Consider the following 72,089-nt stretch of genomic DNA (forward strand, 5'->3'; position numbering starts at 1 on the left):
TTCTTATAGGATTTACCACTTCAGCTGAATCCCCCCCCCCCCCACATCTACGCATCTCTGATTTTGCATTAAATTACTTAAATGTTAGTTTATTTGGGCTGACCCAACCCCTTATGTGCCCAGAGCTTTCAATAAACTACATGTGCATTTAAACTATGTGCCCAGAGCTTTCCTAAACTACATGCACATTTAAACTATGTGCCCAGAGCTTTCCTAAACTACATGTACATTTAAACTGTGTGCCCAGAGCTTTCCTAAACTACATGCACATTTAAACTGTGCCCAGAGCTTTCCTAAACTACATGCACATTTAAACTGTGTGCCCAGAGCTTTCAATAAACTACATGCACATTTAAACTGTGTGCCCAGAGCTTTCCTAAACTACATGCACATTTAAACTGTGTGCCCAGAGCTTTCCTAAACTACATGTACATTTAAACTATGTGCCCAGAGCTTTCCTAAACTACATGCACATTTAAACTGTGTGCCCAGAGCTTTCCTAAACTACATGTACATTTAAACTATGTGCCCAGAGCTTTCCTAAACTACATGCACATTTAAACTGTGTGCCCAGAGCTTTCCTAAACTACATGCACATTTAAACTGTGTGCCCAGAGCTTTCCTAAACTACATGCACATTTAAACTATGTGCCCAGAGCTTTCCTAAACTACATGCACATTTAAACTGTGTGCCCAGAGCTTTCCTAAACTACATGTACATTTAAACTATGTGCCCAGAGCTTTCCTAAACTACATGCACATTTAAACTGTGTGCCCAGAGCTTTCCTAAAGTACATGCACATTTAAACTGTGTGCCCAGAGCTTTCCTAAACTACATGTACATTTAAACTATGTGCCCAGAGCTTTCCTAAACTACATGCACATTTAAACTGTGTGCCCAGAGCTTTCCTAAACTACATGTACATTTAAACTATGTGCCCAGAGCTTTCCTAAACTGCATGCACATTTAAACTGTGTGCCCAGAGCTTTCCTAAACTACATGTACATTTAAACTATGTGCCCAGAGCTTTCCTAAACTACATGTACATTTAAACTATGTGCCCAGAGCTTTCCTAAACTACATGTACATTTAAACTATGTGCCCAGAGCTTTCCTAAACTGCATGTACATTTTAACTATGTGCCCAGAGCTTTCCTAAACTACATGTACATTTAAACTATGTGCCCAGAGCTTTCCTAAACTGCATGTACATTTAAACTATGTGCCCAGAGCTTTCCTAAACTGCATGCACATTTCATGCAGAGGCACACTCAAAGCAATTTTCAACCCTCTTTATACAAGGAAGCCAGCTGTTGGCACCTGGCCTCTTTGGTATGGAAAAACTGGCTAAAAAGGAAGCATGGTTAAACTGTCCACTGAAACTGGACTGGAGAATAAAACTATGTAATCCTTAATTCCATCTATAGCTATATTTATATATTTATATCAACCGTGTTTGGAAGGAACACCACTAAACCTGGTGCACCTTGTGTAGTTTCATAATGATGAAGCAATGAAGAAAAATAAGGAGCTTCTTGGATACTTGTAGCAAGTTTAATCACGAAGTAGAGAGTAGTAGATTGAGACAGGTTAAGAAAACAATGTACATCTTCATAAACATACACCGGGGCATAAAATGCAATGCGTTTCAACCTCAGTAGCAGTTTTATAATGAAAATGTATCTGAACAGGAGTCAGGCATAGAGACGACCCCTATAATGCCTATAATACCTTGAACAGAATGCAATCAGCTATTGATATAAGACCATTCTGATCCATATTGTGCTCTTGTGTTCATTCAGTTCTGGTAGATTGAAAGGCTTCCTCCTCAGGATGAGCAGGGGCTTGGAGTTACCTGTAATCAGTTGATCCACTGTTTCATTTGCAGAATAGCTTAAGACATTCACAACACTTTGTAAGGGAGAGTTAGACCATGCAGTGTTTTGTAAATGAGTGTGAGCCACTGTAGAGATGGACAGTTTCCTGAGACCTGACGATATGCTCTGTAGGGGACATGATTCTCTGCTCTCAATTTCAAGAACTGCTTTCATGTTAAAACCTGTTGCAGCTGTAGATGACATCCTGGGCTTTTCAGTGATATCACCATTGATATCACATTTATAGGTTGTGACCATGATGACATGACATGCCATGATCTAACACAACATGATCTAACACAACATGATCTAACACAACATGATCTAACACAACATGATCTAACAAACATAATCTAACACAACATGATCTAACACAACATGATCTAACACAACATGATCTAACACAACATGATCTAACACAACATGATCTAACAAACATGATCTAACACAACATGATCTAACACAACATGATCTAACACAACATGATCTAACACAACATGATCTAACAAACATGATCTAACACAACATGATCTAACACAACATGATCTAACAAACATGATCTAACACAACATGATCTAACACAACATGATCTAACACAACATGATCTAACACAACATGATCTAACACAACATGATCTAACACAACATAATCTAACACAACATGATCTAACAAACATGATCTAACACAACATGATCTAACACAACATGATCTAACAAACATGATCTAACACAACATGATCTAACACAACATGATCTAACACAACATGATCTAACAAACATGATCTAACACAACATGATCTAACACAACATGATCTAACACAACATGATCTGACACAACATGATCTAACACAACATGATCTAACACAACATGATCTAACACAACATGATCTAACACAACATGATCTAACACAACATGATCTAACAAACATGATCTAACACAACATGATCTAACACAACATGATCTAACACAACATGATCTAACAAACATGATCTAACACAACATGATCTAACACAACATGATCTAACACAACATGATCTAACACAACATGATCTAACAAACATGATCTAACACAACATGATCTAACACAACATGATCTAACACAACATGATCTAACACAACATGATCTAACACAACATGATCTAACACAACATGATCTAACACAACATGATCTAACAAACATGACCTAACACAACATGATCTAACAAACATGATCTAACAAACATGATCTAACACAACATGATCTAACACAACATGATCTAACACAACATGATCTAACAAACATGATCTAACACAACATGATCTAACACAACATGATCTAACAAACATGACCTAACACAACATGATCTAACACAACATGATCTAACACAACATGATCTAACACAACATGATCTAACACAACATGATCTAACACAACATGATCTAACAAACATGATCTAACACAACATGATCTAACACAACATGATCTAACAAACATGATCTAACACAACATGATCTAACACAACATGATCTAACACAACATGATCTAACACAACATTTTATGGCTGCAAGAAAGAGAAGTGTTTAAATGATGGTGTTTCTGCAGCTAAGTTTGAGGTTTTTGAGGAGTGTATTATACAGTTGGGTATGTTTTCAGTGGTATACAATAAATGTAATCCACTGGCACTGCCACTGTCCAGTGTAGTGAACAATATGACTTGCTAACTGTTTTTTCTTTTTTCTTCTTCTTCTTCTTTTGTTTTTTAAACTAATTTTAGAATATTTTGGAAGACACAGAACTAACTAAAGCAGAGATAATTTGGCTCAAAATGGTTGAGGGAGGTTCAGGCAGATATTTTTCAGATGAGGAGGATGAAGAGGGACAGGTTACAGTAGAGGATGCTGAGAGTTCAGATGATGAGGATGAAGTGGGACAGCTTACAGTAGAGGATGCTGAGAGTTCAGAGGAGGAGGATGAAGAGGGACAGGTTACAGTGGAGGATGCTGAGAGTTCAGATGAGGAGAATGAAGTGGGACAGGTTACAGTAGAAGATGCTGAGAGTTCAGATGAGGAGGATGAAGAGGGACAGGTTACAGTAGTGGATGCTGAGAGTTCAGATGAGGAGGATGAAGTGGGACAGGTTACAGTAGAGGATGATGAGAGTTCAGAGGAGGATGAAGAGGGACAGCTTACAGTAGAGGATGCTGAGAGTTCAGATGAGGAGGATGAAGTGGGACAGGTTACAGTAGAGGATGCTGAGAGTTCAGAGGAGGATGAAGAGGGACAGGTTACAGTAGAGGATGCTGAGAGTTCAGAGGAGGATGAAGTGGGACAGGTTACAGTAGAGGATGATGAGAGTTCAGAGGAGGATGAAGAGGGACAGCTTACAGTAGAGGATGCTGAGAGTTCAGATGAGGAGGATGAAGTGGGACAGGTTACAGTAGAGGATGCTGAGAGTTCAGAGGAGGATGAAGTGGGACAGGTTACAGTAGAGGATGCTGAGAGTTCAGATGAGGAGGATGAAGAGGGACAGCTTACAGTAGAGGATGCTGAGAGTTCAGAGGAGGAGGATGAAGTGGGACAGGTTACAGTAGAGGATGCTGAGAGTTCAGATGAGGAGGATGAAGTGGGACAGGTTACAGTAGAGGATGCTGAGAGTTCAGAGGAGGATGAAGTGGGACAGGTTACAGTAGAGGATGCTGAGAGTTCAGATGAGGAGGATGAAGTGGGACAGGTTACAGTAGAGGATGCTGAGAGTTCAGATGAGGAGGATGAAGTGGGACAGGTTACAGTAGAGGATGCTGAGAGTTCAGAGGAGGAGGATGAAGTGGGACAGGTTACAGTAGAGGATGCTGAGAGTTCAGAGGAGGATGAAGTGGGACAGGTTACAGTAGAGGATGCTGAGAGTTCAGATGAGGAGGATCAAGTGGGACAGGTTACAGTAGAGGATGCTGAGAGTTCAGAGGAGGAGGATGAAGTGGGACAGGTTACAGTAGAGGATGCTGAGAGTTCAGAGGAGGATGAAGAGGGACAGCTTACAGTAGAGGATGCTGAGAGTTCAGATGAGGAGGATGAAGGGACAGCTTACAGCAGGGGCGGAGCGACCCTATCAGCCTTTTTTTGCATGTTTGAATCTGTTTTAGCCATATTTAGTGGAATATCTCATTTTAAACACACCAATGTTATTGTCTATTGATTGAATTGCTCTCACTCAGGCCTGGCCTGGCCTGGCATGCAATTTTTTTTTTTTTTTGGGGGGGGGGATGGGAGTGGGCCCGGGGCGGGCGCACCCTCTGCCCCGGTGTACGCTCCACTACTGGGTTACAGTAGAGGATGCTGAGAGTTCAGAGCATGGATGTATTAAAAGAACTGGATAGGGGACGTGCCACGCCCACCCATGCATTCGGACGGAGGTTGCTCATTGGCGCATGAAGCCATCATGGGGGCTTTTTCTTCCTGGTTTTACTTCCTGACCATGCAGCCCAAGGCGAAGTGCGCATGTGTTCCATGACGTCTCCCACGCCTCCCACCCATGGATTGTATTACAAGAAGAAAATACCCCCGTATACGGCTCTTAGTGGCTTCTGAAGAAAAAAATGCCCCATAAAAAATTAGTTGATAATTAAAAGAGTCGTTTTATACTTTGAGTGACACCCGGAAAAAATTCCCCTGGGTATAACAGCTGCCGGAGTCCCCATGCAAGTGGATGGGAATTTTCCTTTCTGGGCTGCATGGCATCACGTGACTTGCAATACAGAGCTTCGCCAGCATGTTCAAATGGCTTCAAAGCCCAGCGCTATTCCTGGGGGCTTGGTTCAGAGGAGGCAGCGGTGCCATCAGCTGAGGATGAGCAGGAGGGAAATTATCATAAATGATGACCCCAAATGTGGAGCCTTTTGGGCCATAACCATCTGCATCTCCATGTTTTCATCTGTATTTTCACATGAACAGAAAACTGATGTCCACTACAATGGACGTTCCATAATAATTGAATACTTAGAATTTTTGAAAATCTTTTCACTGCAACATGTTTTTGGAGACTTGGGCATGTCACTACAAAATGTCAAGATGCAGATACTAGAGTTCTGTGAAACTTGTATTTGTAGTAGGCTATCTCAGCAGGGTCAGCCATATCCTTGACCAGCGGTTTCACCAAAATACACTATGGTTCTGTTGAACAGGATCAATGTCTGTCCTACAGTATTAGCCTATTGCTGTTGATGCTGAGTGTGGAAGCGATTGGATGACATGTAGAGCAATGGTTCCCAAACTAGTATGTGGAGATGCTACGTGGGCTACTAAGTTGAGAGAAAGGGGAACATATAGAAATGTAAGAATAAATCATGAAAATAAATGAAACGTTAAAATAAATCTGCACAGGAGTCACTTGCAACTCTTTCACTCCATTTCTTAATGTTATATTCTTCAGCTGGGGTTAAGTTAGTCTCTTAGCCTGGGGCTAAGAGAGCCATTAGCTAAGAAAGCTTTCACAGTTGCACAATCCTGGAACATTCCAAAGTGGGCTAACCCCGACTCCAGCCCAGGTCTAGCTGGCCCTGCTCTGGAGCAGGATTAGCCCTGACTTTTCAGGGTTATCCCTGACTTTTCAGGGTTAACTCTGACTTTTCAGGGTTAACTCTGACTTTTCAGGGTTAACCCCGACTTTTCGCCTAAACACAGGGCTAAAGGTTGGCAGTGTGAAATGGGGCCAGAGACGGGGCCATTAGCTTTATCTGGCAGCACTGGTTCCAATGGCCCTGGGCTCTACTAACCCTAGGCTAGTAGAACTGAGTGTGAATTGTATAGCCCTGGGTTTAGGTTAACCTGGATTCACAAATGTGTGTGAAAAGGGGCTAAATTCTTAGCCCTGAGACTAAGATAGCCCTGGGCTAAGCACATGCAGTGTGAAAAGCCCTAATGGGTTGGTTAGCATTCATTCATTGCATCAAATGTGTTTTCTCTTGCCGTTTTCTAAGCAAAATGTTGTAGTCGGGTAAAGAGGGTACTTGGATTCAGAAATCAGGGAAAGGGGGTACTGAATCCAAAAAAGTTTGAGAACCACTGTTGTAGAATAAGTATAAGCCCATTTGCAGATGCAGTGTCTCACATGAGTGGAGGTCTGTACTTAGAGTGGGCTGCAGAACTGACTGCTGAACCTTTTGGATGCATTTTGGCTTTTTGATTTAACCAAACATCTGTGATGTGAGATGCCAGCCCAGCTGCACTTGATACCCCTTTTTCTCTATCATTCAAATGAGGTTCCTGTGCAGGCGCTCAGCCCAGTTTAACATTCAAATGAGGTTCCTGTTTACGCGCTCAGCCCAGTTTAACATTCAAATGAGGTTCCTGTGTAGGCGCTCAGCCCAGTTTAACATTCAAATGAGGTTCCTGTGTAGGCGCTCAGCCCAGTTTAACATTCAAATGAGCTTCCTGTGTAGGCGCTCAGCCCAGTTTAACATTCAAATGAGGTTCCTGTGTAGGCGCTAAGCCCAGTTTAACATTCAAATGAGGTTCCTGTGTACGCGCTCAGCCCAGTTTAACATGCAAATGAGGTTCCTGTGTAGGCACTCAGCCCAGTTTAACATTCAAATGAGGTTCCTGTGTACACGCTCAGCCCAGTTTAACATTCAACTGAGGTTCCTGTGTAGGCGCTCAGCCCAGTTTAACATTCAAATGAGGTTCCTGTGTAGGCGCTCACCCCAGTTTAACATGCAAATTAGGTTCCTGTGTAGGCGCTCAGCCCAGTTTAACATTCAAATGAGGTTCCTGTGTACATGCTCAGCCCAGTTTAACATTCAAATGAGGTTCCTGTGTAGGCGCTCAGCCCAGTTTAACATGCAAATGAGGTTCCTGTGTACGCGCTCAGCCCAGTTTAACATTCAACTGAGGTTCCTGTGTATGCGCTCAGCCCAGTTTAACATTCAAATGAGGTTCCTGTGTAGGCGCTCAGCCCAGTTTAACATGCAAATGAGCTTCCTGTGTAGGCGCTCAGCCCAGTTTAACATGCAAATGAGCTTCCTGTGTAGGCGCTCAGCCCAGTTTAACATGCAAATGAGCTTCCTGTGTAGGCGCTCAGCCCAGTTTAACATGCAAATGAGCTTCCTGTGTAGGTGCTCAGCCCAGTTTAACATGTAAATGAGGTTCCTGTGTAGGCGCTCAGCCCAGTTTGACAGGACAGGGGCTCATTAAATCTCCTTGTGTATATTGGTAAATGTCACTGGGCTGGCATTCACAGTTTGTCTGAGTGTGCAGCAGGAAACTTTCCAGTTCCAACTTGGACTGTGCTGCCGCAATGCCTCTTTAAAATGGGCTGATTGGCAATCCACTTAGAATGACGTATAGTGGCTGCTACTGCTCTGCAATCTGCATTTGGGTTATCATGGGATTGCAGATTGTCCTGAAACCTCTGGGTAGCAGGATTTCATTAAACATTATCTACTAGAGAAAGATGGTGTGTGTGTGTGTGTGTGTGTGTGTGTGTGTGTGTGTGTGTGTGTGTGTGTGTGTGTGTGTGTGTGTGTGTGTGTGTGTGTGTGTGTGTGTGTGTGTGTGTGTGTGTGTGTGTGTGTGTGTGTGTGTGTGTGTGTGTGTGTGTGTGTGTGTGTGTGTGTGTGTGTGTGTGTGTGTGTGTTTATGAGGGAAAGAGCTAGTGCAGAGAGTTGTGTGGGCCAGTCTAGGTGTGCAGGCTGTCTTGCTGTTTGAAGCAGAGCTCATAGCTGCTGCTGCTGCAAAACAGCGACTTGGACTTTGGACTGACATCTTAAACAAATGCTTGCCTTATCATTGTCTGGCTGCTAAACGACACAAGCATTACATTTTGATATGATGTGATTTTATGTGATAGGATATGATGTCATGTGATTTAGCATAGATGTGGTTTTGGACACTTGTTTATAAGAGTGGAAATAATGTTTTCCTTTTGTCCAGACAGTTCTTCACCACTTCAGGTAGGCTCGGCCTATAGCCCACTGTCACCTTATTCTCCCTTTCTTATAGCCTACTGTATATTGGCTACCTATAGATCTATATAGGCCTACTGTTCTTCACATGTGGAATCAATTCAAGGATTGCTTAACCAAACACGTTTGTTTTATGTGCATTGTACAGAGAAATATGGGTGGAGTGGACAAAAGATAAACCATAGGCCACATGAATTTATGGAAAGGGTGAATTAGAATAAAAATTGAATAATAATTGGAAACTAATAGGTCATCATTACCCTTTTGAAAGAGGGGCTTTAGTATTTTACGTCTATCTACACAAAATGATTATTTTCCTATCAATCTGCAGGCCCAGTACTGCAAGCTTTATTTGCATGCACACATTTAGATAATGTGATGAGATTTCTACCCGTGTGATGACGAGAATGTGGAGAGATCACACCCGAGAGAGAGAGAGAGAGAGAGAGAGAGAGAGAGAGAGAGAGAGAGAGAGAGGAGAGAGAGATAGGGGGAGAGTGAGAGAGAGGGAGAGTGAGAGTGAGAGTGAGAGAGAGCGAGAGAGAGAGAGAGAGAGAGAGAGAAAGAGAGAGAGAGAGAGGCTCTGTCGTGAACATTTTTGGACTGGAGGACCAGTGTCGGATTATGAGCTGACAAAATAGCGCTGTAGGAGAGCCAATAAGAGCGGCATCGACTCTACGCGAGATGCCTATTGCAGCTGATTTTTGGGCCAGTGTACCGGCATTTCTTCCCATTGGCCATCTATGTGGCATGAGATTTTTTTCGAATAACAATCGAAAGAGAGCATAGTTGCAGCCGATATGTCACTGACTGCAACCACTGAAGGTAATCGATATTATTATTATTTTCAATTTTTTTCCTTTCCTACATCAATTGATGCTGCGTGAGGCTGGGCGATGTATCGGTGCGATTTGACTGTGTGAATTCATCACAGCAAGTTGAATATTTCCTTCTGTTATGGTCGCGTCCTGCAATGTAAAATTCGGGCAAATAAAACATTCCCCCCCCTCTCTGCCGATGCACCTTGCGTCAGATATGCCTTGTTTCGACGCGAGGTGTGAGGATGCCCATAGCTGTGAATGTGTCATTGCTGCAGAGAAGACAGCGAGCTTGCAAGTGCTTCACCGCCCAACACAAGCCCTATGAGCCCGTGCATGTATCTGGGGACCGGCTTGACACTCTCAAGGGAGGAATCCATCGCAGGGGACTTCCCAAACACTGCCGCCACCTCCCCAAATCCACCCGAGGAAGCTGCTGTGAGCATACAAGCTCCCTGATGATTCTTGGAGGGCAGCCCCGATGCATCTTGTGAGTGTGAAAACTCAAAGACTCCTTTTGCCAGGGTAGCATCAGCAGACAGGAGACAGACCAGACGGTGACTCTGTGTGTGTCAACTTACAGCCTGGACTCTTGCCTGGTACCTCTAATAAACTCTTGGCCAAAGCCACTGACCTGCCCTGTTGGAGCGCTTTTGTCTGGGGCATCACCGCTTGAGCACAACAACAGTAGGCTGCAGTGGGTAAACACTAACAGCTCCAGCGAAGCACCAGCCAACCAGCAGACTTCACGGATTGTGCTGCCAGTTTCCCCCCAAAGACACACCTGAGAGCAGGGTCAGGATGCAGGTGTCCTTCGCCTGCACCGAGCACAACCTGAAGAGTCGCAGTGAAGACCGGCTCTGTGGCCTCCGCACCGCGCCCCCTCCCGGGGGAGGCGGTGGAGGACAGGGGGGAGGGGGTGGAGGTGGAGGCAGCGGGCAGGGGAGCAATGGCAACCACAACTCCCAAAGCTCAGCCAAGACCACTGGGCCCCGCCCCGCGCTACTGGGCCATGCCCACATGAAGGAGGCCATCGGGCGCCACAGCAGTATGAAGTACAGGTGAGTAGGCTATGCGCCTATGCGTCAGGGTAGTTTAGAAGTAAAAGTACACATCTAGCACTGCAGAGTCCCAGGTTCAATTCCCGAGCAGTAGCCTACTTCCGGCTTGGTCAGATGTTCCTACAGACATAATTGGCCATGTCTGCAGGTGGGAAGCCGGCAGGCACGCTGGAACTATTATTAAGTAGGGGGTGCTGCAAGGAAGGGGCTCTTAGAAAAGTTTTTGGGACTTTTAGCCATATTTAGAGGAATATTTAATTTTAAATTAACATTAGGATTATACTGTTGTGATGTCATTATTCAGTATCTTCTCCTTTTCTCACTCACTTTCATGTAACCACATGCTCTCCCTTTAGTCGTTTTACACTACAGACCAGAGTCCTGCGCGGGTCTGATTTTCAAGACCCGGTTCCGCCCGGCCCCGCGACGTGCAGTACCGACCCCGCTCCGCGAACCCGCACATATGATCAATCAGTACCGCAACCCACCCCGCCCCGCAGACATGAGACCCGTCCCCCGACCCGGAACCGCATATATATAATAACCGTTAATCTGCAGTGCAAACATTTTGTAGTGAACCAAACGAAACTGCCACCGTTTCACACGAGAGGCGAACAGCAGTCTTTCTGGCCGAGACTCATCAGCTGATGTACGTTAATTAGCTTTTAGCAGCTGCTAGCTCACTAACCAGCTGGATAGCTCTGCTATCAGACACACAGACAGTTACAGCAAGCAAAGTGACTTACCAGCTATTTCCAATATGTCCGGTATAATCCATACTGCCTTTATGATTGCTGTTGGAGGAACGTAAATCCACGTTGGGATGAGACCTCTCCACTTTCACGCTATCCATCCATGACATGTTCTTGCCTGTTGCTATGAAAACAGCCAGTGTGTATGTTTGACTGGAAGCTAACGTTAGCCTACTATATTATCTGTCCGACTCGTATTGTCTCCAATCAATCACCTTGACCGCAGCTGAGTTTTGAATGTTTTGTGCAATCCATATAGCGTCACACATTGCACAGTATGCGCATACTTGAAACGATGCCGGTTATGTAAACAAACTGCGAAAACGTGGACAGAAACTTTTCTCCTGTTCGAGTCAGACCAGCTGCCAGACACCCCCCCTGCCAGACACACCCCCTGCCTGCCAGACACACCCCCTGCCTCCATCTGAGTGTAACAGAAAAACACACAAGGCTCATACGTTGTCGTTGTTCCACCCGCCGCCCGTCCGCATTTATTAATTTTTACCCGCCGCCCGACCCACCAATTTACAGAAGTGTATTTTTTACCCGCCCCCCGCGTTTTTTTGCGGGTACCCGGCGGGGCCCCGCGGAACCCCGACCCGGTGCAGGACTCTGCTACAGACAGACAGCAACACAGGCATAAACACTGAACTTATTATTATTATTATTATTATTATTATGGAAAACCAGATTATGATGAAAATCAAACACTTTTGAAGAGAGAGCGTATCAAATAAGATTAGAGCTGGGAAGCACAAACTGTTTTTAATGCATTTTGTTGGTGTTATAAATACAGGACAGCCAAATCCAACAATTTAGAAAATTCCATCTCTTGCCACCAGGGGGTGGCACCCTCCACACCTACCTTCCAATGCGTTTTTCCCTTGGAAGCCGGTGGGGTAAGATCTGGTCGCTGCACTAGTGCCTCCTCTGGTCAGTTGAGGTGCCTCTTTGGGGGGAGGTGATCCTCCTACGCACTATACGTCCTGCATTGAAACCCCTCGCTGTCAGGTGAAAAGAAGCGGCTGGCGACTAAACATGTATCGGAGGAAGCATGTGCTAGTTTACGGCTCTCCCCAGATCATCAGAGGGGGTTGAGAACAACCAAGACAACAGCGGGAGAAAATGGGAGAAAAATCTGGGGGGGGGGGCGGGTATAAAAAAAGGTGAGTAGGTTATGGGTGAAGCAGGCTATAGGGCAGGATGAGCGGAAGCTGTAGGGGTGGAAGGAGAAGCTGTCAGGGGGGTGGACAGGCAGCAGGAGAGGGGTGTGACTGCAGTGTCTGGCTCCCAGAGTAGAACAGAGGTGGCTTAGTTGAGTTATGAAAGTCTGGTGACCTCCAGAGAAATGATGGATTATGATGATGAGCGTCTGTGGATCAAGCTGGCAGGTTATGTGACAGGACTTCCACTCCCCTCTCAGGTACTGATGCAGATCTTCCAGCCAGGCTTCATTCAGTCAGTCTATTAGTTGAGGTATAAAGTGAATACCTACGTAAGGTGAGCTGCATTGAGCTTGAAATGACAATATGCCACAAAAGTGTTGAGTGTCTCTAACCTGCATGTTTGTAACAAACATGTAACATGTTTGTTACAAACATGTTACAGGCTGCCTGCATAGTGTTGAGTGTCTCTAACCTGCAGCCTGTAACATGTTTGGCAGGCTGCCTGCATCTTCATGAGCAACAAGGAAAAGTTCCTCCGAACACAGTCTAGTTGAGATTTATCATCCAAATATCACATTCCCTTTCAAACATGTGTACACTGATAGGCCTTACATAATGCATATAAAACAACCACACTGTATCCAATTAGAAATAGAAAAAAAAGATTGGCGGTCTTTAATGTTGAAACAGGAAATTGCACACAAATATAAAAATATTTTGCCATTAGCTTATGTGTATTTAATATAGAATTCAGCCCTAGCCTATCCAATTATGCTTTTTTCTTTATTTGAAGTAAAATAACACACAGCTCCTATTGGAGGGTTTGATTGCATGTCATCTTCATGAACGTGTTGTAGCAGATATCTTACACATAAATGAGCAAACCTACGTATCTACATATCTCTGTATCTCTGTTTAATTTCCTCGGATACCGTCACCCTGACAGCATTCATATTTGGTACAGGTACCAGCAGGGGTCCCCAGCAGACGGTGACATGGCCAGATTTTTGAATTAGGTAATTAGGGTCGACTAAATGGGCAAAAATGGTTAATTTGGCCAAAATGAGTGAACACAGCTTCAGAACCATGGAGAGCTCCATTTGTTAACTACTGATGGAATCAACCAGGGAAGTGGACTATGAAAGCCCTCTGGGGAGAGAGAGGAGAGGCTGCATGCCAACTCTGTGAGCGAGGCCTGACAGTGATTGTGTGCTCCAACGAGTATCAGAACTAGTCCTATGTATAGAGAACCTTTGTTGCACATGATGTGTCTCAGTCATAATATGGGAAAGATAATCGACAAATCAGTCTTTAACGGAAAGCACAAGTGTCATCTACTTTTGAGCTAATTAATTTTGTTCTAGGCTCTACAGATGAAGTCAACCATTGTCAAAAACAGACTGTTCAGTTCTCCTTGATGCATCAGAGATTCAGACTAACGAGGATGGATGTCAGTGGGAAACAGTCATAACTCCAGACACACAGGGATCCGTTGAATTCAATAGAATCATGCCCTATGCACTTCACAACAATCAGGGTGAATGGTAGAGATTTGATACAGATGAGAGAAAAACCCCATTCCATCAGCGTTCTCCTTAAATGGGACTGAAGCCTACGGTAGTTTGGAGAGAGACTTCTTTAATGACCCGTTGTTAATCAGATTGACTGAAATGCCGCTGTTCTCTTCACTCAATTTAGTTTTCATTTAATAGGCTCTTTAAATAGGGAACGAGGCGCAGGAGGAAACTGGGATCTCCCCATGATTTATTTTTGATTTTCTTTTGCTTTGTGAATTGCATAGTGACTATTATTATGTGACTGGATTGTGCCTGCTGGTTATGCTGCTGTCAGTCGAGTTGTGTTTCTAATAGGGAATGCAGCCGTAGGCTACAATAAGTCTATACAGCATTATGGGCAGCTCTCGTTGCCAGTGGCAACACCCTAGGCATTTGCCTTTAGTTTTTGTCTGATTTCCTAATCAGTGGGCACTGCTGTCCCTTAACAGTCCCAGCTGAGTCTGCTCAGTCTATGACAGCGCCATGGTCCACTGGTCAGAGCAGTCACTCACTCACTCATTTTGTATGTGTGTAAATAAATGCATACATAAATCTTATTTTGAACTTAACTTTTGAACTTAATTTTTTAACTTAACTTAACTTAACTTAACTTAACTTGGTGATAGCAAATTGTATCTTCGTGATAGCAATCACTTTAGAAGAGTACATTTTTTAGATGAACAAATTCAACGAAAAGGCAGTGCCTCATATCTCTCTGCATCGTGACTTTGATTGAGACCAAGTGAACAATGCAATAGAAAAGAGGTAAACAACTGCAAGGGAATTTGATATCCCATGTTGTAGATTGGACCTATTCTTACCACTATTTGACCCAGTTTGACTGGATGCTTTCTCATGGCCCATGTCATCTCATTAACATTCATATTCATCACTCACTGGCAGGTCATGGACCATGGCACCTGCTGCCAGTTACCACCCCCCCCCCCCCCTCTCTCTTTCTCACTTGCTTTCTCCCTCTATTTGCCCCCCACCCCTCTCTCTCTCTCTACCTCACTTCTTTGATCTGTTTTTCTCCTTTTCTGATTTTTCCTAGCCTGATATTCAGACTGCATCGTCAATTCATAAACTAATTTCCTCTTCGTCTGAGATTGCACTCACTTCAGAGCACGCACACATCCAAGAGTATTTCAACAGGTGCTGGAAAAAATACACGTATAGAAATAGAAAAGGAAATCCGCACACTGTTTTTTAAGCTCCCACGGTGAGTTTTTTTTATTACAAACCTAACCTCGCGTCACCAGGCTCTTCCCGAGGCAACCGGCCGGCACAGCAGGGCAACCGCAGCAGCCTTGCTAGTCACAAGCACAAGCTAACTAATGCTAGCCAGCTTCTCCACATTAAGGCCAGCTTTGGCGCGTGATTTCTAACCCCACATAGGATAAGCAATAACCACGCCCTGTGGTGCCTGGATTGGCCAGGAGCATTGAAGCTTGGGACTAAAGCACCTGGGGTTTTTCATCTTTTAAAATAAAGATGTTTAAAAAACTATTGCTTGTTACATTTTCAGTGCTGTACCTTTTCTCTGCGTAAGAATTGAGCTTGAAATTAACGATATGATACATTATATTATATGAGCTATGAACGTGAACACAACACCGTTTATATTATTGCATGTTTTTGTAGATTGTGTACATTGTGTAGATTACAATTATTATGCTTATTATTATTATTATTACTATGCTAAGGAAGGTAGGTGACCATAATTCATTTCAATGTCCGCCCAGCTCCAAGGCCGCGCCCCTTTTGAGGGGAAACCCACCATAGTAAACGACGGTACAAGAAGCCGAAACCACTTCAAACAAACTATTTAAAACGGTTTAATTTGATAGAGATATGCCGAAGAGTTGCTGTGTTGTTATAGTTTCACTAACAATAAAAAAAAAAAGGTCTGCGATAGGGTAGGCGACGGCGTGACACCGTCAATGTGGACGATGCATGTAACCTGGTGGAAACTGGATACAACGTTCATATAAGGCAAGTACCTCGTGTCGATGTATCTTGCGCATTCTATGGCCGGCCGAGTTGAAATATATTGTCATGTCATGGTGTCTTTGGGTCATTTATAAAGGAAATGAATTCTGTTATTTTTCTATAGATGTTTTGGGTACTGCTATTTTACATTGAAGTCAACGCGAGTGGCTTGTGTTATCCCCCAAAAAGGGGCGCGGCCTTGACGCTGGGCTGCGTGCCCTCCAGTGTTGCTCCTGGCCAATCCCGGCGCCACAGGGCGTGGTTATTGCTTATCCTATGTGGGGTTAGAAATCACGCAGCTTTGGCTGCTCAACGTGGAGAAACTGGCTAGCATTAGCTAGCTACATTAGCTTTGGTCACAGCTGTGTCTATTTCTGTTGTGCCTGACTGACAACAGCAAATCATGTAACTCATGACCAGTCTCTGAGTGACCTACTCACCACCACGGTGTCCGCCTGTTGCTAATTCTCTTCTGTTATTTCCATCAGTCTTTTGTGTTGCTGCCTTCGGCTCTGGTGAAATAAAATCGATCTCCTTGCTCAGCCTTAACATGACGGGTTTCAATTGTTTTGAGAGAGAAAAAGTCCGCTGCTCGGGAACATCTTGTGTGTGTAACGTCGGCTCCGCTAGGCCGGAGGCGGGGGTTTAGTGAAGCCACGGTCTTGCCTGGTGAGAGGCCGCCGGGGTAGTGGCTAAGGGCTTCCCTTCTCTCCCCCATGTTCTCCCCGGCCCGTAAACTCCCGTCCCCCGCGCAGTGCAAGCCGGGGTGGTGGCTTGGCTTCCCTGTATGCATGCAGGCTAAATAACAACAATTTGATATCCATTTTCCTGGCCGATGGTCTCATTGTAACGTTAGGTCATATAGAGGCAACAGGATTTCCTAACCAGTTTAAAAGCTCTGTGTATGGATTTAATTTTAACGTTATACGTTATAGCCTACTTGGGCTATGGTATGGGCGGAGGGCAGATGTGCGCTCGCTATGACGACCAGCCAGGGCTGTAATGTAAATATGTGACACATGATTTTAGATGGGTCAAAGTAATATTTCCGATGTATCTTGCGTTCTCTTGAGTTGTAATATATTGTCATGTCATGGTGTTTTGGGGTCATTAATAAACAAGATTGATTCTGTTATTTTTCTATAATTTTCTGGGGTTGTGCTATTTTACATTAAAGTCAACGGGAGAGGCTTGTGTTTTCCCCCTAAAAGGGGGCGGGGGGCCTAATTGCCGATCTGATGTATATTAGCACCCCGTGTTACCTCCAGCTTGCTCGGGTGTCCATGCAGGCACGATTGGCTGTGCCTGAGGGTGGGAAGCCAGATTGAGGGTATGTGTCCTGCAATTACACCATGGCTGGGTGTTGAGTTGTCCTAAACAGTGAGAGGAGGATTATGGTTATAAGATATACACAGTTCTTGTGACTTGTAACAAACACAAGTTAAAAACAAAGTAAACTTCATTTCTTAGGGATAGGGATAGGGTTTTACAAATTTGAAACATATCTACATGCAAATTGCTTGAATTAGTTGGAACGAGGTATTACATACCTATGGTCTGTATTGTTGACCAATAGGAATTGCAACAACATTGGCAGAGGTTGGCTCTAGCTATAGACCTTATTCGATAACCCCGGACGGCGCCATATTGTTGACAAACCGCAGCCGTAACATAGTCTGGCCGAGCGTATAACAACAGTTATGGCTTCGTCAAAGAGAAGTGATGAAAAAATAAGTTTGGTCGGAGGTGCGGACCCCTATAAAAAACTGACTTTTTGAGAGTAAATACAGTATAACTCATTATATTGCCAGGTATACCAGACATTGTGAATACAGTATTGGCATTGGAGCTGAAGGAGCTGAAGGCTTTCAAATCCCTTGAGTCCTAACGTTATAACTATAAGTTAAGTTAAGTTAAGTTATCCTTTATTTATCCCCATGGGGAAATTCATCCTCTGCATTTGACCCATCCTCTACTAGGAACCTTCCTAGAACTAGGAGCAGTGGGCAGCCACAGTGCAGTGCCTTGGTCAGGAGCACTGACAGGAGTTTTAACCCTAAACATACATGTCTTTGACATGTATGTGTTCATCTGTGGCAATTGGTCTGACATTTTTACTTTTGTGCCATCATCATCATCACATCATCATCATCATCATCAAACATTGTCGTGACAGCAAAGGTAAATAACGTTAACGTTAAATGTTTGTTTGATCTGACGCTTGCTTGCATGAGCCCAATGTTTGCTACTAACGTTAGCCTCTAGTCTCTTTCCCTTCACGTTTGTGGGCAGTAGCTAACACCCGGGCTTTTATTGCTGCTATTACTACAGCCGTGTATTATTACACAGCACACTATCGCTGTTGTGAAATAGCTCCTGCATTAAATAGGCTAGTAAGTAACGTCCTAAGCTATGACAGCTGTCAGTCACATTTAAACAGGCGCTGCGGAATGTCAAGAATATGGCGGCGGTGGGCGTGCCCGTACGTGAGTGACGTCAATCGAATAAGGTCTATACAACTCTCCCCCACCAACCCACGTGTCCTTTGGCATTGGCCTGTAGTGACACGACATTAAAGTCACACAATAGAGACCAGTAAGCTAATTACAGCAGAGATCCAACAGAAATGTCTAGTGCAGAGGTGATATATTGAAATACAAAATATTGTAATAATAATACTGCTTTATCAGTCACTGTTAGGCTTGAGAACAAGGTTTATTGGGAGTATCTTGAAACTCCAGTGGGCGAGGAGGTTTTGTTCCAAAGAGAGTAGCTCCTGGTCGAACATAGCGAGTTTTGAAAGGCAGAAATCTCGCCACCTGCTGAAGTGATCATTGAGTCGTGACTCATTACTGATCAACAGCCCTATAAAACTGCACATATAATGTCACGGTCATTTTGTGCTATATGGGGCAGTAAAACATACGTATTTCCCCTTTAATCCAGTCCTAGTCTAATGACTCTCCCAGTAGGCTACTGCTGTTGTTCCAGCTACTGTAGGAGGTCTCTGAAATGAAAAACCTTATATTTTCCTCTTCCATAAATTACCACAAGCCGCCCATTGCTTGTGTTTGTTAATTTGGTCCAAGTACGGTACTCTAAGTAATGCTTTTCCATCTAGAAGAGTGACTTCATATAAATCCACTACAAGATGCAAGCCTATGTAACCAATTAAATGTGAGTCCTCATGAGCCCCGAGTGGTAAGTTGGTTAAACTCACTCCCCAAGTATAAAGGCCCATTAGTCAGCTCCACCAAGGGAGCTTAGCTCTCTTGGTGTAGTGGTGTGCGCCTTGGAAGCAGAAGGTCGGCGGTTCGAATCCACCCCTGGGCAAGCCCCTAACATGGGTTGCTGCAACTACCATCAACACAATGCCGTTACACCAACACACTTTATTCCCGGTTTCATCAAATCAAACTTGCTATGAATCACAAAGTGTGATGGATTTCTATGCATGTGCAGGAATAAGGGCTTCATGAGAATATCTAAAGTAACAATCTCAGTTATATGGCCAGATATTGTGATATTGGTCTCATTGAGCTGGGGAGAGTGTCTTCAACACTAATCTAATTGGATCTGGTGATGATTCTTGAGGTGACTCAATAGATCAGTCATATTAGTCTGAGGTGCAGCCACAACCTTAAGGCAAAGTTTGACATCATCTGGCTTGTAAATACACTCACCGAGCACTTTATTAGGAACACCTTACTAATACTGGGTAGCTATCAGCTTTCAGCGCTTCAGTGTCAACCAGCTAAAGTGACATCCGCCTCCAGGTTTGACGTGTTGTGTGTCGAAGAGGTTACAGTATCCGAGTTCTGTCACCTCTGACCTCTCTCATCAACAAGGCGTTTCCGTCCGCAGAACTGCCGCTCGCTGGAGGTTTTTTGTTTTCCGCACCATTGTGTGTAACCTCTCAGACTGCTGTGTGTGTGTAACCTCTCAGACTGCTGTGTGTGTGTAACCTCTCAGACTGCTGTGTGTGTGTAACCTCTCAGACTGCTGTGTGTGAACTTCCCAGGAGATCAGCAGTTTCAGAAACACTCAAAGCAACCCGTCTGGCACCAACAGCCATGATGCCACGGTCCAAGTCACTGAGATCACATTTCCCCCCATTCTGATGTTTGATGTGAACGTTAACTGAAGCTGCTGACCTGTATCTACCCGGTATCTACCTGATCGTAGGGTGTTTGATGTGAACGTTAACTGAAGCTGCTGACCTGTATCTACCTGATCGTATGGTGTTTGATGTGAGCGTTAATTGAAGCTGCTGATCTGTATCTGCATAATCTTATGCAAATTTGCACTGCTGCCACATGATTGGCTGGATGGATAATTGCACGAATAAGCAGGTGTACATGTGTTCCTAATAAAGTGCTTGGTATGTCTGAATGATAAACTCTGATCCATTTTTAGCTCATAAACTGCAACCGTTTGGCTACTTGCTTCTCCTGCCACCTTCCATGAATGAATGGCAGTGCTTGATTGTAAAGTATGTGTACTGCTCTGGGTGCTTGTAAAGTATGTGTAGTGCTCTGGGTGCTTGTAAAGTATGTGTAGTGCTCTGGGTGATTGTAAAGTATGTGTAGTGCTCTGGGTGATTGTAAAGTACGTGTAGTGCTCTGGGTGATTGTAAAGTATGTGTAGTGCTCTGGGTGATTGTAAAGTATGTGTAGTGCTCTGGGTGATTGTAAAGTATGTATAGTGCTCTGGGTGATTGTAAAGTACGTGTAGTGCTCTGGGTGATTGTAAAGTATGTGTAGTGCTCTGGGTGATTGTAAAGTACGTGTAGTGCTCTGGGTGATTGTAAAGTATGTGTAGTGCTCTGGGTGCTTGTAAAGTATGTGTAGTGCTCTGGGTGATTGTAAAGTATGTGTAGTGCTCTGGGTGATTGTAAAGTATGTGTAGTGCTCTGGGTGATTGTAAAGTATGTGTAGTGCTCTGGGTGATTGTAAAGTATGTATAGTGCTCTGCCTCTGGGTGAGCTCAATATTCAAACATTGACTGCTTCAAATGGGTTTTGGAGGCTTAATCATGTTCTCATCCAGCCTGGCCAAAAAAATAGAAAAGTAAACAGAGATGAACCCGATAACTTCATCTTCATCGACAAAGTTGTTTGACGAGGCTTACATTTGTCAATATTTGTCAAGTGGTAAGAAGGGATGGCAGCGGTAATTAGCAGAGTGAGTACATGTATGTCTGAAGCGCTTACATCAACATCAGAGCCATGACCTCTAAATAAGCTGCGTGCTCAAGGTCAAAGTCTGATATTGTCTTCCGGCAGGGCCACAGTAATCTCTGCATGTCATTAAATATCTTAAATACAGTAATAAGACTTTTGATGCAGCTATAAAATGAGATATTGACTGATTCCTTACATTCAAGGATATGCAGAAAGTAAGGCAAATACCATAAATTGTGTCATTTCTGTAAAAGATAGGACCGGCAATGCTGGTTTCATTTTATTTGCTTTATTGCATTACTTCCCATATGCATGGGAGAGGATTAATACAGTACAGAGTTAATACAATACACCAAACGTGTTTTGTTTTAATCACATCTGCTTTAAGAAATATTAGTTCTGATACTCGTTGTAGCACACAATCACTGGCCTCTCCTCTCTCTCCCTAGAGGGTTTTCATAGTCCATTTCCCTGGCTCATTCCAACTCTGCTCAGGTGTGCTCCATCAGTAGGTAACGGATGGAGATCTCCATGGTGCTGAACCCGTGTTCACTCATTTTGGACACTAAATAGCCATTTTTGCCCATTTAGTCGGCCCTAATTACCAAATTCAAAACTCCAGCCCTATCACCATCTGCTCGGGACCCCTGCCGGTACCCGTGCCAAATACAAATGCTGTCAGGCCGACGGTGTCAGAGGAAAATGAGACACTGAGATACATACAGAGATACATACAGTACATAGGTAGGATTGCTCATTTGTGTGTCATTAGACCACCTCATGTCTCTTGACATCTTTCCTGGTGTCCTTTTTCTTATAGTGCGTATTTATATTTTCAGAACTTCTATTAGTTCAATCAGCAATAGGCTATTTTTGCCAGCTTTTTTATTTAGGTTGTTCAATTGGTCTTACATCTAATTCTGGGTAGCATAAAAAATAGAAAGTGTGAAAGAGTCTATATTTGGCTTCCTGAAACCCGGAGATACCCTGTGAAAGCAATTTCACCATCGCCTCAAACGTCAGGGCTTAATTCATTGCTGCAAAGTAGTCAGTTGACATGTTCCAGTGGTTTTTAGCAGGGGGCTTGAAGAAGGAGACAGCATGTAAGCCAAGGGACAGCGTGATGTGCGGTGACATCTGAGCAACGGCACCAAATCATCTCCAATTCATGGAGCTGTCAGGATTTATGAGTCAATATTTATAAGGCAACAGACAATTCAGTGTCATATTCTGCTTCATCCCTTACTGGTTGATTTTAAAGTTCAATTTAACAACAGACATCAATGATTTTAAGATGTAAGTCAACCAATGGTGGATAGAAGCACTATGTAGCAACCCTTTCTCAACTTTGATTATTTTGAACATGCAACATGCAACACAGTGAGATGACCATATTTTCTAGTATTAACATTTAGTGTTGCCATATAGTTTCAAGTTTTACATGGAAAGAAACACATCTTATTGTGTGTACACACCATCACTGGTGAAATATACTGTAACTTATCACATATTCACATATCTGAAATGGGCTCACATGAACTCTGGGTCCTGGATTGACCCACTTCATTAGATTGCAATTTGGGCTAATAGGGAGAGTCAATAATAAGTGTTGAAACTGTCTGTAGTTGACACACATAATTCATAATTGAAGGAGAGGAGTTGAGTAGTGTGTGTGTGTGTGTGTGTGTGTGTGTGTGTGTGTGTGTGTGTGTGTGTGTGTGTGTGTGTGTGTGTGTGTGTGTGTGTGTGTGTGTGTGTGTGTGTGTTTTCTTTCCATTTTCTCAGTTCAAATATATCCTTTATAATTAGCATAGGCCTACTTTTCAAACTGATTTAATAGAATATCATTAATAATACCATGTGCCATGAAATGGCTGTTCATAATTCATTGGCAATACATAGGGCAAGAATTTAAATTAAAAAAATTTGCACACACTGGCTTTCTCTCTCACTCTCTCACACACACACACACACACACACACACACACACACACACACACACACACGTGTGTGCGCACGCACGTGGACATATTTTATTTATATCTCGGTGTGCTCCCTAGAGAAGAGCCTGTTCAGCATGAGTGTGGAATTTTGTGACAACCGTATTAAAAAAAAAAAAAAAAAAAATTAGGCTATATAGTGTCTTACTCCTGTCTCAGGACAAATCTAAGTGTAAATGTCAGCAGAGGTTCAAATGCTGACTGACGGAGCACCTGTGTGCCTTTTCTCGTTCCTCCATGAATGATGTCTAGAACAGCCAGGTCCCTATAATATATAATCACCTACTGTAGCTCATGGCTTGCTGATTTATGGCCAGAGAAAAAATAGACGGCAAAAAACACAGCTAAGCCCTACTTACAACGGCTACAGGAAAGCATCTGTGTTTCTGTGTGCTCCTGCTCATGACTGCATTCATGCGTGACTGCATGTAGATCTGCGTCTGCCACGATCACTCCCGTCAAGCGTGAACGTTCACGTGAAAGCGCCGACCAGCCTGCCGACATGTAGTATGCTCGCGGCGCGCTTGCACAGTAGCCTACCCAAATCCGTTGAAATGTAGGCCGCACATGAGTGTCCAAGGGTTTGTGTGTGTGTGTGTGTGTGTGTGTGTGTGTGTGTGTGTGTGTGTGTGTGTGTGTGTGTGTGTGTGTGCGTGCGTGCGTGCACGCGCGCGTGTATGTATCTGTGTGTGTGTATCTGTGTGTGTGTGTGTGTGTGTGTGTGTGAGTGTGTCATGAGCAAGATAGTGAGAGGAAAGAAGGAGAGAGAGCATGTGTCTTCTCCAGACCTCTCCAGGCACGCTGATAGTAATTTAGCAGACTGCAGCACTGCAGAGATGGTGTGTGGAGGGGAGGGGGCGGCCAGTTGTCACACACAGAAACAGTGAGAGAAACGGAAAGGGATATTTCATGTGGCACAGCACTTGTGAAGTTCACGCACTAATGCATGTCGCTCTCTCATTTGTCGCTGTCTCTCTCCCCTCCATTGATATAAGCCACAGCCCGTCCTCGTTAGTGTCCTGCGTGAGTGAGCCACAGCCCGTCCTGGTTAGTGTCCTGCGTGAGTGAGCGTATTGAAATAGAAATGCATTCTCGCTGGCTACTGTTGTTGTGGTTGCTAATGGGTGACTCATTTTGTGCTGTTGCATTTCTCACACCGCGCCTTCTGCTTCTCATCATTGTGCTACGTGAAAAGCAAAATATGGACAGAGATTGGACTGTCTGCTGTCTTTTGTTGAGCATGGTACACCTCCCGGGTACTCCCATGGTACACCTCCCGGGTACTCCCATGGTACACCTCCCGGGTACTCCCATGGTACACCTCCCGGGTACTCCCATGGTACACCCAGGGTTTGCCTGCAGGCTTTATTTTTGTAGGATGCAACCCCACCTGTTGTGCCACAGCCCTCCTCTTCAACCCCCCACACAAGTAGCCACTGAATAGTAAAAAACAAAAACAAAAAAACAATTATAGATTAAATTCATTTTCATCTTCTAAAATGATGCTGGTCTTTTCCCCCCCAAAATGGAAGCCAGTTCAAGAATGAAAACTGGGAGGCTGAGAAATGCAGCCAGCAGCCACGTGCTGCTCCTGAATTGATTTGTTCTCACCTAATCTATATGATGCAGGTGAGAGATCCTCTCTGCTCTCAGCAGTGATCAGGCTATGTTCAGCCTGAATGCTGCTATCTTCCATTTTTCACTTTCAGGCCTTCTGTTACACATTATTTTTTACTTGGATGCTCATAATGCTCCTATGTCAACAAACTATTTAGATCAAAAAATAATTGTACCTCTAACGTCCCCTTAGAGAAGTTGACATCGCCTTGGTGCGTAAAGTACCAGTAAAGAAAAATACAATAGCTAAAAATTGTATAAAAATAACTGACTTAAAAATAGCCTTTACAAACCTTCAAAGTGTGTGGAGTGTGTTTTTCCCCACACACGTGCCTCATTTGTATTTACTCCCGGTGTTCAAAGCAAACGTGTTTCTCTCAACACGGGCAGAGCTGTCACTTTTTGACTAACGGTGTAAAAGAGCCAGAACATTGCACACAGAATCAGCTGCATCATACCCACTAACCCTTTTCCCTACAACAGCCTATATAGCATTCAGCTGCATTATACCCACTAACCCTTTTCCCTACAACAGCCTAGTCAGCTCAGTGGCCTTGTGGTTTGAGTGTCCGCTCTGAGACTGGGAGGTTGTGAGTTCGATCCCCGGCTGAGTCATACCAAAGACTATAAAAATAGGACCCATTTGCCTCCCTGCTTGGCACTCAGCATCAAAGGGTTGGAATTGGGGGGTTAGATCGCCATATGATTCCCGAGCGCGGCACTGCTACCGCTCCCCCAGGGGATGGGTCAAATGCGGAGAACAAATTTCGCACACTCAGGTGTGTGACAATCAGTGGGACTTTACCTTTACCTTTTTACCTATATAGCATTCAGCTGCATTACCCACTAACCTTTTCCCTATATAACATTCAGCTGCATTACCCACTAACCCTTTCCCTATATAACATTCAGCTGCATTACCCACTAACCCTTTCCCTATATAACATTCAGCTGAATTATACCCACTAACCCTTTTCCCTACAACAGCATATATAGCATTCTTGACCTACTGCACCTGTGTGCTATTTTGACTGTGTATTAAGTAACGACACAAACAACAGGATGCCCACACACAGCATATATACATGGATAGGGCTGGGCGATATAGACCAAAAATCATATCTTGCTATTTTTAGGTTGAATGGCGATGCACTAAATAGTATGTCGTTATTTTCTATGAAGTGGGCTAAATGTTCAGTTGTTTGTATAAGCCACATGTGATATGTAGGGCTGGGCGATATGGACAAAATCAAATATCACAATATTTTTGACCAAATACCTCAATATCGATATTGCGATAATCGGGATGACTATTGGTGCTTTCACAAAATATATACACAATGAGATTTTTGATAAATAATCATCAGTAATGTGGATATAATGACTATAATGAATCAGTTTGTTGTAATGCAGCCTTTAAAACCAGGAAAAGACAACACTTATGTCATATCATGATATTATGATCTAAGACGACATCTAGTCTCATATCACGATATGGATATAATATTGATATATTGCCCAGTCCTATAGGCCTACACGGACAGTCACACCCCCACACATCATAATACACTACGCACACAATGGTACACAAATGCTCACATATGCAGGAATCTAAAAATAGTATAAGGTCAAGGCAATAAAAATAGAACAGGGGGAATAAAAGCAGGACTCGTCTGCCTGAGCGTAAACGCTTTGACAGTCTGTCTTTTTGCATTTGACTATTTGTGGCGGACCCATGCAGGCAGGCAGGCAGACGAGGAGAGGGCCGAGGCCAGGCAGGCAGGCAGGCAGGCAGGCAGGCAGGCAGGCAGACGACCCAGGCAGGCAGAGGGGCCAGGCAGGCAGACGAGCAGAGGGGCGAGGCCAGGCAGGCAGGCAGACGACCCAGGCAGGCAGAGGGGCGAGGCCAGGCAGGCAGACAAGCAGAGGGGCGAGGCCAGGCAGGCAGACGAGCAGAGGGACGAGGCCAGGCAGGCAGGCAGGCAGACGAGCAGAGGGGCGAGGCCAGGCAGGCAGACGAGCAGAGGGGCGAGGCTAGGCAGGCAGGCAGGCAGGCAGACGACCCAGGCAGGCAGGCAGGCAGGCAGATGAGCAGAGGGGCGAGGCCAGGCAGGCAGGCAGGCAGACGACCCAGGCAGGCAGAGGGGCGAGGCCAGGCAGGCAGGCAGATGACCCAGGCAGGCAGGCAGGCAGACAACCCAGGCAGGCAGAGGGGCGAGGCCAGGCAGGCAGACAAGCAGAGGGGTGAGGCCAGGCAGGCAGGCAGACGAGCAGAGGGGCGAGGCAGGCAGGCAGAGGGGCGAGGCCAGGCAGGCAGACGAGCAGAGGGCCGAGGCCAGGCAGGCAGGCAGACGAGCAGAGGGGCGAGGCCAGGCAGGCAGGCAGATGATTTGATTTGATTTTTGATTTGATTTTGTTTGAGCAGAGGGGCGAGAGGGGCGAGGCCAGGCAGGCAGATGAGCAGAGGGACGAGGCCAGGCAGGCAGGCAGGCAGACGAGCAGAGGGCCGAGGCCAGGCAGGCAGGCAGGCAGACGAGCAGAGGGACGAGGGCAGGCAGGCAGGCAGGCAGACGAGCAGAGGGGCGAGCCCAGGCAGGCAGGCAGATGAGCAGAGGGGCGAGGCCAGGCAGGCAGGCAGATGAGCAGAGGGGCAAGCCCAGGCAGGCAGGCAGATGAGCAGAGGGGCGAGGCCAGGCAGGCAGGCAGGCAGACGAGCAGAGGGACGAGGCCAGGCAGGCAGGCAGACGAGCCGAGGGGCGAGACCAGGCAGGCAGGCAGGCAGACGAGCAGAGGGACGAGGCCAGGCAGGCAGGCAGACGAGCAGAGGGGCGAGACCAGGCAGGCAGGCAGACGAGCAGAGGGGCGAGACCAGGCAGGCAGGCAGACGAGCAGAGGGGCGAGACCAGGCAGGCAGACGAGCAGAGGGGCGAGGCCAGGCAGGCAGGCAGACGACCCAGGCAGGCAGAGGGGCGAGGCCAGGCAGGCAGACAAGCAGAGGGGCGAGGCCAGGCAGGCAGACGAGCAGAGGGACGAGGCCAGGCAGGCAGGCAGGCAGACGAGCAGAGGGGCGAGGCCAGGCAGGCAGACGAGCAGAGGGGCGAGGCTAGGCAGGCAGGCAGGCAGGCAGGCAGACGACCCAGGCAGGCAGGCAGGCAGGCAGATGAGCAGAGGGGCGAGGCCAGGCAGGCAGGCAGGCAGACGACCCAGGCAGGCAGAGGGGCGAGGCCAGGCAGGCAGGCAGATGACCCAGGCAGGCAGGCAGGCAGACAACCCAGGCAGGCAGAGGGGCGAGGCCAGGCAGGCAGACAAGCAGAGGGGTGAGGCCAGGCAGGCAGGCAGACGAGCAGAGGGGCGAGGCAGACAGGCAGGCAGGCAGAGGGGCGAGGCCAGGCAGGCAGACGAGCAGAGGGCCGAGGCCAGGCAGGCAGGCAGACGAGCAGAGGGGCGAGGCCAGGCAGGCAGGCAGATGATTTGATTTGATTTTTGATTTGATTTTGTTTGAGCAGAGGGGCGAGAGGGGCGAGGCCAGGCAGGCAGATGAGCAGAGGGACGAGGCCAGGCAGGCAGGCAGGCAGACGAGCAGAGGGCCGAGGCCAGGCAGGCAGGCAGGCAGACGAGCAGAGGGACGAGGGCAGGCAGGCAGGCAGACGAGCAGAGGGACGAGGCCAGGCAGGCAGGCAGACGAGCAGAGGGGCGAGACCAGGCAGGCAGGCAGGCAGACGAGCAGAGGGGCGAGCCCAGGCAGGCAGGCAGATGAGCAGAGGGGCGAGGCCAGGCAGGCAGGCAGATGAGCAGAGGGGCAAGCCCAGGCAGGCAGGCAGATGAGCAGAGGGGCGAGGCCAGGCAGGCAGGCAGACGAGCAGAGGGACGAGGCCAGGCAGGCAGGCAGACGAGCCGAGGGGCGAGACCAGGCAGGCAGGCAGGCAGACGAGCAGAGGGACGAGGCCAGGCAGGCAGGCAGACGAGCAGAGGGGCGAGACCAGGCAGGCAGGCAGACGAGCAGAGGGGCGAGACCAGGCAGGCAGGCAGACGAGCAGAGGGGCGAGACCAGGCAGGCAGGCAGACGAGCAGAGGGGCGAGACCAGGCAGGCAGGCAGACGAGCAGAGGGGCGAGACCAGGCAGGCAGGCAGGCAGACGAGCAGAGGGGCGAGGCCAGGCAGGCAGGCAGACGAGCAGAGGGGCGAGGCCAGGCAGGCAGGCAGACGAGCAGAGGGGCGAGACCAGGCAGGCAGGCAGGCAGACGAGCAGAGGGGCGAGGCCAGGCAGGCAGGCAGGCAGACGAGCAGAGGGGCGAGGCAGGCAGGCAGACGAGCAGAGGGGCGAGGCCAGGCAGGCAGGCAGGCAGACGAGCAGAGGGGCGAGGCCAGGCAGGCAGGCAGACGAGCAGAGGGGCGAGGCCAGGCAGGCAGGCAGACGAGCAGAGGGGCGAGGCCAGGCTCTGGAGATGAAAAGACGGCAAGCGGCGAGTCCCACTGCAATTGTGCTGTCTCTCCAGCTGGCTCTAGGTCTCATTAGAATGGGGGAGAGCACACACAGAGCAGGAGAGCGAGCATTCAAGCCCACATCATTTTCAGCTGTACCTGTTCTCTTCGTATGGACACAACTGCAGCCCTCTGCTCTCCTATCTTACCCTTCAGAAGTCAGCTGTCTGGATCATCAGATATATGGACCATTTTGAGCCGTTTACCTTATGAAGCAAATGCTCTCTGCCTTTGCCTGTGCTGCATTGGGGCTGAGCTCTACTGTATCCATGCAGCTATTTCCCTCCAGTTATTTCAGTGACTAAGCACATTGCATTGAACTGTTGTGAATTATAAAAGGGTTCATTGGACACTTAGGCAATACATGTAATTTTATCACAAGCCAGAAAGACTCTCACTTAGCAGGATTGGAGAGCAGATAATAGCTTCATCATTATTCAGGATTTGCTTTGCTTTTTGCATATCACTAGAACATAATGTACAGTAAGATGGTATTTTGTGCCTATACTGCCTATAAGGGTTGATAGTGCAAAATGTCTTCGAAATGTGTATGAAGTTCTTTTCCCATTGTCTATTTTATAGTTTCATGGTTTTTTACTTTTTTCTCACAGGAACCTTGGCAAGTCAGGCCTGCGTGTTTCCTGCCTGGGGTTAGGTGAGTTATTTTGTAGACAAAAACAATCTCTCTCTCTCTCTCTCTCTCTCTGTCTCTCTCTCTCTCTCTCTCTCTCTCTCTCTCTCTTTCTCACTCACACACACACACACACACACTCACACACACACACACACACACACACACACACACACACACACACACACACACACACACACACACACACACACACACACTCTACTTCTGTCTCTCAACCCCCTCAGGGACTAAACAAACGTCTCTGCCTCTCTTCTCCTTAAGGTACCTGGGTGACATTTGGATCACAGATCTCTGATGAGGTGAGAGCTTATTTCTCCTCGTATGAAGAATCAAGAGTCCCTCCGTGTGGAAGGGAAATAACTTTTGTGTAAAACACTTGGCCCCCGGTGGCACCACTCTGTGTTTTCACTAACATAGATGTTTAAAACACTTGGCCCCCGGTGGCACCACTCTGTGTTTTCACTAACATAGATGTTTAAAACACTTGGCCCCCGGTGGCACCACTCTGTGTTTTCACTAACATAGATGTTTAAAACACTTGGCCCCCGGGCAGCACCACTCTGTGTTTTCACTAACATAGATGTTTAAAACACTTGGCCCCTGGTGGCACCACTCTGTGTTTTCACTAACATAGATGTTTAAAACACTTGGCCCCTGGCGGCACCACTCTGTGTTTTCACTAACATAGATGTTTAAAACACTTGGCCCCCGGTGGCACCACTCTGTGTTTTCACTAACATAGATGTTTAAAACACTTGGCCCCCGGTGGCACCACTCTGTGTTTTCACTAACATAGATGTTTAAAACACTTGGCCCCTGGCGGCACCACTCTGTGTTTTCACTAACATAGATGTTTAAAACACTTGGCCCCCGGTGGCACCACTCTGTGTTTTCACTAACATAGATGTTTAAAACACTTGGCCCCTGGTGGCACCACTCTGTGTTTTCACTAACATAGATGTTTAAAACACTTGGCCCCCGGTGGCACCACTCTGTGTTTTCACTAACATAGATGTTTAAAACACTTGGCCCCCGGGCGGCACCACTCTGTGTTTTCACTAACATAGATGTTTAAAACACTTGGCCCCTGGTGGCACCACTCTGTGTTTTCACTAACATAGATGTTTAAAACACTTGGCCCCCGGCGGCACCACTCTGTGTTTTCACTAACATAGATGTTTAAAACACTTGGCCCCCGGCGGCACCACTCTGTGTTTTCACTAACATAGATGTTTAAAACACTTGGCCCCCGGCGGCACCACTCTGTGTTTTCACTAACATAGATGTTTAAAACACTTGGCCCCCGGCGGCACCACTCTGTATTTTCACTAACATAGATGTTTAAAACACTTGGCCCCCGGCGGCACCACTCTGTGTTTTCACTAACATAGATGTTTAAAACACTTGGCCCCCGGTGGCACCACTCTGTGTTTTCACTAACATAGATGTTTAAAACACTTGGCCCCCGGCGGTGCCACTCTGTGTTTTCACTAACATAGATGTTTAAAACACTTGGCCCCCGGTGGCACCACTCTGTGTTTTCACTAACATAGATGTTTAAAACACTTGGCCCCCGGCGGCACCACTCTGTGTTTTCACTAACATAGATGTTTAAAACACTTGGCCCCCGGCGGCACCACTCTGTGTTTTCACTAACATAGATGTTTAGAAATCATATAGATGAGAAGCTCGAGTGGCTTGATGAAAACATTGTCATCCTGCCCGCATGCTGTCCTTCACAGCCGACCTCTGTCTGGATAATTGGAATTTATAATCCGTCATCTCGCTCTCTCCGTCTCAATCTTTGTGTTTGCCCCCAGATGGCTGAGAACCTGATGACCATCGCGTATGAGGCCGGAGTGAACCTGTTTGACACGGCGGAGGTGTACGCCTCCGGCAGGTCGGTCTCCCTACCTCCCCATCCTCCCAAGCATGTTCTTTAATCTGTTTCTGCCAACTTCCATCCATGTTTCTGGTGTGAGTGCCTCACGATTTGCATCATAACCTCTCATGAAACTTTTCCTTGGGGGCAAAATGAACAAATGTGTTGTATTATTACTGTATGTGTTTGTCGATTTTCCTGTATGCATTAATATTGTAGTGGCAATGATGTGAAGCGTCAACATCAACCGATGCTTGTGACAGCCCATGTTGTATCTCCACAGGGCGGAAATCACGCTTGGGAACATAATCAAGAAAAAAGGATGGAGGTGACATGACTCATTTTTCACATGCACATGAAAAGCTGTCTAACTCTATTAGATCATGAATGTTCTCCTGCAGGCTTCCTACACTATATATACCAATCCCTTCTATTACTGCTTGGATATGAGCATTATGTCATTACCCTTGAAACAGGCACACTATTAAGTGATCACAAGAGAAATATTTTGAGACAAATGTGGAGCTTTAGCCTCAGACAGACTATAAAAAGGATAAAGCTGTAATCATGTGAATATACATTCCCAGGTCACAAAACCCACGTGGCTGACTTGCCCAATTAGATTAGATTTTTTTATTTCATTAGATTTAGATATTAGATATTTTTAATCTGGTGAAAAACATACAAATAATTAAAAGTAAATCATTAGATGTAGTCTGTCACTACCACCTATTATACCAAGTTAAGACATGAATATTTAAATATATGTAAATGCAACAATTTATATGCTTTGAAATATACCAGAGCTAATAACCAGGGAGTAAAAAGTAATATGACTATGTATTTATGATTTTCAGCCATCTGTGGTGTTTGTATCTCAGTGAAAGTGGAGACACATTTTGTAGATGTGAAAAAATTAGCAAATCAAAGTAAATTATTAGATAAATAATAGATGAATGACCTGCATACATGAAACGTGGCTTTTTGTGGTTTGTAGATTTTAATATTTATATTTTGTTATCTGTCAGATTCCATTAAATTTAATAGATAAGCTGTAACATAACATAAATTCCACACCTGTGCTTCATAACTCTCCTTGGATCATTTCCTTGGCAGGCGTTCAAGTTATGTCGTCACAACTAAGATCTATTGGGGAGGCCAGTAAGTACACAATAGAAACACTATAAATGCTTATGTTTTCATACAAAACCATTGTTTCTATCATTTCACTGGGACTGTCAATAAACTGTAATATTATCACTCCACAGAGCAGAGACGGAGAGAGGACTCTCCAGAAAACACATTATTGAAGGTAGAGAAGAGATAACCTGCTTTATGGGAGTTTTATTTTTTATATCAATAGTTTACTATTTACATTGCCTTTATTCTTCTTGCTCAGTGTAACCCTATAACTCAAATATTATTATAAGGTCAAAGACAAAGTAAAAAAAGAATAAAGTTGACCATGATCACTTATCAGGGATGAGGTCAAATTAGAATTGAATTGTGAATTGTTGCTAAATTCCAATTCCAAACTCCAATTCATTTTCAGAAATTACATTTGAATTAATATTGATATAGGGAACTGAATTTGAAGTGAATTCAAGGCATAAGGGATTAAAATCCAAAGGCCTGATTTCATAGTATTGCATTATTTCACTACATTTCAAACATTTCATAGAGCACATCAGTTGAACAGATGGTGAAGGACTTTTGGTGGAGGATTTGATTACCCTTAAATCTTGCAGTAAAATTGTACTAATTGAGAAGATTTGGAAAGCATCTGGCCTTGATTAATTTGAAGAACCAGTGGCAAAATATAGGTGCTAAATGTGAGCGCTGTAGTAGTGTTTCTTTCTCAACCAAAGCCACTTCCAACTTCATAAGACATGTCAAAATATTGTGGTTGTTTACTTCAACGCTCAATACTATAAATAGACTGTTTTCAAATAACAACTGAAATATGTTCATCTGAAAGTCGGTTAGAGCAGCCACAGGAAATAAATATATTTTATTTGGTTTTATGACAACACAGACAAGCCTCCAACGACCCATCACCCTCATGCCTCTGCACTGAGCTACAATATTTGAAATTTTATATTAATGGCCTATTCACACCATAATGTCTGAAGGTGGATGAGATTTTATGGGAGGTGAGATGAGTTATAGAATGGAAATAATGAATGGAAATTGATGGGGTGGAATGAGGTGAAGGTAGAAGGTGGCATTGCTGCTGGAGTTAATTGGAGTGTGTCTAGTGCCAGAGGAACGGGAGGAGGTCAGCTGAGGAAAGTCTGGGAAAAGAAGGTAGCATTTCTCGTTTTCAGCCTCTGAATCAGATCCCAAAAGGTTTCCTAATGGAGGCTCAGAAGGAATTGGGCTTTTATCTGGGTTATCTGTTTGTTTGTTTTGGTTTTTTGCATGATCGCCCTGGGGTGGCTGTTTGTCAAGGAGTTGGATGGGATGTCTGACTGTCACTGTCAGGAGGCTTTTGATACGAGGTCATTGTGTAATGAGTGAACTGAGCGTGGCTCTCAAGATTGTCGGGACATGCGGGGTCATATTTCACCTCGTTCTTCACTCTACCCTCTGCATGGGATGTTGGATGGAGGCACTGTCTGGAACTGTCTCAGACCATACTGCTCATATTTGGAATAACAATACTAGGGATCAGGTTTATGCACCTGTTTTCCCTTAGAGGTATAGGTGCTTCCAAATGCACAATCCACAGCCCTTAAACTGCATTGTCCTGTCCACAATTTGGATGAGCCAGTAAACATACATTATTAGTACCAACCTGATCATTGTGACTTTTGATTGAGGCAAGCCACACTTCAACATAATATAGACAACAATCGTTTTTTGTCTTCCAAATATTTGGAGATGAATATAAATCTTTCTTTTTTTGTGTCTATTCCAATACATTTCAGAAGTAGAAATGTGTTACAAAATTTACAGAAACTGGATGTCCTTCCAAAATAGTTTATTTCAAGTTTCCAGTGACACATTATGTATTATCTATAATTTACTATGAACTGAAGATCATGCTGCTCTTGTTCTCTTCTTCCCATTCATTCCAATTACACTGACTTAAAATGTAGCATACTGTCAATCAAGAAAACTGTATTTTGAATGTTATTTTTACAGGGCTACTGAAGTATATCATGTACGTCTATTATGGAGATAATATGATGAAGGGGAATAAACAAGTTGGATGATGATGATGATGATGATGATGATGATGATGATGATGATGATGATGATGATGACGATAATGATAATGCTATATAATAATTGATGATAGGTTTGAGAGGATCCTTGTCAAGACTCCAGCTTGAATATGTGGACATCGTTTTTGCCAACAGAAATGATGTCAACAGTCCTATGGAAGGTCAGTTTCAACTAACTATTCTTGTTCACTCAGTGATCAGTTGATATCCTCTAGCACTGTAGCCACATACATGTACTATACTTTGTATGTGTAAATATGTATATGAATGGCGTTTACATGTGTCTAAAACAACTGCAAACAATCGCCTTTAAAAGCATGAATAGAATTTCATCTAAATGTGATTTTATCAACACGAGGGTCGCAGGCTCGTGCCCCTGTGTTACCTCTGGCTTGGTCGGGCGTCCATACAGGCACGATTGGCTGTGTCTGCGGGTGGGTGGGAAGCCGAATTAGGGGTATCTGTCCTGGTCGCTGCACTAGCGCCTCCTCTGGTCGGTCGGGGGGCCTGTTCGGGGCGGAAGGGAACTGGTGGGAATAGCGTGATCCTCCTACGTGCTACGTCCTGCCGGTGAAGCTCCCCGCTGTCAGGTGAAAAGAAGCGGCTGGCAACTGCGCATGTGTTGGAGGAAGCATGGTGCTAGTCTACAGCTCTCCCCAGATCGGCAGAGGGTGGAGCAGCGACCGGGGCAGCAGGGGGAAATTGGCCAAGTACAATTCGGGAGAAAATCAGAAAAATATATAAAATCAGAAAATAATAATAATAATATAAAATAAAAAATTAATTTATTTTATGTGATGTCATTTGCAGAGATTGTACGGGCCATGACATTTGTAATAAACCAGGGCATGGCCATGTACTGGGGAACCTCACGCTGGAGCGCCATGGAAATCATGGTGAGTGCAGATCCCCATTTTTTTTAAACGTGATGCTACTGTCGGTTTTAGGGCACAAAGGCTGAGCAGTAAGCGTGGTGTTTTGTCTGTGTCTTGCCATTAGGAGGCATACTCTGTGGCACGCCAGTTCAACCTGATCCCGCCTGTGTGTGAGCAGGCAGAGTATCACTACTTCCAGAGGGATAAGGTCGAGGTGCAGCTGCCTGAACTCTACCACAAGATAGGTCAGATGTCCGCAGTCTCACAGCTCTGTTTATCGACTTTTTCATTGAACCTTCACTTAATCCAGTTAGTTCCATTAAGATAGTAAATATCTATTACAAAGAGGGCCTGGCCTGGAAGACAACAGCACAGTCAGTAGCCAGTTTATTAGGGACACCCATGCTCTGACATGCCTTTCTGTCTTCTGTTATTTGTTCTGTTTCTACCCATCATTATCTGACCCCGATGCTCTCTCCTAGGTGTCGGAGCGATGACCTGGTCTCCACTGGCTTGTGGGCTCATCACAGGGAAGTACAGTGATGGTGTGCCTGACTGTTCCAGGGCAGCCATGAAGGTTGGTTAAGCACTCTTCAATAGTTTCTCTGCTTGTCTCAGTGTTATTGTCGACCTCGTCAGCCAGCTAGTTAGTAACAAATCAGCGGAGGACTATGACGCATTGTCGTCTCCATTTTCATTTTCCTCCTGGTGAAGGGATACCAGTGGCTGAAGGAGCGGGTGAGCAGCGAGGAGGGCCGCAGGCAGCTCGCTAAAATCAAGGAGCTCCATCTACTGGCAGACAGATTGGGCTGCACTGCTGCGCAGCTAGCCATAGGTACTGTATGACCCACACACTCCCAACATGCTTGTTGTATGAATGAAGGTTTTAAACTGCCATTACATGAACAGACAAAAGCATTAAGCAAGTCTTGAATATGCCTACATTATAGATGAGAGGGTTGCAAACTATGGATTCAAAATGTCTAGTCCAGTTGAGGGGGTTCCAGGGAGTCCTTCGCAAAAAAGCAATAATTTATTTTCACTAGAATATATATATATATATATATATATATATATATATATATATATATATATATACATATATATATATATACACACATACATACATACACACACACACACACACACACACACACACACACACACACACACACACACACACACACACACACACATATATATATGCATATATATATATATATATACATACATACATACACTTGTAGTTTTGTGTTTTCTTAGATAGGAATAGACCATATTTATTAAGAGTTATTAACAGAGAATAACTATTATTGTGGTATTACCACCTTATAATGCCCATACTGAGCAAAGCCTATTAAGATCATAATTCATGCATAACAACTTGCTTATTTACTATCAATAAGCATTAATTAGGAGGTTATTGAGGCAAAACTGTAGAATATGATTATGCAGAATAAGGCATTAATAAGTGCTTTATAATGGCTAATAAATAGCTAATATGCTACTAATTTGCATGCTAATACTGTATGAGGAACGAAAACAAGAGATCAAAGAGAAAAGATGAGAGCTCACTCAAATTATGCTGACAATGCAGAAACTGGTCATCCTTTAGTGTTCTCCAAGACAAGGTAGGCAACCGAAGAATCTTCATATTCCACCTGCATTATTACGAGAGGACGTACTGTGGGTGCATGAATATATCCTGGGGAGTTGAAGATAATTTTGATGTGAACTGGAACAGCTGTGCATAAAGCAGGCTGCGGATGGATTTCTCTGTGCGCACAATGGTGTGCACCTATTGCGAGAGAGATTATTATTATATGAGATATAGGAGTCTATTTAACACACAACAGGCAAGACAGACTGCAGATATGCTTTGGTTATCTTATTTCTGATAGTAGAACTTCAATCTGGAGTTGGTTTTCCTCCAGTCCTGTTGTAATTTTTTATGAATTACCTGGGATTCCCATCTTCCTGAGGCGTGCCCCTTCGGGGATATGACTACTACCTCCACTGGCGGAACGAAAGGCGTAACACAATTATCCACCACTCCGCTTTGACCACTTTCACAGCGGCGGCGAGGCTTACTAATTCCGCAACATTTACCGCTTTCGCACCATGTGTAAATGAGGCCACTCTCTGATTAGGAGTGAACCGGTTGTGCACAAGGAGGTACTGTAGTCACATAGGAAGTGTGTTTGTGGAACTGTGTTTGTTAGGATACTAAATCATGCTCACTTGTGTGCATGCATTTCTCTGTACATTACAAATCAATCAAAGCCTTTTTCACCTATGTGTGGACCTATGTATGGACCTATGTGTGGAGTGGACTAGACCAGTGCTTCTCAAACGTTTTCATGTCAAGGACCCCTAAACTGACACAAGATTACCCCACAGCCCTATTTGATAACATTTTGTCCTAGGGGCACGGTGGCACAGTGGTAGCACATGTCACCTCACAACAAGAAGGTCCTGGGTTCGATTCCCGCCTGGGATGCTGTGGGTGCCGAGGGTGTGTCACCCTTCCCATGTCCTCAGTGCCTACTGCCCAGGTGTGCTATCTTGTCAAAAGGGCCTTTCTATGTGGAGTTTGCATGTTCTCCCCATGCTCCCCAGGGGTTTCCTCCAGATAAGAACACCCTGCTAAAAACATGCAAAGAAAAGAGTCCTAGGGTCCCCCATCTGATTTATTTTTTGTTGCTTTTGTGATGACCTCCCACTCTCCTGGCCCTGTCTTGCAGGAAATAGCTTGTTGTTGGGGTTGTTAGATTGGGTGCACCTGGGCCCAGTGGACTCATTGGGCTTAAGAAGACCTTCAGACCTTCAGACTCTCTCCCTCCTCACCGATGCACCTTTTGTTCTGTTTTTTGTTTTAATGTAGTTTGTGTTGTCTAATGTCTAGTTACTTTCCATTAGTTTTCTCTTAGTTAAACATTATTGTTTAAACTTTTACTTTGATGTATGACTCCCCTCATTTGTTACTTCCTTGAGCTGGTGGTGTGTGTGTGTGTGTGTGTGTGTGTGTGTGTGTGTGTGTGTGTGTGTGTGTGTGTGTGTGTGTGTGTGTGTGTGTATACACACATCAATATCAGTACTTGTATATGGGTTCTCTACACTGTCTCTGTCTCTCTCTCTCTCCCTCTCCCTCTCTCTCTCTCTGTCTCATATGTCCCCCTCTCTATCTGTGTGTCTCTCTCTCCCCAGCCTGGTGTCTGCGCAGTGAGGGTGTCAGCTCAGTACTGCTAGGTGTTTCTAACACTGACCAACTAGTGGAGAACCTGGGTGCCATGCAGGTACACATTTTCTTTTTTCTTGAGTCCATTCTATGTTACACATTCTATGTTACACATTCTGTGTTACAGCCATGACTCATTAAGCCAACTAGAAACAGAGCGCGCTTTGCGCTCCTTTCTAGCGTCCCTCGCTGCCTCGCCCACTGAACTGGCAGCGCACATTTCTACCGTGCGTTGTTGATTTGCCCTCGAGGTCTCGCAGGTCGCTGCGCGACCTCGCCCACTCAACTGGCATGCGCTTCGTGCATGTGCAGTTGGGCAATGGTGCGCTGCCGCCGCCCAATTATATTAGTAAGATAGACATGCTAGTGAAACACAAAGTTGGAAAGCTGGCAAAGGAACAACAAGTCACGCCAAGTTTTAAACTGATGTCTGTCCCGTTTTTCTCCCTGCAGATTCTGACCCAAATGAACCCTACAACCATTGCTGAGATCGATGCCCTGCTGGGAAATAAGCCACACTCCAAGAAAGAGTCACGTGCTTGAAGACGCAAATCCGAGTGACAGATAACTTTTCAAGAAGACGAAGAAGACAATGACATTGGGAAACATCGCTTTTTGCTCTGCTGTATACTCAACAACTTGCATGTCCTCGGCAACATTACGCTTCCGCTATGTGCGCATATCCATTTTGCGCATTACATTTGATCATGTCCTGGAAAAAAGAAAAGAAAATCTCTCATTGTGCAAGAAAGAAAGAAAAACAAACAAGATGAGGTCATATATTGCTCATTGCAGGTTGTTCACAGACTAAACATTGCTACAGAGCACAGAGTGTCAGGTCCCATCCACAGAGACAGATGGAGGTCAATTGGACCCTTGCTTAACTAGTTGAGAGAAAAGACCTCCCCCTCCATGCTGTAATGCAACTTGAAGGAACGGCGCTCTCTGCGGACATCCAAGTGTCCTCCCCTGGCAGCTGCCTGTTCTGTATGATGTTTAGTAGCCAGCAGCCAGACAGCCAAAGGTTAGCACATCAATGTCTAGCCTGACATTTCCCATAGTGTGCATGTGACTGGCCTACCACGCTCACTGCTTTACAGGGTTGGGGAACAATGCTTTACATATAGTGTGATTATCTGAAAACATATTTGAAGAGAAAATGCACTTTGATTGTGAGATTAGACACTAACATTATTTTGCACATATTGAAATATTTGTTGATGCTGGCTGTAAGTAATGATGACAAAAACATTTTTCAAATTACAGTCTTTAACTTTGAATTAATACGTTCATTTAACTGCATATTCTATGGATTTTGGATGTAAAATATTCCAAAAGTAACTAAAAACAACCAGATTAGGTCCCTAATTTTGAGTATTCCAGTTGATTAAATCACTTATTCCCATTTGGTTGTTGATAGTGGATTACATTTTGAAAGTAACCTTCCCCACCCTGCTGCTTTATCAGCAGTGTCTTTTTGCCTCCTCTGTGTGTAAACTGTGCGCATGTCCCTTTAAGAGAGAATAGCCCATACAGGGTGTCAATGTGGCATGGCTTTGATGGCTTATGTAGATTTGCAGTGCCCAGCTTGTAAACCATCTTTTACTCTGAATGGTTTGGCAGTTGCATCTGGGATTAGTGCTGTTGGGCACTTGTGCTTTAAAGACTCTGTGCAGTCTGCAGACAGGGTTGTGTGTCCATGTGACGTTTGATCTTTGTATTGTCCTATACTGTCAAAAGATGTTGACATCACACGCAATGATGTCATTCTTTTGAAGAGCATCGTTGTTCTTAAATCACAGGTTTGAGACAGTTGGCCTTTATGCAAAGGTCACTAGTGACTGACACAAAGAGGTGGACACACTGTGGTGATAGTAGTTTTCAAATGATAAGATATACGTTTGAGTTGATCAAATGTGATATGACTTTTGCCACAGTTCACTTGGGAGCAGATTTTGCTTATTTTCTTCTTCTTTTTTAAAGCAAATTGTGTTGTATTTAATTTGGGAAGCCTAAAAATAGCTTCTCAGATCATTTGTGCCAGGTGTTTTCTCTCTCCATATGTTTTGTTTCCTTGTGTCCCTCACTCAGGCACCACTCATTCCCTGTCTTTTTACTTATGTAGTTTGGTCATTATTTCAATTCTTTGTAATATGGAGGAACGGACAAGGTTGTTCCTTTTGTGATTTCCCATGAAGACAACAATGGTTTCTAGGGTGCATTTTGATAAATTAAGTTGTTTTTCTTCTTAAACACATGCATTGTAAATAGGCTGCTTATCTGTTTGGCAAGAGATTAACTGAAAAAGGTTGATGGATCATGAAAGATAATTCCCAGAGGAGCTGAAACATTGCTCCCCTCTGTGATGTTGTACAGTTCTACCTTGCATAGCTTCCAATGTACATAGATACTTCAATCAAACCTTGAAAATGTAACATTGCCTGCATAACTTATATTTTACTGTCTTGCAACAAAGAGAAACCAAAAGAGAGAAGAGACACCCTATGAATGTATCATCTCTGTTTGCCTATATCTCACCTAAGGGGAAAAGCACATAACCTGTTTTTGTTGGTGTTACGTAGAGAGCTGTGATGCAACCATTTAAATTGGGATTCAGGCTATTTCTTGATTTGGAAAATGAAAATATGTTCTCCTGTCTAAAGCCAGATCAGATTTAATACCAACATACGTTTTAGCTGGAATATGCTAGGAATAGCTGTTATACCGACATGTTTACAGTTGGCTTAAGGTCAACAAAAGGTAATTTCCCATGGTAAATTTGGGATATACTGTTATTCATGCATGCAGGGATATTCTTTATTGAGCTGCATATAAACAGCTTATCCTGAATAAGACCCTAATTGGGATATGAGCTATTACCCACAATGCTATGAGCATGCAATGCACAAAATGGAGTTGCAGAATTATAATCTCAAAGCATGACAGCCGTGTTTGTACCCCTCGAGTAAACCTCCATTCTCATATGCCATCTTTTTTTCATTATGGTTTTTAGCTTTCTTAACTACAGTGCACAACACACTTAACTCTGGACACGGACACACACACACACACACACACACACACACACACACACACACACACACACACACACACACACACACATACACACACACACACATAGTTGAATCACATAGTTGAATCAATCATTAAATAATGTCCACATAAGTCCAAGAGGTACAAAAAGGCTTATTTGCAGACTTGCTCATTTGACAATCTACATGCTGAGCAGATAGAAAACAAAAGGTATTGTTCATTGTTGAACTGCCAATACAGTAATAGCTACTCAGTCAATGTTCATAACTCAGGCACACAAATACAAACAGCAGTAAATAGCAACTGCAGCCCAATGCATGGTACAGCCAAGTCAAGCGTGGATCCTTCTAGGTCAGGGGTTCCCAACCTTTTTTGACTTGTGACCCCACTTTGACGTCACAAAAATCTGGAGACCCCAGACGTTCAAAATCCGGTACAACATTGGTAATATCATCAGTGATGTCACATCTAAGAGTATGCTGACCTTTTTCTCAGAATTCAGACTTCTTTCTCAGAATTCTGACATTAAAATCAGAATCCTGACTTTTCTCAGATTTCTGACTTTAATCTGAGAATTCTGACTTTAATCTCAGAATTCAGACTTTTTTCTCAAATGTTTGACAGTAAACTCAGATACAGATACAGAAAACTGTATTTATCCCCGAGGGGCAATTCAGTTCCTACAGTCCACCACCACATACAAGTATACACATTACAGTCATACAGCAGAAGTCAGGGGAAACTCAGTAGCCTACATGGCTTGGGGGGAAAGTGCACTTCTGCTTCTCATGTGGTCCCGTACCCACAGACACACACAAGGGCAAGAATAAGAGCAAGGATTCAAGTATTTCAGATCTAGCTTATAGAAAGGTGCATAAAAGTGCAAAAATTAAAAGAAAATGAGAGTAGAACCCATCATTTAAATGGCTACTCCGCATTCAGCAGCCGAATGGCAGAGGGAATGAAAGACTTGGAGTAAGTGTCTTCCTGGGGGCGCCCGATAGCGCCGTCCCGACGGCAACAAAGCAAACTTGGGGGACAGGACATGGTCAGGTTGGTCAATGAGACCTTTTGCCTTCCGGACCACACATTTCCCAGAGAGTATTTAAGTCACTCTGCTGGACTCCGATGATTTTGGAGCAGACATTGACATGTTGTTTATGCTATTTCTGTCCTTCACAGACAAACCATTAAACCAACATAATGAAAAAGTTAACAGGCTCTCAATATAGGACAGGTAGACAGTACACAAACAGGGTTTTGGACACATGAAAGGAATTGATCTTCCTCAGTAAGTGAATTCTCTGTTGGCCCCGCTCAACAAGAAACTCTGTGTTTACATCAAATTTCAGATGGGAGTCAAACACTGTGCCCAGGTACTTCCAGTATAAGAGTCAATGATTTGGACATATTGCCCATGAATAGTGCTGGCAATGGGGTCAGCCTCACTTTTCCTAAAATCAATCACAAGCTCCTTGATTTTAGATACTCAGAATTCTGACTTTAATTAAAATGTTTGAATGAAGAAATTATTTAATTTAAAATTATCTTCAATCTTAATCTCAGAAATTCGGACTTTTCCCGTCAGAATTCAGCTGCTGGAATAACAAAACCACTTCAGCACACATCTGCCCACCAGCACAGTTACTGTAGCTGGTTGGGAGGCCCTGCTGCTCCTGTTTTCTATAGGAAGATTCTCTTTCTAAGTGCTGATTGCCATGCCAGTGTAGAAAGCAATAGCAGCAGCTACTGAGCGAGGCAATAACATGATAGTTTTGTCTGTGCGTCCACAGCACGTTACAGAACTGAACGGGACAAATGCTTTGGTTTCGAGATTATTCTTCCAACTATTTGGATGGAATAATGTATCCAGAGCTTGACATATTTAGCCTTGACATATTAGCTTCTGAAGACATTGTAATCATCTAATCTCAGAGAGAAAGAAGCAAAACTTAAATATAAACCTCACCCTCTTGACTATATTTGCTTGAATATGTTTATGCAGACTAAGCTGTTCCCTCTATGCCTGAGTGTGTGTCCCATATAGGCTCAAAAATCTTTTTTTTTTCAAGCAGACTATTTGATTTATTTGACATAACCATTTCCTTGTTTCCCTGTATATTGATTGTGTTGTGTCTCCATATTACCGGTAGTCAGCATTGTTTTGCATTTTGTGAAGTGTAATAATGACCCAGACCTACTAAATTATGTGAGGTGGCATTAGACAATTAAGGCTTCATAAAATGACACTTGTGATCTATTAAGCAGGAACATATTGCACATGGAAATACAGAAGAAACTGGGTGCCAACTTTTCACTTTTATCCTAATTCAGTAGCCTAAGTATTTTCAGGTTTGTCTGCCTCGTGGGGGAGGAAAGCAATGAAGTGACTTTGTGATTGATTAAAGCAGAAAGGAATTAGTTGCAGGGGTCCTACACATTTTCCTTTTCAAAATTCCATACTTTTCCAGACTCAAATTTGCAGACTTCTCTGTCAGACCATATATTTGATATCTGAGTACACAAGGGCGTCAATTTGTGTTGAAACATGGTGGGGAGTGGGGGCATGTCCCCATTGTAAATGACACCTATGGCCACACAACAATTTGGATGTTTTGGGGTTGAGCCTCAGTGAACGCTTGGACTTTGAAGAACCTCTCAAGTGAAGACTGAAAAGCTCTTGACAAAAATGAATTGACCTTGTTGTCAGAGATGGCGAAAATACATCATAAAGTATTTTGATACAAATTACAAATACTTGCTCAAATAAAGTATCACAATACAAATACAAAATACTGGTCTGAAAAATTTATTTGAAATACAAACACGTATTTTGTATTTTGAAAATACATAAAAAATACATTTTATAAAAACTGATAAAGAGCTGCAACAATTAATCAATTCATTGATTTATTGCCAAATATTACATTTAACCATTTTGAGCCATTTCTTTAAGGAAGAATGTCCTAATTCTCTGATTCCAGTTTCTCAAATGTGACATTTTCTGGTTTCTTTAGATGGTAAATCATCCCTTTAGTCCTCTGTGACAGTATTCTCCTTTGTGTACCCTCTAACACGCTAAAGTTCTTCAATTTCAGTTTTAGCTGTTTTTCAGCACAGCTAATTTCTCTCTCACTTCAGCTATTAATCACCTTCTGTGAGGGATTTTGACTTAGAGGCAGCATTTCTACATGTTAACCTCAAGTTTTGGAACTTTGACCATGTTTACCCATAGATATCTGACATCCAGGGCCGATTTTACACTTCATGGGCCCTGGGGCTATCCATCTCTGCAGGCCCCCCCCCCCCCCCCTCAAGCGGAAGGGAGTGTCGGCGGCGCCCGTTAAAAATTTTGAGTGTTTTTTTTTAACCTTTTTTAGCCGTATTTAAAGGAATATCTCATTTTAAATCAACATTAGGATTATACTGTTGTGATGTCATTATTCAGTATCTTCTCCTTTTCTCACTAACTTTCATGTCACCACCTGCTCTCCTGTCAGCATTCTAACTTACAAACACAAACTGTAGGTTTAGCCATCATGTTCTTTCATAAACAGCCTGATTGGAAAGAAAACATTGCCACTGAGATGTCACAACAAGTACTTTTATTATTATTATTTAGTATTTATTATTGCTGTTATTATATATATATATATTTTTGGGCCCCTTGATGTCCTGGCCCCCGGGGCTTCATTGAGGGATACTGTTATGATGTCAGCAGGGCCGATTTTACCAACGGGCTTCCAAAATCGTGACTGACAGACAGACAGACACCACCCACCCACCTAGGCGCCATTGTGCAAATGTGCGCCATTGGCTCATCAGAGTTGCTCGAGTGACATCACTGATGACATCACAGCTGCCTGAGTGACATCACAGTTGGGCAATCAGTTGCTCGAGTGACATCACTGATGACATCACAATTGCTCGAGTGACATCACTGATGACATCACAATTGCTCAAGTGACATCACTGATGACATCACTGATGATATCACAATCATGACCCACACTGCCACCACACACACACCGCCATCCACTTAGCCAATTTTAATTAAGAAGATAATTAGTTGTGTCTCTCTAATATGATACACTGGTTTGAATATGCAGTAAATCATTTCATTTGTAGATAGGCCAGTGTATGCAATATCTAATCATCAATTTATATTAGTAATTTATCTGGGGGAATTTCCACCAATACAAGGCTTCATACTAGTTTAGACGAAGAAGTGATGTGAAGTCTGACTCAATACTGATTTGTGGTTGAGTTTGTTCTGAGGGTAAATCAATCAGAGGTGGAGTAGAAGTGACATGTCACATTGCGTTTTTTTTCCTCCACAGTTTAAACCTGTGTCAATGTTAAAACTGTCAATTTGAGAATAAAATGACATACAATTAAAGAAAAAAGTATTTTATGTATTTAAAATACACAAAATACAAGTTCTGAAAGTATTTTGATACAAATTACATCTAATTCTTCTCGGTCCAGCCAAATACAAATGACAAAATACACAAATGTATTTTAAATAAGTATTTTAAATACATGTATTTAAAATACATGTATTTTAAATACATGTATTTAAAATACTGCCAATCTCTGCTTTGACAACTGCCTGACACTTTTGAGGTTGTGGGTTTGAGCCTCAGTCAGTTTGAGAGTTTTGAAAGTGGACACCCAGACTAAAGAGAAAAGCTCTGAGAAAACCTGTTTTATGAAGTGTGACCCAGTGGCTCAGAGTTGGATTACTGCTCAGGAGTATTGAGCTTGTGAGTTCAAGCCTCAGTTACTTTTGAGGTTGTGGGTTCGAGCCTCAGTCTGTTTTAAATGGCGACAGCCAGACGAAAGACTGAAAAGCTCTGAGAAAACCTTTTTTCAGACCGCTAAAGAGTGAGACGTAGGCTTTGAACCAGTGAGCAGCTGTTTATCTGAGTGAGCTTAGAGAGACTGCCTAGCCTCCTTCATCAGCTTATTTCTATCAGTGTTCAAACTACTGATGATGATAAAGAAGCATCACTGCTGCAGCTGAGAATGCAAACGCTTCTTAAGCCATTGCCTGAGGCAGGGATTGAACCAACAACGTTCACACATCGCTCAACATCCACATATTTATCTGAGTGAGCTATGGGCCACTTCCTCTTGTAATGTTTTCATATTGTAGCTTTAAACCTTTATCTGTCACTGTTGAAGTAGGTCTGACAAGAAGGAGATAAGAGAGGAATATGAGCGTGTGATTTGAAAAAGAAAGTTGTGCTTCACAATTAGGAAGTTCTTTACCGGACTTAATAGCCTGAAAATCTTCAGGAAAGTATCCTGTTTTTTGTTTTTTGGTTTTTTTTTAGATCATTTTGGGGGGCATTTCTGCCTTTATTTAGATAGGACAGTAGGCAGACAGAGAGGAGATGACATGCGGCAAAGGACCTCGGGTCAGATTCGAAACCTGCTTCAGCCACGCGAAGGACCGAGCCTCTGTCGTACGCATGCTACCAAGTAGGCTTCCTGCGTCCTGGTCCAGGACACCGTATCACCTAGACCAGATCTTTCCAGGTACTAAATCGGCTGGGATCCAGACAGTAGATCTGAATGCTGATTGATCTGTATGAGGGCACCAAACAGGTGTCCTCAAGTCAGGGAGTGGATCATGGGTGTGTGTATTGTGCCATTATTCAGAGGGAATAACGAGAAAAGCTCTGTTCCATCTGTGAGCTTCTGTCAGCTGTTTTGACTCTGATGGTTTTGGCTCCAGTTTGAATCTCCTTATCAGTTTCTCATCTTGCTGCTGATTCCTCTGATCCATGTCCACTGCCAAGGCTATTCCAGCTCCAAGGACCATGTTCTAAATGGAGGGACTGCTGGGTACACTTCAAGCCTTGTCAATTGGCACACACATCAAAGTCTGAGGACCAGAGGAAGATGTTTCATGGGTGTAGTTGTACTAGTTGATGTGTAGATGATTGAATGAACATAGCCCTCTCATCGGATGACTATGCCCCCATAGAGACACTGTGTCAGTGCCTTGCGCAAATTAATGATTGGATGTGCCAGAATTTTCTCCAACTTAATAAAGACAAAACAGAGATAATTGTCTTCGGCAAAAAAGAAGATAGGCTCAAAGTTACTGCTCACCTCGAATCCCTATCTTTGAAGCCAAAGGACCAGGTAAAAAATCTTGGCATTATTATTGACTCTGATCTAAATTTCAACTCCCACATCAAGCTTATAAGAAAATCTGCCTTCTATCATCTAAAAAATATAGCAAGGATTAGAGGCTACATGTCCAAACAAGATCTTGAAAAACTAATTCATGCTTTCATTTCTAGCAGGCTAGACTACTGCAACAGTCTTTTCAATGGTCTTCCCAAAAAAGCTATTAAACAACTACAGCTCATTCAGAATGCGGCTGCTAGAGTTCTAACAAGAACCAAGAAAGCTGAACACATTACACCAGTTCTCAAATCCCTGCATTGGCTGCCAGTAAATCTTAGAATAGACTTTAAAATTCTGCTAATAGTTTACAAATCTCTCAACGGGTCAGGCCCACACTACATCTCTGAAATGCTTCTACACTATGAACCATCCAGATCCCTGAGATCTTCAGGCACTGGTCTACTAATTGTCCCGAGGACCAAATCAAAACATGGTGAAGCCGCGTTCTCCCACTATGCCTCTCATAACTGGAACAAACTCCCTGAACACATTAGATCTGCCCCTACTCTGCCTATTTTTAAATCCAAGCTAAAGACCTTTATGTTTACTCTTGCTTTTAACTGCTACTAAACTACTGCCTCTCTCGGCCTGTAATTAAAAAAAAAGATTCCTGTACATTTCCAACAAATGGACTGTACATGTAATAATAATACTGAAGAGTGCCTTGTAACTTATTTAAAACAGAAATAATGTTTCATGTTTGTTAATTTGAGTATATATTTTAACTAAAACTGTCGGCAGTGTTTTTTATGTGTTTTTTATATGTACATTGCTTTGCTGCTTGTTTTTTCGATTATTTTTTTGTAAAGCACCTTGAATTGCCTTGTGTATGAAAGGTGCTATATAAATAAAATTTGACTTGACTTGACTTGACTTGAATGGCAAATGATGACAACAGTTTAAATAAACAGCAAAGCAGGACAACAATTTAACTAAACAAAAGTAATATAATAAATCTCAGTCTCAATCTCAGGAACGAAAACACCAAAGCAGTTTCTCAGCAGACAAAGGGCAAACGGATCTGAGGCCTAATCACAGCCTGTTAACCGTTCAGGTGTGGCTGGTTTGACTGAGGCTAAGGGCTTTTAGACACTTAACAAAAAACTTTTTCTAGTGGCAAATAAATAAGAAGTTACCCTGTTTTGCAGTCAAGCCACCTGGCCTAATGGACAAGGTGTCTGATTTTGGATCAGAAGACTGAGAGGTTGAGTCCCTTTGTGGTAAACTTTCTAGTTCAGCAATTCGAGAAGTTTATTTTACAGCAGCAGGCATTATAACTGATTGGTAGTAATCAGTTTCTAACCACATGGAATCGACATGCGTTTGAACTAATCTTACACGGTATCGATAAACAGAGATGGGAAAAGTACACACATTCTTTATTTAAGTAGAAGTACAGTTACTTGTACAAAATAAGTATTTCTACCAGCTGTTTCTGTGCAACGCTAATAGAAACTCACATCATACTGTATTAATATAATTCAGACTATTAAACTTAATAAAAGATCCCCTCCAAGATGTATAAAGACTATACTTCAAATAATAATTTGTGTGATATGGTTTTTCCACGAAAAAGGTACACAAAAGCTGGGAGCTGCGAGACGAGAGAGACAAACAAACGTTAGATCATATTTTTCATGCATTAAAACGTTAGGGATGTGCTACAACCCAGGTTTTACGAGTGAGAACGAGAGCTCTCACTAGTGCCTACAACGCTGCGACGCAGCCCTATGGAAGACTGTCATTTTGCTCCAAAATTACTTTTCATTAAAACCGACCAGCCACCCGTAGGTGGCATGGTACCCCCTGGGGCTGACACGGATCCACGTGACTACGTCACGTCCTGTCAGCCCAGGGATAATCACTCTAATTTCTTCCAGCCCGCTGAGATCCGACGCACCCCGTGACGCATCGACACAGCAAGGCTGGGTAGTGAGAGTTCTCGTTCTCACTCGTAAAACCTGGGTTGTAGCACAACCCTAACGTTTTACTTCGTTTCGAACTCAAGCTCTCACTAGTGCCTCAATTCAACCGACCTTGCTGCCGGGAGCACCCACAGGGCGACCCGAAAGGCACCGGTGAACCACGGCCATATGGCAACGTTTATGCCTAACCGAATGACATATTAGAGTGGCAATGATACTACTTTCTTGCCACCGACAGCACCGCGTGCGCGAACTGCGAACCGGACACGTCGAGACTGTAGTACCTGACAAAAGTGTGATGAGAGGACCATGAGGCCGCGGCACACATGTCCTCCACCGACACACCACGCAACAACGCAGAGGGTGTCGCAACACCTCGCGTCGAATGCGCCTTGATACCCTCCGGGGGAACCTTGCCCACGGCAGAGTATGCCAACGCGATCGCCTCCACTATCCAGTGCGATAAGCGATCCTTGGAAAGGGGTCCGCCCTGGGCCCTTTGCCCAAAGCAAACCAACAGCTGATCTGTAATGCGTAATGACCACATAGGCCGAGAGCGCCCTTACGGGGCACAGCATGTGCAAACGTCTCTCCTCACCCGAACTGAACGGCGGGGGACAGAATGCTGATAAGTCTATAACCATAGACCTATAGCTGGCATTAATATTCTTGGGCTGGTACGCCGGGTTAGGTCGCAACGTAACCCTGCGCCCATCGTCCCCAAAAACCATACAGGCCTGCTGCACCGAGAGGGCAATCAGGTCACCGACTCTCTTCCCTGATAAGGCCAGCAGCAGCGCGGTCTTTAAGGACAGAACCTTTAAATCGGCGGAGTCCAAGGGCTCAAACGGATGACCCGTTAGCCCGTCCAGCACCGTAACCAGGTCCCATTTGGGAAAAACGCACCGCAACGGCGGGCGCAGTTTACGCGCCCCCTTCATGAAGCGCGAGACCAAAGGGCACACCCCCACGGGGGTCCCTTCAATCCCCATGTGGCAAGCCGAAATCGCGGCTACGTACACCTTAAGCGACTGCGGGGACTGGCCCGCGTCAAGCAAGCTTTGAAGGAAACAGAGAACTGGGCGCACGCTGCAGTTCACTGGATCCACACCCTTGTGCACCATCGCGAAAAAACCCGCCACTTGTACGCGTACTGAGTGCGGGTCGATTTTTAGCAGCCCTAGCACTCTGAATAGTGTGCACCACATTGTCGGGCAAGCCCTGTGCTAGCAACTGGTCCCGTTCAGGAGCCAGACCGCTAGCTTCCACCTGCCTGGGGAGGGGTGGAACACCTCCCCCTCTGCCTGGGATAGGAGATCGGCCCGTACCGGCAACGCCCAGGGCGGATCTTGCGCCAGGGAGACCAGGTCCGCAAACCGGGGTCGGGGGAAACGCATAGAGCCCCTCCCTCAGCCACACGTGCGCTTTCAGCGCGTCATGACATAACGGGGGCTGTCCTCCTGGATCGAGAACCACAGTGGGCAGTGTGTCGCGCGCCGCGATGCAAGAGATCGACGCAGGCGCGACCAAACCTGGCCCAAACCTGTTCCGTCACCCGAGGGTGGAGGCACCACTCCGTATAACGGGGATTGCCTCGAGACAGCAGGCCGGTCGTAACTCCGCCGTCCCGGCAGATAGACCGCTGGCACTGAAAGGAGACGGGGATACACCCACAGGTGAATCCCCGCTATGGTTCAGCGCCCCTGACCGCACACCGCCCTGTTTGTTCAGGTGGGCGATCGCTGCCATATTGTCCGAGCGAATCAGCACATGGTGCCCATGTGTGAGCCGCTGGAAGTGTTACCTCCGCAGGCTGGGGGGACTGCGGAGGCAACGTTCTCTTTCGAGTCTGGCCGCACGCGGACTTGTCCGGCAGTGCGGTCCCCAAGAGAGCTCCCAACCAACAATGGGCCCACGGCGCCATTGATTGTGGGCTTGTCCTGAAGCAGAGCCCAGCGAATCGCCTTCAGCTCTAGCACGTTTATGTGGCGAAGCTCCTGAGCCTCCCACCGGCCGTTCGCCGAAAAATGCCCGCAAATCGCACCCCCTCCCCAGAGGGAGGCATCTGTGCGAATCACCATCCTGAGCGGGACAGGGCCCCACCGAGTACCTCTAGAGAGGTAACGGGGGTCCGCCCATATGGCCAGGGCCCATATTTGGACCACGGGAGCATGTGTAGCCTCCCCAGCGGGAGCACATGCAGTGCTGAGGCCATCAGGCCCAACATCACTGTGCACTGATGCACTGACACCGAGGGCACAGACCTAACGTCCTTGGCTTGCTGTCCGAACCGTGCGAGCCTGTCGCTCTGGCGAAAGGCTCGCAGGAAGTCTAGCTCAAGCCCCAGGAAGGTCGTCCCAGCCTGCGCTGGGACGAGGCCACTCTTCTGCCAGTTCACCAAACACTCTAAGGTTTGCCGGTGATCGGTCACCACCTTGGTATGTTCCGTGGCACGGACCCTCGAGTCGGCCGCTAAGCGAACGTCGTCGAGATATAGGAAGACGCGGATCCCCCTCGCGCGGAGGGGAGCCAAGGCTGTCTCCACGCACACCGTGAGGGTTCGCGGGCTCAAGACATGCCGAATGGCAAGACACAGAACTCGTAAGCCTTCCCCAGGAAGGAGAACCTCAGGTATTTCCTGTGTCTCCTGACCACGTGGAAGAACGCACCTTTCAGATCCCCGGAAGTAAGAAATCCCCCTGTCTCAACTCGTTGAACAGGCGGGGAAAGAGAGCATTCGGAACGGGACTTCCTCAGCGTCTTGTTGAGATGCCGAAGGTCCAATTTTGGACGCATGGAGCCGTCCTTCTTGGGTACGATAAGTACCTGTGGTAGAAAACCCAAGCGCACATCTGCCTTGGGAACCGAGCGAATCGCCCCTCTGGCGAGGAACGAATAACCTCCTTGTGGAGTATGTCCATGGCCTCCCCCTCCACGGCCGGATCGGGGGTCCCGTCGAACGTGGGTGCGGGGCAAACTGTAGAGCGTATCCCTTCTGGAGGGTGCGCCGTAATGGGGACGGGGAACATAGATGCTCCCAGGCATCGAGCCTGTTGGACAAAATGGTCTCTTGTGGCCAAAGGAGCGGAACCCGTCATGAGCATATTGCTGGGCACCGGGACCTTTTGATCCGGTACCCTGATGGGGGGGCGGGACGTGAGAGGCTACGCCCCCCCGCCGCATGGTCAGTTCCGTAGAAGCTGTGCATGCTGGGGGAGAACTTCTTACGCAAGCTCCGCCTACTGACACGCTGTTGTATCGAAGTAGCCCCCCCCCCCCTCCTGCCGTGCGACTTTCGCAGGCTGGGGGGACTGCGGAGGTAACGTTCTTTCTCGAGACCGGCCGCACGTGGACTTGTCCGACAGTGCGGCCCCCAGGCGAGCTCCCGACCAGCAATGGGCCGTCGGCGCCATTGATGGTGGGCTGTCCTAGGAGCCTCTAGCCGAGGCCAGGTCGTAGCCATGGACCAAGGCGAGCCTTGATGTTGGGTATGAGACCCTGGGCGAGCTCCCGACCGAACTCGGGCCTTGGGCACCGAGGACGGTGGGTCTAAAGCTACAAGCCGCAGGCTGGAACTGAGCCCAGCCTTGGTGAGCCAACCGGTGGGCTTGACCTGGGCGCTGCCAACCGAGGCCAGGCCGTGGCCATGGACCAAGGTGCGCTGTGCCCCCTGCCAGGCTACCTGCACTTGCAGGGGGCGCCCCAACAAGGGAGTGCGACCCATGGAGAGCTCCCAACCACCCCGGGCCTTGGGCACCAAGGGCGGTGGGCTTGTCCTTAGAGCTACCAGCCAAAGGCTGGCACTGAGCCCAGACCTTGGCGAGCTGTAACCCCTGCTGGACGCGTAGCGCCAGCACGGGGCGGTACGTCTATTGTAGCGGAGGTAGCTCGCGCCCAATGTACTTAGCACACAGATACTAACTGCACGGGTGCACGCCAGCTATCTGCAACCATACTATAGTTCTGTGCTAAACAGTACTAATGCTATCTGCACGTATGCAAGCTAGCTTTCACACTTTTTTGAGAGCGGACCTTGGTCCGCTCTCAAGAGCTTAGCTGCGGCCCTGGGCTAGCCCAGCAGCTGCAAGACCGCGGGTTCAAGGCGCCTGTGCAGCGTGCTCATGCTCAAGGCAGAACACGCACCTAACGTGCCGGTTCATACTCGGCCAATGCAGTGATACACACAGCCCATCCCCTTGCTGACTTTCCCTGCTAGTAGCAAGAGAAAGCCGGAAGCTAATCACTAATAGCAAGCTCCCGCGGGCCGCACCCTGTTAGCAGGAGTACCGTTTAAGCAGGCTAACAAGAAGCACAGGCTAGACAGTAAGCAACCCGGAGGCTAGCGAACGTGCGCGTGCAACGGTAACGTAAGCGGCAATAGCCCAGCCCGACGGGGGGGCAACAATACCCACAACCTGTTAACTCACGAGAACAGGCATGAACCAGCCTCTAGCTAAGCTAGCGTAAGCACTGAGAGACAAGCGTGCGCTAACACAAGCCTGCGTACAAGCCGGTGCAGCGAGTCTCTACCCTGAGTAACACGGGGAAGCAAGCGTGACCGCAGGCAGAGGCCAGCGGCCCGCGAAGCTAGTCAATCTCAGAAGAAACTCCTCAGAGGGAGTTACAATCTAGTAGATGCTATTTGCACGCAACACTTAGCAGACAAGCAAGCTGGCTAAGAAGGGTAAGAACTGAGAGAAGTCAAAACAACTTTTAGCTAGCGTACTCGCTCAGCTAAATCTCAGAGTGCCCCCTTAGGGGCCGGCGCCAGTAAAATCTACCATACAAGCCGTATGTAGGTCCCAGCAACGCCTGTGCAGCGTGCTCATGCCCTTAGGCAGTGCACACATCATTTTCATTGTGCCGGTCGTAACCGGCCAGCGTAGCCTCACAGCTAACACAGCACCTAGCTGTTCCCCCCTCTCTCTGCTAACAGGAATAACGGGGTTACCGTGTAAGCAATAGCCTGCGACGGTAAGAAGCTGGAGTGCTACAACACTAGATACTGGCTGCACGGGTAGCAAGCTAGCTATCTAGCTAACTGAAGAGCATGGCTTCTAGCTACTACTCTCGCTTACCGCGCGCCCTACACAGAGGTAGTCGTTACCCTGTCTGGGGACGCAGCCAGGTAGCTGGAGTGCTACAAGCTAGTCCAAGCTAGCTGCACTGAGCAACTCGCTAACTATCTATTTAACGTTACTCCTGGAGTAACGTGCGCGCTCTGACAATATAGCCGGCGCCTAAAACAAGCAAACGGACGCTAACGACACGGGTGCACGCTAGCTTATCCGCAAAAACCAGGCTGGCTAGCCTATTGCTCTAGTGCTACACTGTAAGCTAACAGCACGTATGCAACCTAGCTTAACAGTTTTGAGCGCGGACCTAATTCGGCCCTCAAACGAAAACGCTGCCCCAGCCAGGGGAGCGAAGCAAAGCTAAACAGCGGCAGCAATAACCACTACACGGCGGTAGCAGCAGAACTACACGGCGGTAGCAATAAACAGTTAACTAAGGAAGATACCCTTAGCTTTTAGATGACTTGTTCCGACGCCGCTGGTGGAGGGTACAGGGTCGGGTCCCCGAAGCCTGCTTTATCCCGTCCACGCAAACCTCTTGAGGTGGGCAAATCAGCCGGAACGAGCCTAGTATCTAAAGCTATGTAAGAGAGCTAACTCAGAGTTAACCGCGGAGCTTTAGAAAACACGTCTTCTCAGCGGCTGGAAGAAAGCGTAAGTGATTATCCCTGGGCTGACAGGACGTGACGTAGTCACGTGGATCTGTGTCAGCCCCAGGGGGTACCACGCCACCTACGGGTGGCTGGTCGGTTTTAATGAAAAGTAATTTTGGAGCAAAATGACAGTCTTCCATAGGGCTGCGTCGCAGCGTTGTAGGCACTAGTGAGAGCTTGAGTTCGAAACGAAGTAAAACTAAAGTAACTAGCCTGTTTTGAAAATGTAAACAGTAAAAAGTACAGATTTGTGTTAAATTGTAGGGAGTAAAAGTAAAACGTTGTCAGAAAAAAAATACTCCGTAAAGTACAGATACCTGAAAATCCTACTCAAGTACAGTAACAAAGTATTTGTACTTAGTTACTTCCCATCTCTGCACAATAGACAATAGTCTGGAAACACAAATATTTTTCCTTACTCTCTTTTCCTTTTTCCATCTTTTTCCAGAACTGGAAAATACTCAAATAAAATTCCATACTTTTACATACTTGCGTAGGAACCCTGTTAAGTTGATTAATTCTACAGTTCACTGCAGACGTACAATGAATGCCAAGAAAAAGCACACACTCTTATCATGACAACAATACAGCTGCTTAAAAAGGAGTAGGACATGGCAAATCAATACAGTATTTATGTATTTATTTAATTGCACAATGGCTGAAATTTAATGCAAAAGAAAATATGTGTTAAGAAGCATTTCAATAGGTTGAGGCGATGTCTCGCTGGGTTAGCTGGCTGGGGGCGTGGTCAGGGTGGGGTAAATCCTCCTGTTCTATCCATACAGCATAATTAACATTTTACCTGCTAGCCCAGAGGCAGACACGATTGGGGATTTAACCCCCACAGTAAACGCACATCTGAACCATTGAACAGACGTCTTGTGTTTTGCTCTAGAATCGCCAATTCTGTAGAGTAGAGCCGCAGCACCGTCCTTTGATGAGTCAGCCCATTGAGATATATGGACAGTTTTACCCCACTCGCACGCCAGCCGTATAACATTTTGTGGGCGTTCCCACACAGACCATAAACTGTCTCTATAGTATTCTTGAAGATTCTTCAGGGTTCTGTAATATAACAATAAATAAAATGCTTTGTTGATTCATCAATAAATCAGTTGCTCGTTGAAAATGAATATAGGAGGATTTATTCCATGAAAAAGTTCCCTCTGTACAGAGTGTCACACACCATGACCAACTCAATTGTGCCCAGATTCAAAGCATCTCTGCCCACTTACAGTATACAGAACTTCCAGCCCCCCTCTGGTGGCTGGTGTAAAATTCCATTAGCTCAGAAGTTCAACCTTGATCTTCTCATAAGACACAATACAATCTTGGTCTTCTCATAAGACACAATATAATGTTATATCTCCCTAGGAGTGCTCTCCAGATGGGGAAGAGAACCGCATAAATGCGGAGTCATTCCAAATGGTTCACTTGAGAGACGTCTTAGAGAGAGAGAACCAGAGATCATTATTGAACAGAGTCAATAATGATCAACAACCAATCAATAAGCAATCAATCAATTTTCACTCACAGTTCCTACACATTTAATTCCATACTCTTCCAGACTAATATTTCCAGACTTCTCTGTAGATTTTTCAGACCATAATTTGACATAATGGTGCATTCCCTAGTAACAACTAAGTATGAAGCCCTGCTTTACTTGAGGGGGCACAAACATGGTAACTAATGGTGAAGTAATCATGAACTAATGATTAATTCCCTAGTACTATGGTAACTAATAGTTTGTTCTTAAGTAACTACCATTAAGGGTATAGGAACTACCCATTAACTACTCATGAACTAGCGGGGGGATTAAGGAAGTAATCATTACTTACTGGTTCATTAACATGTTAACTAATGGTCAGTTCTTAAGTAACTACCATTAAGGAACTACTATTACCTATTCATGAACTAATTATTATATTCATGAACTAATGGTTCGTTCCTGACTCGATGACTTGTAAAGTGTTACCGATTATCCTGCTGAACACAAATTACGACTCCCATAAACTTTTGTTAACCACAGACCTTGTGTTATGCATTTAAGCGAAATCACCATTCTAAAACACATTCACTTTTGCCCTGAGGATCCAACATGACGGCGATTTTTGGTTAAGCCTACAAAAATACAGGGGCACGGTGGCGCAGTGGTAAGCGCTGTGGCCTCACAGCTAGAAGGTCCTGGGTTTGATTCCCACCTGGGACGCTGTGAGCGCTGAAGGAGTGCGTGCCCGTCCGCATGTCCTCGAGTGCCCACCTCAAAAAGGGCCTTTCTGTGTGGAGTTTGCATGTTCTCCCCGTGACCCCTGGAGGTTTCCTTCATATAGGAACCCCACACCAAAACATGCAATATCCTGGTCGCTGACGTGGTGCCTCCTCTGGTCGTTAGGGGCGCCTGTCCGGAGGGAGGGGAACTCGTTGGAATAGCATGATCCTCCCACGTGCTATGTCCTACCGGTGAAGCTTCCCCTGTCAGGTGAAAAGAAGCGGCTGGCTACTGCCCATGTCTCGGAGGAAGCATGGAGCCAGTTTCGGCCCCCCAGCTCGGCAGAGGGTGGAGCAGCAACCAGGATAAATAAATTAAAATGAGCACTAATGGGGGATAAAAATGGGATAAAAAAACTTGGGAAAAAAGCCTACAAAAAGACATCATCCCTGCGGTACTGAGGATGTTGTGTTCTAAGGAGTAGCAGTCTCATTACAGGCAAAGACAGGGGTCACAAGATGGACAGGACATGAGACTAATGTGTGTGAATGTTGAGGAGAGTACAGTATGTGTGAGGATGACGAGGATATTATGTCTGTGTGTATGTATTTAAATGAATAACTAAAAGCTTTAAGGTGGGGTACTGAACTATAGTGTGTGAATCTGATAACATTTTCTCTAACAATAATCATCAGTAATGTGGATATAATTACTACTGTAAATGGGTAAAGGCAAATGAGTCCAAAATTAACCTGAAGAACAAAACTACGATGAATCGCGACATTCAGTCATCCACGCAAATGGCAGCCCTTCAACTGTGAGTAGTAGTACTTGAGTAGCCTACATGGTGCTATCTGAGGATGTCACTCTCTCCAACACTGTCTGCTGTGCTAAAAGTGTTGAACCACCTGGGACTCCAGTCTTCTTACCACTAACAGGAAAACATCCACCACACCAACACAGGTCCTCTCTCTGCTACAGGCTTCCTCAGCACCATTAGACTGACAGATGGAACATACCGCTATGTGCCCGTTAGGCACCTTCTGATAATGATCCAAAAAGAAAACATACCTCCCCTTCACACATCTGGCTCATATGAGGTGTCAAGTGTCTCATCACACACATTGTACACACCATATTTCAACAGCCATGCTGAGAAGTATGAGATTGGAAAAGGGATAGTGAGAATATCTAGAGCAAAGGCAGTGTTGGTAGAGAAGCACATTTGAGATGTATGAACCCCGACATCTAATAAGCTACAATCAACACAATGTTGTACCAATTCTTCTATTCAGGTTCACTGGCCCAGCCCTACAGCCCTACAGCCCCAAGGCAATAAGATGTTTCCCTCAGTCAGTGGTGTCATTTGTTTGCTCAGCAATATTAACTCTTGGATATGACTTGTCCTTTTTGTCCTATAGGTGCCCCCTTTCAGATTAAAACACAGAGATAGAGTCTCTGATGCATCGCTCACACTGAGCTTTAACCCACAAGAGGCATTTAACCAGCGCGCACACTGCGCTGCTGCTGACCTGCACACAAATCCCCTATCAAATGAATACACTCGGTGTAGCGCTGCAGTCTGTGTCAGCATGATATATTGTGGAATTTATTTAGATAGCTATAGCCAGTAAAACTCGGAGCACACATGCGCACGCGCGTGGGCGCACGCGCGCGCGCGCGCACACACACACACACACACACACACACACACACACACACACACACACACACACACACACAGAGAGATGGATATTTACATTTTGAAGCTTGGAAAAGGAATAAAAGGGCTAAGAGAGAGAGAGATTGAAGGGTTTTGCAGTTAGGGTGCAGTTATTGTCAGTTGTAATACATGATGGTGGCACCTTGGCCTACAGCAATGCATGTACTGTACAAATGAGAAAAATAGGGCACATTTTCAGAATCTCATGCCCTCTGTCTTGTTCCTTGCTTTTCACTCAGGAAGACGGTATCAAATTGCTATTTTGTGCTGGATGCAGCACAAGGCGTTGCATTGTGTTACAGAGCACCAGCGGCTGAGGAGGACAGACAGGGGTGAGGAGGGTGATGTGCCTCACAAGGCAAAGCACGCAAGTAATTGGGAATTTTTCATGATGAGCCATTTATTTTGGCAGTGACCTTTCATTTTTGTCACTCTTTACAAATGCCAAGAAGGCAAAGGCATATATATATATATATATATATATATATATATATATATATATATATATATATATACACGTCGTACATATTCTTTTCTATTTCTGGATGTCATTATTGGAAAGGAGGTTTGGCTCAGGAAGTGATGTGACGGGAATGGATATAACGTGCCCGGAAGCCACCATCTTTGGGCATTACGTGTTCACACAGAAGAGGAGAGATTAATTCACTTTCACTTTCAATTCAAGAGAATGTATGTGACTCATTCCTGTCAAACTTGCATGATTCACGTATTCTCTTGAATTGAAAGTGAATGAAGGAAATGAAGAAGTTATCTGGAAGTCAAAACAAAAGAGAAAAAATAGCATGTGGAAAAAAACAAGTGGAGCAGATACTGATTAGGTAGATAACAGAATGCTGTTATTTTAACATAGCCTATGGGGAGATACTTGAATAAATTCAGCTAGCAATGGTGTCACTTTTTTGTTAGTTAACCTGGCTAAGCTAACAGTTAAGCTATGATTGCTATGAAAGCAGGGCACCCAATTAGCACCAGTCACCACTCACCAACCAAATGCTGGTAAAATATAAATGTGCAATTGGCTGGCAGATTTACTTCACTCACCACCAGCCAAAAACAAACAAACATTGGTAATCTATTGAGTGGCTGGTAACATTTGAACATTCACTAGACATTTGGCAGTTGGACAAAAAAGTTAACTTTGCACCATGTATGAAAGCTATGAATAGGCTAATAAAATACGTCCTAGGAACTTGAGGAATCCTACTTATAATATTGATGTACTTTTCGTTGGTGTCAGGTTATTAATAAAATGATAGTGATGAGGTTGGAGGGGCCCCCGGTGAGTTTTTGCCTAGGGCCCCTACAGACTCTAGAATCGCCACTGCCTAGACATGGTAAACTACGAGCGATAGAATATATGACTGGACCGACCTTGTAATGACATATATATATATCTTCTTCTTACTATAAGAATCACAACAGTCCGTGTGAGTGAGTGAGCAGCATTTTATCCGGCCACAGCTATGCCATTCTATGTGCGATCGGGCTAAAACTTTCAGGGAGTATAAAGAGCACCTGTGCGGGTGACCTATAATAATAATAATAATAATAATGATTGGATTTATATAGCGCCTTTCCAAGGCTCAAAGCGCTTCACAGAATCATTATTCGTTCACACCATTCGTACCAGTGGTTCAGAAGCGTGGCAGCCACACATTGGCGCTCAACGGCCCCTCCGAACCACCATCATTCATGTCTACATTCATACCAATCATACCAATCATACGAGGCAAGGAGGGTTAAGTGTCTTGCCCAAGAACACAACGACAGCAGCTGGGAGGGAGCGGGGATCGAACCGCCAACCCTTGCGTCATTGGCCGACCCGCTCTACCTGAGCTAAAGCCACAACAGCTCTCCTCCCACCTTAAACACACTCCAGCTCTAAAGTGCTGCTTGCTCCCAGTGACTCAGAGGGAGCAGCACTTTTGCATCCTTTGTTGCTTGCTTTTCGTCAGTAGAGTTGATTGCATTGGCGTGCTGACAATTATCCCCCACCACCCTCAGCACTCTGAGGCTGCTGAAGTGTTCTACAGTGTTGCTTTGGAAACCAGGACAATTTGTTATTTTGTCTTACTTTACTCCTGTTTGCCATTTAGTTTTAGTAATGTCCTTGAATATGGTGGCAGGCAGTTTCTAAAATCGGTTAGAATTAGAAAGTTGCAACGATAGGACATAAAGGCTTGCAACATTAGACAATAACACAAGCGACGCGAGGAGTTGAGCAATCAGTTACTTTTATTTTCAACTAAACCACATTAGTTCATGCAAGTCTTGTCATTTCCCACAACAGGCTACAGAAACGGCATCAAACTAGCAATGGAGTATGAGGGATCAGTCACAACTTCAGGACTGAAAGTAAAGAAGAATGTGGAGGTAGCTCAAGATAGGTTATGCCAGGATGATAAGAGCATAATACAAGACTGAAACTTTGGCATGTATATGCTAACAAGAATATAACAATGTATATAGTATTGCCCACCCATTATAAGCATTATGGATAACAGGGATAAACACAGCTGCAACAATATTTCGCCTCAGCTTTAACATGAACTTTTTTGTGTGCATACTGCACATCCCCTGTGAGTTGATGAATAGCCAATCACCAATACTGGCTGTCCTGCTCACTTTGGGAGTGAAAATTCATTGATTGATTTAGTAGTGGTCAGGCAATCATATATCATAATAAAAATATAGAAACTCAACTTAACTAAAACAGATTAGCCAAGATGATTGTTTTTCAGTGTTTTTGTCATCCTTTTCACCAGGTGATATTTACCTGTTGGAAATTAACAATAAAGTCAGGAAGGACACCCGACTGGCACATTTATATTCCAGTGGCAGCAAATAAAGATGCCTGTTCGTAAAAAACTGTGCTGGAAAATGAAAAAAAGAAGAAGTAACCAAGTGAAATATTGCTTAAAAAAATCTATGAGTCAGAAAAATCACAGTGTTAGTCAATATTTTATCAACAGTGCAAAGTAGCCAAGTGAAAGAAGTTACTTACAGGAAGTATTAGGGCATCTATAGATAGCATTGATCTGAGTCAAAGAAGAGCAGGGTTTGGAAAAAATCAAGAGCACATCTCACTCACCAAATAGACCCTTTTCATGGGGGCCATTGTGTATCGAAAAGACAGGGTAAACACAGGTGCAAGCAAAACACTAATGAGGGTTTCCAACTTCCATGATTAGAAGTTGGAAACCCTCATTACTCTTTTGCTTGCACCTGTGTTTACCCTGCTTTTTCGACACAAAATGGTCCCCGTGAAAAGGGTCTATCAGCATTTAGTTTAAGTGTTCAAGTGAGAGAACAGTGAAGCAAATGGCAGACAATTGGCAATTTCACTGTTGTCTCAAAAGCATATTTTGTGAAACAGTGATTAATTAAACACCCCAGACAATCAAAACTGGATGCTGCCATCTTATCCCCCTCAATAAATACGATTTTGTTGTTTTTCGAGGCAGAGTTTGGCCACAATATGAAAGGCTTTTTGCCACATAGGCTATGGCATGGCTTAAGTCTAACCAGTGGATACAAGGCATTTGTGAATCAGAGCATACTAAACATAAAGTGAAACATAAATTGAACAACTTATAGAGGAAACTGCACTCTACTCTGCAGGGCCTGGAATGATCCCGATATGAAAATAAGAGAGGTAGGCAAATTCTCTCCACTGGCCAGAGGATACAGAAAAATTGATAAGAAAAATCTGTTAATGGAAAAAATGGGAATTAAATGTTTGTCAAACTGTTGCGTGTGGCCATGGACAGTCCATAAGGAACTCACATGGTATGTATTATTGTGGCACATTCATGTGTTTACATCCTGTGTGAATACTGCTGCTTAAATGATCTCCTCTGCTCCTCCTTACCTCAGGCTGAACACCTGCAGTCACTGAGCTGATTGCTGATGCAGCTCTGTCTGGAGGTATAAGCTGGCTTGCTGCTGGCACAGTTAGTTGCTACACCTGAATCCAGCCCAGCAGCACCTGCAGTTTGGTTCGATCCTTTTTGCCCATTTCTTTACTTTATTAGGTCCTGGCACAATAGGTGCCAGGCTTTATTGTTTTAGTTTAACCTGGTAAGTTCGGTAGTCATGTTTTCGTTCTTCGTTTTAGTTTAGTTTTCCTAAATTATTCTTGAACATTTTGACTTGTTAGTTTAAGGAGAGGGGCTGGCTTCGACGGCCCTATATGGGCCAGCCCAGACCCCTCTCCCTTTTGCTTATTTTGGCCGAACTGCCAGGTTACCTTGTTTTATGGTTTTGGGCTTCTTTTTCTTGCAGAATTTGGGAAAGGAAATAAAAAAAAACAATCATTTTGATCATTGTGTTGGCGTCCTTTTATGTTGTGTTCTCCACTTGAACCTTGTTTTATTTATGTATTGTGGAGGCCGTAACACAAACATGCTACACACATAGCCCATTTAAAAAAGTACAACATGCCTAAAATCAGCCACCCAACCAATAGACCCATTTCACGGGGGCCATTTTGTGCCGAAAAGGCAGGATAAACACAGGTGCAAGCAACACACTAATGAGGGTTTCCAAATTCCAATCATGGAAGTTGCATGGAAGTTGCATGAGTGTGTGTTGTGGCCGCATGTGTTGTAGTGTCCGTGTGACAAGACGGGCTTCCGTCTGAAATCGTTTTTTTTTTTTTTATAAATTATTTTCTTATAGATTTAATCACATGTCACTACTCAATTTTCTCTATTCAATCTGAATTACTTCCTCACAGGGCATTGTGGATAAAAATCTACTTTGATATAAACTAGTACAGTAATACACGACTCATCATGCATTATCATCTCCAGAACCTAAAATATTATACACACACATTGTATACCGTAATTATGGCAAAGCATATTTAAAGGCTTTTTGCATTGAGTTGATCCCAGTTAGGTCGTTAAGAGAGTGCGAGTGGAATAGCTTTGTCGTTAGTACAGAAAGAAAACCACACTGCAAAAATAAAAATAAACAAAAATCTCCATCTTAACAAGTCAATAAGTCTATTAATGAGTTCTAAAATAATAATTTCCTTCAAATAAGTGAAGAAATCTGCTAATACGGTTTGATAACATTAGGGTTGGGTACCGGTACCTTTACAACCGGTGTTACCGGACCGTTATGCAATGCAGATTTAGGTGCCTCATTTTGGTGCCATGCCCCGAGCTGCTGAGTGAAATATCTGCCCTCCGGTGCTCCGAAACCACCGCTGCACGCACCTTCACTAACATTATCGTTTGGAGTGTGCTGCTTCAAATCCTTAGCACATCTTCTCTTCTATGCACCGGTATCGGAAAAATAGGAAACAATACCCATCCCCACTTACCCAGGTAAATGGTAAAATGGACTGCATTTATATAGTGCTTTTATCCAAAGCGCTTTGCAATGTGCCTACATTCACCCATTCACACACAGAGGGCAGGGTGCTGGCACAGCCATCGGGAGCAATCTGGGGTTCAGTGTCTTGCCCAAGGACACTTCGACATCATCCCCGGAGGAGCCGGGGATCGAACCACCAACCTTCTGATTAGTGGACGACCTGCTCTACCTCCTGAGCCACAGCCGCCCCATTACTTCCGAAGCAAATAAAATTGCTTCAAGAATTTTGTGGGATCAAGTGTCATTTTCGTGATAGCAGAGATGTTCACAAGTCATTTTTTGCAAGTCCAAGTCAAGTCTCAAGTCTTTGAGCTAGAGTCCAAGTCAAGTCTCAAGTCTCTTATGGGTGAGCCATCCGGTCTATAGCTAAAACTAAGGAATTCAAAGCATGTACTGTATTATCCTAACTCCTTTATATATTAGCATACAGTATCAGCATTGATGAGTTGACATTATTATAGTAGACCTTTCCTTAAAGGATGGGTTTTCCGTGGGGAATATGAATATATATTAAATCTCACGGCCCTAAGGTTTTCGAATCCGTTGAAATTTTTGAAATTGGACATTCACTGCCATGCCTATCAAGCATCTATCACATTATTTCCATGTCGCTCTGACGCAAAACGCGTCAGAGCGACACCCCCCGCCTTGCGGAAGTCGTGCACCTATGAACTACAACTGTTGTTGGCCATGGTCCCGCCTCTAGAGGTCCTCCACGCCCCTTCAGAGGCCTTGACAAAAACAAAAAGGCAGCCATCTTTTTCAACCGCCTAGCCTGCTGTAGCTAATATTAGCTTCCCATAGTTCCTTGCAAAGAGACCATATCTCGGGAACGGAAGCACTAATAGACACGGGACTGGCGGCATTGGAAAGATCGTCAAATTTTACATCTAGTAGTAGGTGGGTTGAAGTAACAAAATCAACGCTGAGCAATGTACCTGTTTTTACACATTTTTACAGAAAATAGTTACAACATCAGATGCGCGTAACTCCTACGAAAATGCCTTAAAATGCATGAAAATTTTTTTATGAAGACATCTCCCGACATATATACTACCGTTTACATTTGGTGCAATTTGGAGGCAATTTTATTTTCGATTTATTTCTTCTTCTTTGTATCTTTTATTGTCGAAGCCTTCTTCTTCTTCTTCTTTGAGTTTTATGGCGGTTGGCAAACATATGTGCATTACCGCCACCTACTGGAGTTTGATATCAGCCAAATGCCTGAGGGGTGGGCATGAAAACGAAGGCCACGCGAGCCCAGTGCATTGTGGGAAATGTAGTATTTCGAGTCCCCGCACCCGCACCTCCCCCCACCACACACAGAGTGGATTTCGGTTGATATCTCTGTGAGTAAACCACCAATTTCAAAGATTTCAACGGATTCGAAAACCTTAGGGGGGTGAGATTTAATATATATTCATATTCCCCACGGAAAACCCATCCTTTAATAAAATAAACATTGTTCACAAGTCCCAAATCTCAAGTCCGAGTCAAGTCTCAAGTCTTTGAGGACGACTCTCAAGTCAAGTCTCAAGTCACTGTGTGTCCGACTTAAAGGGCTAGTTAAAAAAAATGTAAAGTCTAGCCTATTTGCTACTTACCAATGATTATGTTGATTGATTGAGTTATTTCTCAGCACAATCCATGCTGTTCCTCATAGTTAGTAGCTCTGGAAAGTTGGGCAAAAACAAATGCAAGGTCAATGGGGTCATGCTCCTGTATGTACAAGCTAAAGCTCACTGAAATTGACTTTGTGTGCACTGTGGATGACATTTTAGTGAGCCTCAGTCAGCTTGCACAGACAGGAGCGTGACCTAGGGCTGGGCGATAAAATGATAGCAATATATATTGCGATAGAGACGTCATCAATACACTTTTTTTTAAATCGATAGACGTTCGATAGCACGGCTGCATGAAAAAATGTCCCTTGTAATGGAGCGTGGTATGAGTGACACGAAAACAGCCAATCATTTAACAGACAGGTCAAACAAACCCCGAGCGTGCACCGGCCCCAGCTCATAAATCAATCATATCCCTTGACAATGGGCAGTGCTAGTGACGCACGTTTGGTTTCACCCGGGCACCACACACCACACGTGGATCAACAATAACACAGAAGAAAGAGAAAATAATGAGTGCGGGGGAGACGACGTGGAGGAAATTGTCAATACAAGGGATGCCGAAAGCAGAACACCGTTGTCTGTAAACGTTACAAAGAATTCGATGCGAGTGAGTTTCAATTCATGTTAAATTGACAATGTGTTAACATGTGTCCTGTAACGTTACGAGCCCGCAGTAGTTGTGCGACCGGGACATTAACGTTACACACCAATTTCACAAATGCGGACGTCTGCAACGTTACTTTGCAGAATGCGGGGCAGCTCATTCACTGAATCACCGTTAACGCTTGCCTTGAAAATAAGGTGGGTGAAAATAAAGTGGGTAAATGCATACCTTTTCTTCTCATGTTTTGTTATTAATAAAAATGGGTCATTAAACATTTTCAATAATTATCAATATTGACTGATATGAAATATTTCATATCAATATACTTATTAGATATATCGCCCATCCCTAGCGTAACCCCAATGACCTTGCATTTGTTTTTTCCCAACTTTCCAGAGCTACTAGGAGCAACAGTATGGATTGTGCTGAGAAATAACTCTACCAATCAACATCACCATTGGTAAGTAGCAAATAGGACCATCACTTTAAGTGCGACTTGAGTCCAAGTCGCAAGTCGAAGTCCCCATGTCTGCTTGATAGTACTGCAGTGATCTGCATTTCTTCTGACTAGTTTCAAGATGCTGACACTCATTTGTAGAAAATTCCAAATTTCAAATTGTAGAAAAAGGTGAAACTGCACTGGAAACAAGTGGAGTTGTCGCACCCCACTGGCAGAATGTTTCACGCATTTGCACGGACTCAATAGTAGACCAAATGATCGTTAAGATGGAGGTTGTCTTTGCAGTTCACCGACAATTCAACGCACTCTCTTCTCTTTCTTATCGGCTGTCTCCATGACGTCACCGAGGGTAAAGGACACAAACGCGATCTGTTCAAGTTCACTCTCCTTCCCGCACTCCATCAGGCAGGAAAACTCCTCCTTGTCCTGATTGTAGGCAAGATCCGAGTAGCCGCTGGGCCCGCTGTGGATGATCCTGGGGCGGTCCCACCCTGATGAGTGCAGCGGGGAGCGGTTTAAATACACGCCCAAGTCCCGTCTACTCCTCCTATTGGTCGGGTGTGTGAAGAGCAGCCAGGTTTGTGTGTCTGGGGACAGAAGCGACGTGCCGGCGCCTTTGCTTTCGTCTTCGTCGTTTGGTACAAACTCAGGAGCCGGGAAGCCGATGACGCTGCCTTGACAGCCGTAACGTGGCTCAATAAGCTCCGGCGCCATGCGGGGTTTGTCAAAATAAACGCCGCTGTTTTCACTCAGAGCCTCCCATCTTGACGATCCGTATCGCCCGGTGTTACGAGCGTTGCAGTAAAGGTGACTCCTACCCTCGTGGTCGATGATCTCGGCCATTTCACACTCGCACGACTTCCTCTGAAGCATCACGCCGATCTGCCACGTCTGGCCAAAGTCGTCGCTGTACACGGAGAGCGCCCGCGGGTGCACGGTGAACGGGACAGGGAAGGAGAAGCATTTGAAGGGGATGTAGTAGGCGTAGGCGGGGATGACCAGACGGCCGCTCTCCAGCTGCACACCGTGGCCCGGCCCCACAGCGAATGTGGCCCACCTGCGGATCGTCTTGCCGATCACGCTCTCGGTTAGGTCCTTGGCCTGACTCCAGCTGTGACCATCATCACCGCTGGTGACGTAGCACAGGCGGGCCTTGTTGCGGCCTGTGATGACCTGCCGGTGCTCGGGGGTGTTGCTCAGGATGCAGATGAAAAATAGGAAGAGAGTTTTGCTGTTTTTCTCATACACGGGACAGGGGTTCATGGTGCGGTGGTCTGGTAGAGACGCTGTGGACAGCTCCTGGCAAGACGACCACTGGAGAAACACAACAGGACGACAAGAAGCAACACTTTAGACGTTGAGAAATATATGCATTCAGTTAAATGGCTCTATATTCTGAGCACTGATATATAGTGTTTAGTCAGTAACATGGGCCTCCCACTTGCAAAAATGCTTTGCAGTAAACAGAAGAGAAGATTTTCAGGTTTCCCATCCTACTTTATCCAATCAGGAGAGAGAACTCCACAGACAGGACTGAGTCAACACAGTTCACATTCCAAAGTAGTCAAATACTCACACCCAAATGGTTGGTGTTCTGGACTGGCTCACCAACCCAAAGCGTCAGTATTTGACTACTTGGGACTGAGCACTGTGTTGACTCAATCCTTCCTCCAGAATCGCTTATAGCACCTTTAACATTAAAACAAATGCTGGTCTGCTGTGTTGGTAATGGGTGGAAATAATCACCTGAATAGATCCGTCATCTTGAAACGTCCCTCTTCTCATAACGAGGATTTTGGCATCGCTGTCACAAGGAGAGGACCTTTTCTCTGCAAAGGCGAGGAATGTGTGACTGTGCCTCAGGTAGATGAGAGCGGGAATTCGGTATGTTATCCCAGTTGGCTCCTTTTTAAACAAAGTTGTTTTGACTGGCTCCTCTCCACTCTCGCTTTTTGACGGCGTGTTTCCCATGGCGGATCAGAGTTCCTGCAGCAAAATGTACCACATGCATGCAAAGCTTTCAATTCACTACAGGTTGCAACAACAGCCCCTGTCTCTTTGAAGCACCGCAGTCAAACCTGACTGCATTGATAGCAGGACATTTAGCTGTGTGCAGTGCATGCATTGCGTCGTACCTCACACATTTGTCAATCTGGATCTTCGTGCGAACAGCATCTCACCACAATTTCACACTAATCCAGGCACCCGCGTTCATGGATCCTGATCCCGTGTTAATATAAAAAAGAGGGGATAATGAAGAAAAAGAGTGAAGTCGTGCTCACTTCCGTGTTCGCCTCAACATCCTTTCCACAGCTTCGGTTTTGACGAAGTAGCAACAAAGATTCAGCGGTTCAGGATCTTTCTTCACGAGTATCTTATTTGAATGGCCTAGCACAATATATGTGCTATGTCGACTGTATCTAAACGGTACTGATATCGTTCCGTTCGTCAAGAAGTGTCTTTAGTTTTAAACTAGTCAAAAACAACATTGCTCCGCAGTTGCTCCAATTCCGCACATGCGCAGTGTGGCCATTTCTGATTTAGCGGTTTAGCTAGCCACAGACAGAGGTCAACCCTTCGTCTTGGTGATTTCCTTTATTATATAATAAAAGCAGTTATCAAATTGTCAAATATGAATCACTGCTGTAAATGAAATAAAATCCATCGATTTTTGTCATATCTTCAGAGCTTCAGTCCCTGTATTTAGTATGAAAGTAATCAGTAATGTATTCCATTACCATTTATTACCATCTTGTAATATAAATATCTTTGACTCGCTCGCCGGTTTCTGTCTCTTCCGTAGTCGGCTGAAAAAGCAAAGACCCAAACGACTCGCCGTCGCCCCCAGCTGGACGGGATGAATAGCTCTCGCCTTACACGTTGCTAGGATACTGAGCAAGTGTTGCTCAAGATCAAATGCCGTAGCAGCACTTAGCTAGTGTTGCTAATTTGTGAGGGAAATGTTATTGGGAAGTTGTTGGAAGTTATAGGAAAGTCCTCAGAATGGCCGCATTTAACGTTAACTGATGTGCCAGCTGGGCTGCCATTACTCAGGCCAGCGGGATGGCCACAGCGCTGTATAAATTTGATGTTGGAGAGTGCTATGCTTCCAAATGTTTCCCCGCCAGGACATTGCTCTGTCGCAGAAAAGACGGTAGGTTAATAAAAAGTTAAGGTAAATGATCTAAGTCAGTTATTTTCAGTTAGGCTATTTGGATAGCCTAAGTAACCTATCCAGACCAAAATTACATCAGGATCAAAATTATAGCAGTCTAATCTTTTAATCAGAATGATACTACACCAATGTCTCAGAGAACACATCTGTCTATATGCAAATGAGCTGAGGCAGAACATATTTCTGGGCACATTTTTGCACGTGTTAGGCTACTTTACAAAATGATTGTGCTGCTAATACTTAGCTAATAATATGCATTTACAAATATGCAGATCCAGTGATGCACATATGGGTGACCAGATGTGCACTTTGTGTGGGACTGCACATTTTCATGCCTTTTCCCATGTCCCACATATTGAGATGATGTCCCACATTTTGATTGGCTCTAGTTTTCAAAAGCCAAACCAGAGAGAGAGAGAGAGAGAGACACTATTTTTTAAGAAAAGAAAAATGTTTGTCTTGTTCCAGCTCTGTGATGTCTTTAGTCTTCTATGACAGACTATCATTTTTCACCATTTGGTGACATTTTATAGACCAAACGATTCATCGATTAGTATAAAATAATCAACAGATTAATTGATAATGAAAATAATCGTTAGTTGCAGCCCTACCAGCATTGGTAACTTGTCACACATTGTCCCACACAAACATACTCAATGT

General features: G+C 44.8%; 3 protein-coding genes across 3 annotated transcripts in view; 2 read left to right on the forward strand and 1 right to left on the reverse strand.

Moving 5' to 3' along the window:
* Positions 1-10,432: 10,432 nt before the first annotated feature.
* Positions 10,433-39,859, forward strand: LOC310781084 (voltage-gated potassium channel subunit beta-2; the record flags this gene model as incomplete). Its single annotated transcript, XM_083641624.1, has 14 exons — positions 10,433-10,692; positions 30,051-30,094; positions 30,353-30,390; positions 31,912-31,991; positions 32,257-32,301; positions 33,090-33,134; positions 33,242-33,285; positions 35,278-35,364; positions 36,014-36,099; positions 36,203-36,323; positions 36,561-36,655; positions 36,793-36,913; positions 39,286-39,374; positions 39,770-39,859. 14 exons carry the CDS (start codon positions 10,433-10,435, stop codon positions 39,857-39,859), a joined length of 1,245 nt encoding a protein of 414 aa, XP_083497750.1.
* A 28,479-nt stretch (positions 39,860-68,338) lies between these two features.
* On the reverse strand, positions 68,339-70,225 carry LOC310778654 (sialidase-3-like; the record flags this gene model as incomplete). Its single annotated transcript, XM_083639139.1, has 2 exons — positions 68,339-69,568; positions 70,001-70,225. 2 exons carry the CDS (start codon positions 70,223-70,225, stop codon positions 68,552-68,554), a joined length of 1,242 nt encoding a protein of 413 aa, XP_083495265.1. The 3' UTR covers positions 68,339-68,551.
* A 1,092-nt stretch (positions 70,226-71,317) lies between these two features.
* Positions 71,318-72,089, forward strand: part of xrra1 (X-ray radiation resistance associated 1) — a gene marked incomplete at both ends in the record, with an annotated part of 8,903 nt that continues 8,131 nt past the window's right edge. The window contains one exon of the mRNA XM_083631971.1: positions 71,318-71,408. Coding sequence (XP_083488097.1) covers positions 71,318-71,408 — 91 coding nt within the window. The remainder of the gene's footprint in view (positions 71,409-72,089) is intronic.

The sequence above is a fragment of the Poromitra crassiceps genome (genome assembly GCF_964638095.1).
Source record: "Poromitra crassiceps genome assembly, chromosome: 1".
NCBI classification, from domain to species: Eukaryota; Metazoa; Chordata; class Actinopteri; order Beryciformes; family Melamphaidae; genus Poromitra; species Poromitra crassiceps.